Genomic DNA, 72,089 nt, shown 5'->3' on the forward strand with positions numbered 1-72,089 from the left:
CCCCACAGCAGCTGTTTTCTACTAGACCTTGTTGGGTCTTGCCCTGAAAAAGTCTCAGTGCATTCTTCAGCCACAGACCTATAGTGAATCCTCACACAGACTTCTGAGACATCTGCTTTTGGAGGTCTCTCTTTTCTGGTACCCTGCCCTGCAAATTCCAGTTACTTCTGTAGCCTGGAATCTTATTTTCTGCTTTTTCAACTTAGCAAGATTGCCGCTCCACTTGGGCCCCAGTTTTCTACATTGTGGAAGGAAAGTGCTTCCCCAGCAGAAAGCTATGGAAACCTTGTTTGTTTCCCTTCTCTCAAGAATCATAATCTTTCACTACGTGTTGTTCAGTGCTTGAAAACAGACGCCTCATATATTTTGACCATATTTATACTTGTTTATGGTGGGAAGGAAGATTCATTACTAGTTATTCCTTAATGATTGGAAGCAGAAGTATGAAAATCATTTGTACCTTTAAGATGTTATGATGAACCACAAAAGGTTTGATAAAAACAATGCATTAGGAACTGAAGTCTGTCTCACTACCACCCTCATCCCCTCCAATCATCTGAAGATTCTGAGCTCTGATTATTGCTGGGTGTTCCAATGTGGCTAAGACTGTGGGGATAAGACAGACCCCAGTGGTATTTTAAATTTTTTGCACAAGTTGCCATCAATTAAAAATTTGAGAAGTTTCACATAAAAATTCAGAGTTTTTACTTTTTTTGTAAAATGAAAAGATAAGATGGCACTCAATGAGCATGGAAATAGTAGTCTGAAGCAGTATAGCAGTTTCCTTCTTTAGACAGGGTGTGTATTTTCTGGTCTGCCCACAGTCCCATGCCAGTTCATTTTACTCAATTATGTTGCCTGTCTGAACCCTGTAGCTATTTGTATGTGTGACCTCAGCATATGGGCAGAAAATTTTACACATAGATGGTGCCTTAGTCCATTTTGTGTTGCCATAAAGGAAAACTTGAGGCTGGGTAATTTATAAAGAAAGAGGTTTAGGCCAGGTGCAGTGGCTCACGCCTGTAATCCCAGCACTTTGGGAGGCTGAGGCGGGTAGATCACGAGGTCGGGAGATCGAGACCATCCTGGCTAACACAGTGAAACCCCGTCTCTACTAAAAATGCAAAAAAAAATTAGCCGGGTGTGGTGGCGGGTGCCTGTAGTCCCAGCTACTCGGGAGGCTGAGGCAAGAGAATGGCGTGAGCCCGGGAGGCAGAGCTTGCAGTGAGCCAATATCGTGTCACTGCACTCCAGCCTGGGTGACAGAGTGAGACTCCATCTCAAAAAAAAAAAAAAAAAAGAAGTTTATTTGGCTCACAGTTCTGCAGACTGTAGAAGACGCATAGTACTGGCATCTGTATCTGCTGTATCTGGTGAGGACTTCAGGCTACTTCCACTCATGGCAGAAGGTGAGGGGAGCCTATGTGTGCAGAAATGACATTGTGGGAGAGGAAGCAAGACAGAGAGAGAGAGAGAGAGACAGAGAGGTATCAGACTCTTTTTAAACAACCAGTTCTCAAGGAACAAATATTCATGAGGAATCCACCCCCATGATTCAAACACCTCCCATTAGGCCCCACCTCCAACACTTGGGATCAAATTTCAACATGAGTCTTAGAGGAGACACACATTCAAACCATAGCTGGAAGAATGCTTGCAATGTCCAAAATGATATATTCCATCACTGCCATGTTTCCCATGATAACTTTATTGCATGAAAGCCCTCAGTTTTCCTAAGCTCTTTCTGGGGATGTACTATCTCAGTAAGGAAATGAAATAAAGGAACACGGAGTAGAGCTATGGAATGGAGTTAAATTTGACCAGTGTACCCTGGTCTTCATGCAGGTGGCAGTTCATTAGTAAGTGGTCAGAGGCCAGCCATGCTGTCTGCTGCCATTCTGATTCTGAGGTTGAGATGTGTTTATGCTTTTCAGCCAACAAATCTTGCTCTTCTTTAAAACTTTCTCGGGTATTGCTTTCCTGGAAATTCAGTTTGGCTCAGCTCTGAATTGTATACCCATAGTTTTACTTGAAAACTCAAAGAAATGAAAAACCATATGTGTTTTGCTTATTGCTTATGCAATAGGGAAATTGGTCTTGGTGTCTTATAATAAAAGCTTTGTTTTTAAAAAATTTATTCTGTATGTTTGCATGTGTGTTTGAAGGGATAATGATATTAATTAACATGTTTTATTATTAGGCACTCCGCTAAGCATTTTATATGAAAGAGTTTTTTTTTTTTTTTATCTTCAACAACAATCCTGTGAAGTAGGAATGAATGTTATTCTCTTTTTACAGATCAGAAAGGGAAGTGCAGAGAGGTTAAATATCTTGCCTGAGATCAAATGGCAAATAAATAGTGAAGCTGGAATTTCAAATATCTGAATTAAAAATACCTGACTCAAGTGCTAACCAGTTTGTGCCCTCTGACACTCTGAGTATAACAGTCCTGAGCAGCAGTGCCAAAGTCTGCTACAGACTGCACCACTCCCTCTTCCCCAGTCCCCCCACCACTATAATAGGCCCTCAGGTTGCACAATCCAGAGGTATCTTTCATACCTGGAGTTGTGCAGCCTGGAGGCCCTGCTCACTCAAGTATTCTTTATGAAAAGGAACCTCTTAAAGTACATGCCTTTTTAGAGTAGGCATCAGCAAAACATGCAGAATGAACCACAAAATGTCACAATGAAATGTGCAAATGACACGGGAAGTGAATATCATCTGCTGTGCTCTTCTCTGTATATTGACCTCACATCTGTTAGGCTCAGAAAGCAGGAAGAACTAGGGCTTGAAAGAAAACCCCATTAGTGTTCTCAGGGCCAAAAAGCCCTGGAAAGGATTGGCTGCAGAGACCAGGTAAACTTCGATGAATGTTGTCTCTTCTCAAGCAAGGTGACAAAACATTAAAGCTGGAAGGGGCCTAGGAAGATATTTTTCTCTAGCTCTCTCATTTTACAGATAGGTAGATTGAAGGCCAAAGATAAGATCTGATTCCCCAGCTACCCAAGTTGGTGATGGCAGAGTCGAGACTTCCAGTCCAGCCCAGGTCTTGCAACTCTCCAATATAGTGCTCCATACATAGCACTAGGGTGATTTGGCTGGGAAGAACTTAAGGTCTGCTCAGAAGATGACCCCACTCCACCTTCTGGCTGCAGAAGAAGGGAAGAGCAATGCATACAGAAAGGAGGAACCGGCAGTGGGAGAAAAGTGATGATTCAATCACGAGCCAAAATACCAAGTTATTAAAAATAGAGCTAACTTTTCCCTTCTATTACCACCCAAACTTTCATAGACATCTCCAAGCTGTCTTTAGGAATTAGAAGTCAAGGGAAGCAGAGGATGCTATTTTATTTTATTGGTTACCTCTCATACTAATCCGATGATTAGTAATAGGAAGCAGAGAAATTAACATTGTGGAGATCCTGAGGAGGACCCACTGTCTGGTCTGTATAACATTTCGTTTCAGTACTTTGACATGACACCTGCTGCTGGAAGCTCTTTTATGTATAGTGAAGTAAAGAAAATGGGTTTGCAAAGGTGAACTGATTTTCCTAAGGTTGTAGAGTTACTGATTTCAGAGGTAAGACCTAGAACTTCTATGCATTTTGTTATTTTTTCTGTGGATATGCAATCATACATCATATATATTATATATATACACATTTAAGGGAGACATCAGTGTGGGGAGGCAAATTTTGAGTGGTGGACACAACTGGGTTATTGTATCCATGGACAAATACAGGCTCACTAGCTGTGTGACTATGAGCAGCCACTCAAACTTCCTGGGCTTTAATGTTCTTATCTGCAAAATGATAACATAAATATCTGCCTCATGGGACTAATATAAGAATTAAGTGGTTATCCTTACATTAAATAAAATGATTTGCATGTAGCAAATGTTCAAGAAATGTTACGATTTGTTCTCTGCATTGATAATCAAAATATTGAAGAGTAACAAAAATAAAAGATCTGTAATTGGTTAAGCATAATCAAGATATCAACAGAAATACCTAACCATGACTATAGTATGCCTTCTGATCAGACTTCTCTCTGGGATAATTATTTGTTTGCTTCCTCTTTTAATTTTTCAGATATTCCAATTGGCATACAATAGATAGAATATAGCTCTTTAATCTTTTCCAACTTCTCTGTTTATCTAGAATTAGAAATCCTTTGGGTAAAACTTTGCCTATACTAATTTTGATATGCTAAGTTAGTATGTGTATGGTTCTAAAGGGAACAGTTGAAAAGAATGAAGATTATAGCTAGGCCTTTATTCTAAGGGTATAGACTTTATGTCAACCATGATCTTAAGTTTTAGACATGGGACTTAGGGATCAAACATAAATTCTACTTAAGAATAAGGATATCTCTTATGGCTTGCAACCACAGAAATGATCATAAGTGAAAGAATTTAATACATTGCCAAGAATGAATATAATGAATTGGAACCAAATTTGTAGTAGAAGACCTTTTGGTATGTCTTCCCAGCCCCTTTTCTGGGAACTGTTCACCTACCCAAATGGGTGGACTCTTGTAGCTATTTCTGTACTGATCAACAGTTACTTTACTGGTCATAGCTGATTGGAGCAGAGCTGGACACCTGCCCCAATCTGGGCCAATTAGATTCTCTGCTAGGAGTCTGGACCCAGTATGGTCATCAGTTCCTTGGGGGTTTTGATGCCAGGAAGCAGTGTGATGCTAGGGCTGTGACAGAGATGTCTCACCTTGTGCAAAAGTTGTGAAAAGAGAGACAAATAAAGTAGGCACACGGAGGGAAGTAGAGGCAAGGAGCCCTAGTGCCACCGAAAGATTTGCAATAGCTCCCTTGGTCCCTACTGATTTTCCAGGCTCTGATTTCTTCTTTCCTAGAGATGAAGGGTTGTTGAGTTCTGTGTGATACACATGGGTCCTTCCAACAAATTCTCACTTTCACGCATTGGAGTCTGTGACTTGTGTCAAAGATCTCTTTAATGAGACAGGGTCTGTGTTGATTTAGTGGTCAAGGTTATTATTTAGTCACTCTGTATTAGAAATGTCTTATTGGGAAGGATGAGTTCCTTACGCAGCCATACAAGGAAGCAGGGCCTCGGCCAGAACAGAGCTACAACAATCTCTTTATTTAAGTTCACCCATGGTGTATTTCTGCTTTTCCCTCCATGTACATGTATTCTCCTCAATTAAACTAGAATCTTCTTCCGGAAGATGACTCCCCCTACTCATCTTGTCATCCCCTGTAGCACCTGCACTGTGATGTTATTGAATTTGCTGATGGTGTTTATGTAAAAAGAAATTTTAAAAAAACCTCAACTTTCTGCTTCAATAATTTTCCATTTGGACAAAACTTCTTTTGCTTCAATTTAGGAAATAATCACATTTCTTTCTCTTGTTGTTGTAACCAATCTCTCTTCGCAGCTTTGTGTCAATGAGGAGATAGGTTTATTTAGCCAGTAATTTCCACTGCAGAAAATCTTGGGCCCAGATTGCCCTGCAAAAGCAATATGTTCTGTTTTATTTTTATATTACATTATATTTATTTTAATTGCATTCTCCATCTGGTCAAAGATGGCATTAGGCACCGTAAATGGAGAAAAGAAACAAAGAGATATCTAACTATGATAATAACTGGGACTATTATATTTAAAAATCATCTAGGGGCACCACAACCTCCAGGCATGAGGCAAATTCCGCAGCCCTCACAGGAGAGAGCTCTAGAAGGGCTGCGGAGAGGAAGAAAAATGGACCAGATCATGACTTGCCGTGTCCCCTGTGCAGCCCTCTGTGGACTCTTGTACCTAGCCCATGCCTGGAATCAGTTCTAGGACAGCATAGGGCACAGTATGAAATGATACATGTAAATCCTAAGCTATCTGGAGCACTTTTATGATTTCCAAAGTGGTTGCAGAAGGACATTAATGCACAGTTTCAATCAAATGTTTTATTAATAAACTTTCAAAGAGACCCCCACGGGAGAGGTCATTTTCTTCTCATTTCAGGAGATGTTTCTGCAAAGCTCTGCTAACAATTGGAGGTCTTCCAAATGAAGCTGATGTTATTTCAATGGCTTAGTATACCAGAAACCAGATCCTAAAATCAGATGCCTGCAGTGGAAGGCTAGGCACTCAGCATTCAGGCCAGGATGCTTTATGAAGGGTTATCGGGGATGCTGAATTGTCTGTTCCGGCTTTTAAATCTGAACAAATTATGAGACTTAAGAGGAGAGTTTACACATGAAAGTTTGCCAAAAACAAGTGGGTGGTGACATTCCCCGACTGTAATCTATTCCTCCTCCCACTTGCTGCAGTCTATCACTTAGGATAGTTTATGTTTCAAAAAACAAAAACCCATTTGAAACTAGCTTAAGCAAATAATGGAATTTGTTGGTTCACATAGTGACGGCTTCAAGGTATTTGGCTTTAGGTATGGTTTGAGGCAGAGATTCACCATATTCTCAGGGGCGCCATGCATTTGAGAGGCTTTCATCCACTTTGGGTGTCAGATCTTTTCTTCAGGTTGGTCCCAGGCCGAGGTTCCAGAAGTGGTTGTATGTCTCCAAACATCACATCCTTTCCCCACGCCGATCAAAAGATGAGAAAGCATCTTTCCTTAGTCTTTACCAAGAGCTAGGAAGCATTTTCCCCCTGGAAATTCAAAGTCTCCCTGCATTTTATTGGTTCAAATTAGATTGTGTTCTCATCTCAAAGGTAATTGCGAGGCCTGGGAAGGGGTAGATGGACTTTGCAGATCAGCTTGCGTCAATCAGAACTCACCCCTGGAGCAAAGTCAGATCACTCCTACTGGGAGTGGGGCTTTTTCCCAAAGGAAATCTGGGGTGCTGTCATCATGAAAGAAGGGGGAATGGACATAGGCAATGAAATCCCAGGTATTCACTGCAATATGCAGAATCATGACGGGCACCACCAGCCACCCCTGCCCTAATGGGCTTCGTATAACGGCTTCTACTCTTGATGCTAATTTCAACATATTTTACAGAATAATAAAAAATATATATAACAACAAAGGGTATAAAAGGACCACTGGGATTCATCAGGTGCTTTTTGTCCTGAGCAGTCTGAGAGGACCTGTCCCTGAAGTGGCCTGCTGGAAGAAGGAAGATGATGGAATAGGTAGAATGAAGAAAGCTGTGGTAGGCAGGACTGGCACCCCACCCTCATCCCTTTCATCAGGCTGCAGGGCCCTTCCCCCGCCGCTAGAGGGCTGCTGGTGAGTTGCTAGTAACTGACCGCACTGCCTTGCCCACTTCCCTCCCTGTCTCCCAGTCAGTTGCTGACAGATAAGGCACAAAAATCCAGCCCTCTCTCCTCGAGCTGGGGCCGATCTGTGGTGTATTTGTCTTCTGATCTTCCTGGGCCTCAAGCCAAGTCTAGACTTCACCTGAAACCACCTCCTGGCTCAGCCCTTTCCCTTCCTTTTGGTCCTCTCACTCCCATACAGGCATTTCCTGAAGAGCACTCCCTCCATGAATCAGATCACCTGAATCTCTACTTCAGGCTCTGGTTCTAGAGAACCTGGCTTTAAACAGAGGCTACTTGGGATAGAGAAAGAAAAACCGAAACAAAAGCTAACAAATAAATGAAATAGAAGTCAGAGCCTTGGTTCAAGGTGGGTTTGATGAGTAATGGGTTATAAGAATCAGAAGGTGCTTCAATTAATTAGGACTCAGTGGTTTCCCAGTAACAGCCCTCTGAAGTGACTGAATGCAAGAAGATGATGTGTTTCAAGAATAAGGGTGCAGGCTGGGCACGATGGCTCATACCTATAATCCCAGCACTTTGGGAGGCAGAGGCAGGTGGATCACTTGAGGTTGGGAGTTCAAGACCAGCCTGGCCAACATAATAAAACCCCATCTCTACTAAAAATACAAAAATTAGCTGGGTGTGGTGGTGCACGCTGTAATCCCAGTGACTCGGGAGGCTGAGGCACAAGAATTGCTTGAACCCAGGAGGTGGAGGTTACAGTGAGCCAAGATCATGCCACTGCACTCTAGCCTGGGCAACAGAGTAAGACTCTGTCAAAAAAAAAAAAAAAAATTAGGTTACCACAGAGGACCTTTGGGCTGCAGGTCAGCTGCAGTAGAAGGCCACCCACATTCTCCTCCTTTCTGTCACCTCTGCACCTGCTTCACTGTTTTCTTCTCTGCCTGCCAGGCCCTGTGGAGGACAGCACAGTCATGATACAGCTCTGAATATTTCACTCTCTTCCACTTAGGAGATTGGACTGGACTCCATTGTCCCAATTTTTGGTTCCAGTAGAAGGAATTTTTATTGGTCCTGTGTCAAGTTAGCCCTAGACCAATCAATCTTAGCCAGTGTAGGGTAAACGTACCTGAGGACAGTGGCTTAAGCACACCCTTAGAATGACCCTGGATAGCAGATGCATCTGAAGGTGTGCTCCAAGCTAGGGAACTTGAGACTGGGCAACATGGAGATTGTTCCTTGTCTTTGAGAAACATCAGAGCCCGAGACCCATCCCCTGGAACACAAGCTTTATGGAGATTGAGGCCCTGAGTTGTGGGGTAAATCAAGGTTGCCAGTTGGAGGTCGTTTAGGGGAAGGTGTTAAGTGAAAATGGTATATAAACTGCATGTTGTTTGCAAGTGGTTGCCCACTGGGCCGTATGGATATCTTGTCCGGAACCACTGGGCTATAGGTAAGGCAGGTATGTTGTCCAGCTTAGCCACTGCCACTGGACTCTCTCCTCTATATGTAAGCCTCTAATAAAACCCTATGTCTTGTTTGCTGGTTCTAGTTCTCTTCTTTGGCCTCTTGAACCTGGTGCCTTCCTCACTGAGGTAAATAGAAGTTTGGCACAGCAGCCAGGAGCAAAGGTTTGGGGCGGATGTAGCATTGTACAAACATACCCTACTCTTGTGGCCACATGAAAGAGAAGAGATGGTTTTCCAAGAAAGGCCATTGGCAGATAACATTATGGGTGTCCACTATACTAGGGAAAGTAACATCCTTTAAGCGAATGTCACTTTATGAATTCTACCACCCTGAAAGTGATTTCTATCTTTGCCTTAGTCAAAACAATTATTAATGATGAGGGAAGCATACTGATTAGATTCAGGGGACACTTCAAACTGGGAGAAATAGCTAATATGTTAGATGACAGAAAAAGGACACTGAAAGTTTGGTAGACTTTCCTAGTGCCCAAAACAATAATATTATATATAATGGGATAAAGACTCTTTAATTAGGTTAACAATTGACTTGGCAATGACAACATGGAAGAGCCCTGACTTGACAATGATTAGTTTTTAAAAATCTAAGAATTTTAGTTGACCATGAGCTGGTTGTGGCATGACTTGGCTTTAAATAAAAGATTTGCCATCTCAGGCTGCGTTTACAAGTACAGTGTCCAGATCAGATCAGAGTAGGGAGCAGGCAATGTGGGAGAAGGTGGCTCCTTCTGTGCTCTGTGCTTGTTAGATCAAAGGTGTGTCCAGCCCTAGGCTTCATATTAAAGGCCTCAGAAATCTGAACTCAAGAGTAGAGGAATGCATATTTATTTAGCACCTATTAATTACTAGATACTACAGAGAGATTTTAAAACACAGTCCCCAGGTTAGATGAGTTGTCTAGAAATTCAATTTTATGAAAACTGAAACTGAGAATATTTTTCTGAGAGGAGAGAAGACCTCTAGAAGGAACACGATAGCTGTGTTCAGATATATGATAAGTTGTCATGTGCAGGAAAGACTAAGACTGGTCTGTGCTGTTCAAGAAGGTAAAAGAAGCACACCAAATGTCTAATGGAAGCTAAGACAGATTTATGCTGAATAAGAAAGAGTTTGCTAGCAATTAGAGATGTTCTGTGTGGTGAAACTGGTTTGTTACCAAGTGATGAGTCTATGCTGCCTCTGGAAGTGTCCAAGAAGAGACAGAAGGTTAACAACCGTCATACTAGCTTGCTATATGCCAGTTTCCATGATACGTGCTTTATATCTCAAATCCTCACAATAACCTGGCAAGGCAGAAAAAAATACTGCTCTTATTTTACAAATGAGGGACCTGAGGTCTAGAGGGGTTACATCACTTGCTTAGTATCTCATTACTTGTAAGTGGCACAGCCTGAATTCAAACCCATGTCTGTGTAGTTTCAAAGTAGGGATATAGCCAAGTGAATTCCTGCCTTAGAAGGTGTATTAGTCTGTTCTCATGCTGCTAATAAAGACATACCTGAGACTGGGTAATTTATAAAGGAAAGAGGCTTAATGACTCATAGTTCTATGTGGCTGGGGAGGCCTCACAATCGTGGTAGAAGGTGAGGAGGGGCAAACTCACGTCTTACATGGTGGCAGGAAAGAGAGTGTGTGCAGGGGAACTGCCCTTTATACAAGCATCACATCTCGTGAGACTTATTCACTATCCTCAGAACAGCACGGGAAAGACCCGCCTCCATGATTAAATTACCTCCCACTAGGTCCCTCCCACCACACTTGGGAATTATGGGAGCTACAATTCAAGATGAGATTTGGGTGGGGACCCACAGCCAAACCATATCAGAAAGAGGTTGGAGAAGACAAATATTAAGGATTAGTATACTAATTTTACTAGTTTACTGAGTCTCAGTTTCTGCCCAGTAAGGTCCATGATCTCTGTATGGGTACAGCATACTCATAATTCTAAGTATTTTTTTTGGAAGAACAAACAATATATTCTCCTTCTATGAGGTCAGAGTAAAAGAAAATAGATATATCAGAAGGATCTGCTAAACTGCAGTAATAAACAATCCCTAAATCTCAGTGGCTTAACACAGTACCTTCTGCAGGGATCAGCAGGGGAGTCTTCCCACCATAGTCAGGGAGCCTGGCTGACGCAGGCTGTATCTCACCGTGTGCTTACCTGATCACAGCAGCTGCAGACAGAAAGCATTACAGACTATGCAGTGGCTCTTAACACTTCTGCCTGGAAGTGATGCACAACCCTTCCACTCACATTTCTTTGGACAACACCTGGTCACACCTAACTTCAAAGAAGTTGAAGAAGTACAATCATACCATGAGACCAGAAGTAGAAAGTCATATGGATTTGAGACTACACTAGTGATTTCCACAATCACATTTTGATAACAGTCAATATTGAGTTGATATTTAAATTATAACTATGATCATTAAGAAGTTTTGAAGGAAATATTGGTGGAAAGATAGTGTGGAATGCATGCCCTGAAAATGTGGGGAATAATAAATTAGATCTCATGATACCAAATCTTCAGAAGACAAGTCACGTTAGTGGTGTCCGTTCTGTGTCATGGAATGTCCCAGACACTTTTATAATGGGTAAGGGGGGGGGTTCCAGGCTCCTTTTCTTTTCTGTCCTCAGCTTTGTTCATCTCTTTTATTTGGTGTGTGGGGTGCATGTTTGTGTGTGTGTGGTTTTTTTTGATGATTTTTTGTTTCTCAGCACCCATTCCTCTCTTCTAACAGCTCCCAAATTTCCATGTGAAGAATTACACCCTTCATATTGTATAAAGCCTCAAGATGTCCTGACTACCAGCCACACAGGCTATTGGTTTCTATGAGAAGCTCTCACCACCTAGGTACAGCAAAACATGCGACCCCAGCTTAATCAGACTCTCTCCCCTTAGAGTTTGACCCTCACACCAGCAACTACAATGGCAAAAGAAAAGGTGAAAGTTCATTCATTGCCACTTTGGTTGTGCAGTATTAAATTATTTTTCAAAATATGGCTTTATGTTTGAGCCCCAATCTAAGGAATCAAGCATTTGCCTGATGGTCAAATATCTGAATCCAGATAGTTGCTATTGACTATCTGGCAGGAATGTTATAGCATTAGCCGTATTTAAACTCATAAATATCAGCCATGAAGATTGAGGAGATGGTGCTAGGATGATACAAATTATTCATGGAAAATGGTGTCACTGTTGTGCAGAAAGGGCGCAACCCTAAAAAGCACCTCATTCAAAGTCAGTAAGTGTGTGAGACAATGTTCTTTCTCTTCATCACAGAGAGAATTACCTGTATATTCAAAGCCTCACGCTTACATCCTCCCTTCTATCAGGTGCAAGCATTAGTATCTTTCAAGTGAATTTCCTTATGCTTAAGTTAGCTCATTAATTTCTCTTGCCTACAGCCAAATAACCCTAAGTGTATAAAGATTTATCAAGGTACGTTTTTGTTTTCTTGCTTGTTTTTTTTGCAAAGAGTTCCATGCTAAAATATTAAAGTTTGGACCAAATGATTTTAGATATTGCTCCTAGTCTTATGCTTTTAAGCTTAAAAAACAACAGAAGAAAATGCGTTTTGCGGATCTGGCAGCTGACTCAATGCAAATGTTTCCACCAACAGGAGCCACAAAGAAACCTAGGTCAGTAATATGATCATGTAAAAGATGTCTCAATATCTTTCCCACCAATCTTCCTGCACTGGCCTGTGAAATTTAACTCTTTCTTAATATTTCTTAAATGACATTTTTCTGAAATGTTTCTAAACATTTAAAAGCTGCAGGCTTGCTGCACGTTCTGGAGCTGTGTGATACGGGTTTCCCTTGTAAACCTCACCGTATACTTCTCTCTGTGATGAAGAATAGAAACATTATCTCCTGCACTTACTTTGAATGAGGTGCTTTTTAGGGCTACGCCCTTTCTGCACAACAGTGACACCATTTTCCATGAATAATTTGTATCATCCTGGTACCACCTTTACTATCTTCATGGCTGATATTTCTGAGTTTAAATATGGCTAATGATATAACATGCCTGCCAGACTGTAGGAAATACTTGGATTTAGATATTTCGGCATCAGGCAAATGCTTGATTCCTTAGATTGGGACTCAAATGAAAAGCTATCTTTGGAAAACAATTGAATGCAGGAATCATAAACATCATAATGAGCTGAGGGTAGACCATGCATTCCTCTCACTAGAGTGGGTAGTTGGTATCTCATTAGAACTGTTGCTGCATGTCTTAGAGTTCTAGCTGTGTGTTCTATTTGGGATTCCTGTTATTGTACAGGTTGCAAAGAGTTAACATGCATTTTCTCTGTGATCTATCCAATGTCTACTTATTTTGTTTATAGGACCTTGCTGCCTCACCATAATGTTTATAGGTTTTCTTGATGATTTCATTGCCTCTAGGGAATGTACTGCATCTCACCTCTTGCACATTACTCTTCTGTGGGAATCTGAACATTCTGTGTCTTGCACTGCCCAGAGGAGTCTACATTCCACTCCTGCCTTCTGCTGAGTCCCCATGCTGAAAGCCCACCTGCTTCAATAATTCTCCAGCCTTCCCCTTTCTGCCCCCCTCACTTGATTATTGATGAGCTTTCTTGAGCTGCCACCACCCCATTAAATAACCCAGTTCTGCACTTGGTGAATGGTTTCCCACTCTCTGCAAAATAGGCACTTCTCCCTACTTGTCCAGAAAGCAGTCTGGTCGCTGCTAGGAAGGCCTGGCCTGTTGGCAGAGGGCCATAGGAAGAACATCACCCCAACCCTGAAAACCAATTTTTTGGAGGTGAATGTTTTGTTTGTTTGTCTGCTTTGTTTTTTAGCTTTAAAAACATCACTTGGCCATGGGAAAGGCGGGCATATTTTGAGTGCTATCAGCAAGGCATGAAAACACTGCTTTGTGCGTTCTCAACATGGGCCACTCTTAGAATTAGGTAAGAGAGCTGAATAAAGAGAGTTTCGCAGAAGAAAGGATTTGTGGAGAATATGGAACAAAGTTCCAGTGGAAGAGGGTTGAGGAAATCAGAAAGCAACTAGTTTTCTAAATTAAAGGGAAACCATATACAGACTCTGGATGAGTTCAAAGGCATTTAAAGGCTGGGCTTTTTTTCTTTAAGTATCATTTTCATTTGCACAGATTGCCCAAGCAATCCACCTGGCTGACTTTACTCTTCTCTCATCCATATGGAGGTCTCTGGCTAAGTCCAAGGAGCTATAAACAAACAAAAAAAAATACAAATAAGAACTGTGTAAACAGGAAGTCAGGCTCCCAAGCGAGAAACGTGTCTAGTAAACGATATGACAATACTAAGGAGTCATTGTAGCACTCCTTGCTCTGATCTTATCCAGCTCTTTCATTTCTGTAAACATGCCTGCGTAAACCAGCACCCCAGCCAACAGCCTATTGCAGGGGAAAGACATCTGCCTAGCCTCCCTCTTATTCCTCCATCACTTAGTCTGTCCCGACATGTCATTGTCAGGCATTGGGAATTACAGAGTCAATCTGCCCCGCCTGTGATGGACTCCATGTGAATACATCTCTTATGTGTGTTTCATACGCACAATCTCGTCAACAGCCAGTGTTCTTTTTTCTCCTCCCTCCTCCCATCACCATCATCCACACGTGGCCGTTCCCCTCATTGCCTGGTATCTGGGGCCAACCTTACCTCTCAGGGGAGAGACTGATTTGCTTTGCTCTTCACCCTGAACAAGGAGACCTTTCATTTAAAAAGGGAAGACGCTTTATTTCCCTGTGAATTAGAATAATGAAATATTTCTTGTAAACCTGGGAATTAAAATGCAGACAATATGAGTCCTTCAGTTTCTTTTATTGGTCTTCAGAGGTGAACCTGGGAGCAGTTGTAAATATGCATCAGGGTGTCTCCTGGTCTAATGGCATTGATACTCCACTCACAGCAATGATAAGTGTCGCTGCCGGATTTGTCTCCAAGAGCTCCCTCCCATTTCTCCCCACCCTCTACCTCACTTCCAGCTCCCTACCCTGGTTACAGTGACTTTGAAACTAGTAAGAAGCATTTTGAGGTGACACTCGAGTAGCTGTGTGGTCTGGAATGCATTATAATGTTATGTCTCAATTACAATATTCTTTGGTTGATAACACAAGGCAGGCACAGCCAAGATCCAGCCTTAGGGCGCACTGCCACCTCCTGGAAAACCCTCTGTGTGCGGCGCCTGCTATCATCCTTCCTCCAGTGCCACCAACCAGAAAACAAGCACTTGTTCATGGCCTTCCGTCTTTAGGATCCAAAATCTGGGCACACCTAGCCATCTTCTCCTGCCTCTTTAAATTGGAATGTACTAATTCCTGAAGGAAGTGAAAATGTGATGCATTGTCTTTTTTTTTTTATTTTTTTCTATTTTTTGGAGACAGAGCCTCTCTCTGTCACCCAGAATGGAGTGCAGTGGCATGATCTCAGCTCATTACAACCTCCACCTCCTGGGTTCAAGCGATTCTACTGCTTCAGCCTCCCGAGTAGCTGAGATTACAGGCATGCGCCACCATACCTGGCTCATTTTTTATATTTTTGGTAGAGACGAGGTTTCACCATGTTGGCAAGGCCAGTCTCCAATTCCTGACCTCAAGTGATCTGCCTGCCTCAGCCTCCCAAAGAGCTGGGATTACAGGCATGAGCCACCAGGCCTGGCTGCATTGTCATCTTAATTACAAACAAGTAACTAGGTTGGGGAAGCCACTGGTGCAGAGATCTGTGATCATTACTCTCACCTTCTGCTCCTGAGGCTGGTAACAGATGCTGCTTACTGTAAATGAGTGCCTGGCACCAGTAGGACCCTGCCCTCGGGATCTCTGGAAGAAGTGCCAACATTATTTACACCATTGTGCCTAGCGTTCCATTATTGGAACGCTAAGCATGTGGAAGTTATTTATATCCCACTGCTCAAGGTCATTGCCAAGATCTGATTGCAAAAATTCAAAAAATTGCAACCTCAGGCATAAATGGGTTAAGGACTGGACCAAGGACTTGGAGCAGAAGTCACATGCACAGGCAGAGTGTTGGAGTGGAGGAAGCCCGAGTTTTTTGGCCCTATTGCTATGTGGTGATTGTTTGAGATTCCACCTTACCAGCATATTGAGACATCTAATGAGATATTTTCAGAAAACACCAAAGACACAGAAAAGCACCTATAGGTTTCCATTTAGACTCACAGCAAATGAAGACCAGCACACACAACTGTGTCTTCGAAGCACACCCTGCTGACTAGAGGAGGCTAGCTGTCAGGTTTTGGCTAGAAAAGCAAAAATACATTTGGGGAGATATCAGCCTCATCATCATGAAAAAGAATGGGATAACAGATTTCTCTATCAAAAGCTTTCCTTTAAAGTAACAAAAATATGATTATCAGGCAAATAAGAACATATTAACTGAATTGATTGATTTCAATTAATTACCTGAATTGCTTAAATTCAACTAGTATCCCTCTGAGTCAGCAGTTCTTATCTTTTGAAAGGGAGGGTTACAGACTCTTTGAAAAATATTTTTAAAATGTGAAAATGTCTGTATGCTTCTTCCAGAAAAATGTATACACATTTTTTCTATTATTTAATAATGTCTGTGAAACCCCATCACCACTGCCAAAGTGATCTTAACAGCACTTAATTAAAAATGCCTCTTGTAGCTAGCTTTCTTTGCAAGCCTGGGTTCAAGTTTTGGGCATCCTGGTCAATTTGGGGAGAAAGGAGGGGCCACAGGAATAATTGCAATAAGCAGATCCCTGGGTTGGGCACCTACAAGAAATGGCCAAGGATATTTCCACTTCTCTTCTGTTCCCTGGCCTCACACTGAAAGTAGATTTAAATGTTCATCGTTTGAAAATCCTGGACCTTCAGAGACACACATCTGAAAAGCTCAGATAATACCTTGCTTCAGCCCAGGCTCCAGGAAAACAAAGCTGAATCAGGGTTCTGCCACAGCACCTGTTTGGACACCCTCTCTGTATTTACCCCTAGAGAAAAACCCTAATGAAAGTGATGTGGGAACATAGCCTTCCTTGTGGCAGGAGCATCAGACACCACATTTTCTGACAGTATCATTAGTATTAATAGTCTTAACTCCTAATATTTACTAAGCACTTACATTGTGATTAGAGTAGGTGGTCTAGGGTGGACAAGTCACTCTGTCGTGGAAAATCATCATTCGAAGCACTTTACAAACATTAACCTACTTAATCTCCCCAACAGCAGTGTAAGGTAGGTCCTCTTATCCGCATTTTATCAATGAGGCAGTTGAGACACAAACACGTTCTGCGACTTGCCCCAGGTACACAGCCATGAAGTGAGTGGGCGGAGCTTTACCTGGGCAATACGGTTTCAGAGTTTTTGCTGTTAACACTTCCCTACAGTGTCTCTCACTTACCTGAATCCTGGGAATGGTTCACGAAAATGGATTCCTGAAGATTTTGTGTAAGGGCACAGAGACATGGTTGCTACAATTAAGTAGACACTGTGGGGTAGAATAGACCTTGGTTTTGCTCTGGGGAATCCTGAACCTAATTTTGAATGTATGCCCAGCACATAGTTGAGAAATAAATGATTTTACCTTCTTTTTGAGAATATGACACTTAGAATCTTCTAGGGTGAACTCTGAGACTTGTAGAAAGGCCCTGTGGTTTTTCTGGGATGGGGGAAGCTGTTGCTTTTTTTTTTTTTTCTTGAGATGGAGGTTCGCTCTTGTTGCCCAGGCTGGAGTGCAATGGTGCAATCTCGGCTCATTGCAACCTCTGCCTCCCAGGTTCAAGCGATTCTCCTGCCTCAGCCTCCCAAGTAGCTGGGATTACAGGCACTTGCCACCAAGCCCAGCTAGTTTTGTATTTTTAGTAGAAACGGGATTTTACCATGTTAGCCAGTCTGGTCTTGAACTCCTGACCTCAGGTGATCCACCCACCTCATCCTCCCAAAGTGTTGGGATTACAGGCGTGAGCCACCACACCCAGCCAGTTGTTGCTTTTTAACTGACCAGTGTCTACTCACTCTTCTTCCAACATAAGTGGCCTGATTTTATTTCCTATCTCAATCTATGTGGTTTGGGAAGCTGGTCTATGAGTGAACATGTGACCTGGGCTGGGACAACAGCATATTCCAACTTCTTGACTCATGGAGGCCCATTCAGTCCCTCTTTGGGAATTGTATTGGAACCACTACAAAAGGTAAACACTTTTTTTCCAGGGTTGTGGAGAGGATAGGATCCAGGACTAGAGCTGCAGGGGATGGGTGGAAGGACAATAAGTACAGGGGTTGCATTTTGCTCCCACGTGGAAAGAGTCTGCTTCAATAAAACCAAAAGAAAAAGATCTGATGCAAAATTAAAATATGGAAACTCATTAAACTCTGATAATATCTCTGGAATCCCTGGATTCTTTTATTCTTGAACTCCCTTCAGATCTTTTAGTTATATGAACCAATAAATTTGGGAACAGGAGCTAACATCAGATGCTTGACTTCCTGAGAAGTAAAGAGCCAGAGACAACCAGGTTATTTCTTGTCTTTTTCTTTTTTTTTGAGACAGAGTCTGGCTCTGTCGCCCAGGCTGGAATGCAGTGGCACAAACTTGGCTCACTGCAAGCTCTGCCTCCCAGGTTCGAGCCATTCTCCTTCCTCAGCCTCCTGTGTAGCTGGGACTACAGGTGCCCACCACCATAGCTGGCTAATTTTTTGTGTTTTTAGTAGTGACGAGGTTTCACCGTGTTAGCCAGGATGGTCTCGATCTCCGGACCTCGTGATCCGCCTGCCTTGGCCTCCCAAAGTGCTGGGATTACAGGTGTGAGCCACTGCGCCCGGCCGGTTATTTCTTGACTATGATTTAATTCCAACCTCTTCTTCCCCACTCTGAGGAGGGCATGTTCAGGTTTAGCCCTTTCTCCACTGCTTCTGCTGCAAACCCCTGATTCTCAACACTCCTCCCCAACTACCCCATCCTGCCTCATAAAAGATGTTGAGATTATTTTTAATTACAAATGCATAATTAACTGGTATATCCATGGCTATTATCAGGATCTCAAATTAAAGATTGTGTCTTGCACAGAGTGCAGATCATTTAAGCAGTCAGACTACTTCCACGTTTTTCTCACATTCTAAGAAAACTAATGAACCCTTCCCTAGCCCGCTCCCATGCCCACCCCACAGAGGCTGAGTTAATGGCTCTTCTCCGTTAGATGCTTGCACATGGTCTTCATTTTAGTACTTATCATTTTGTGAGGTGTTTGTTTACTTTTCTGTATTTTGAACTAGACCCTAAGATCCTTAAGGGCAGAAACTTTTGTCTTTCTTTTGTATTTTACTTCTTTTTACTCAAAAACTAAATCAAGATACCTCTGCTTACCTAGTGGCAACTTTTCCTAATTATGAGCCAAATGCTCTAGTGCGTTCCCCACAGAAACAGCATCAGCATTGCCTGGGAACTTGTTAGATATGAAGATTCTCCACATTCCCGCCTTCTGTCCCACTACTGAATCAGAAACACTGATGGGGAGATGGAACCCACCAGCTCAGGTTTTAACAAGCCTTCCAGATGATTTCGATGCCCACTAACATTGGAGAATCACTACTCTAGCTTCTTGCCACTTGATGTGCAGTAGTCTGAGGACCAGCAATATTAGCATCACCTGGGAGCTTGTTAAACATGCAGACTCTCATGCTCTACCACTGATCTATTGATGTGGACAAGAATCTGGGTTTTAACAAGCTTTCCAGGTGATGTCTGTACTCTAAAGCTGTGCTACCTAAATTTTCAAGAGCATCAAATTACCTAGGGATTTTGTTAAACGCAAGTTCTGATGTTGAAAAATTTGAATTTTGAGCAAGCTTTCATCTAAAACTAATGCTATTGGCCCATGGACCACAATTTGAGTAGTAAGTGCTTCAGGTCTGGAGGGAAATTGGGGAACAGGGAGTATCTTTAGACCCATTACCTAGCCTTCCCAAATCAGACAGAGCAGTTCTGTTTTTATCTGACTTATATTTTATGCTTCAAGGTAAATTTTTATTTGAAATAAGAATTCTCCTGCACAACAAATCTTTGAAGCAACAGCCTTTGAGAAAGTAGTCAACCTTTAAAGTGATAGACTTGCAAACCTAATTATAAAGTAAATGTCATAGGGTGAATTAGCGTATGTGTAAGAGGAAACTGATGGAGATGATAGTTTTTAATTTTTTAAAAGCTTTTTCAAGTTTCCATATTGAATGAGGTTTGAAATATGAGATTGAAATGAAGGTTGCATGTGACTCAACACCTGACTATAAGATTGAAAACTAACCCTGAATTTCAACTGACACCTCAATGTGACAATTCTGCATTTCCTATTTCTTATCTGAAAACACATGGCTCCTCGTTTTTCCATTCTGCTTCCCTTCTGGCTTCCGTAGGTCTGTAAGTCAATTTTCAGCATTATTATACTTTCTCAGGCAGGGATGAAACAAAGATGATTGAAGACAAGTTCTCATGATCTTATAATACTTGAATCCTTCTGAATAACCTCTCTGATTTCCGTCCCTTTGTGGGGAAAGAATGGAAATTTCTCTGGCCACCAACTCAACTTTGTTGTTATTCAATTCATGTGTGTATGAAACCACCTTTGCAAAAATCATAATAGTGAGAAAATTACGACAGTGAAAGGGATTTCATCTAACCAGCTCCATCTTGCCTTTAACTTCCAAAATGCCCTTGGTCATTCCTGGGCATAGGCCAAGCTAACTTCGGGAAAAATTTAGTTTATAGTTTAAATGATAATAGCCCTTCCCCACACTAAACCACCTTTGTAAAACTAATGGAAGGCCACCATATTAGGAGGATGAGGGGCCTGATTTATGCTAAGACGTAGGCCTGGTTAGATTACCAGTCATTATTTTGAAGGTCGTAAGATTTTCAACTTCCCCAATTACTTCTGTAAATAACACCTCTATTGTAAAACTTAAGATTGGCCCTTTGAGATGTCTTTTCAGGCTTTTGCATTTCTGATGATGCCTCACCTGGACTAGTGACTCCTCTGTGGCTCCCACCCAGAAGCAGACTCCGCACGTGGGGGCCATTTTCCATACCCCTATGACTGCATGCCCAACCGATCAGCATTCCCCCTGTCCTAGCCTCCTGCCTCCCAAACTATCCTTGAAAAACTCCAGCCTCCCAATTTTCAGGGTGGCTGCTTTGAGTAATAATAAAACTCCCATTTCCCATTTAGCCAGCTCTACGTATATTAAGCTCTTTCTCTATTGTAATTCCCGTCTTGGTAAATGAGCTTTATCTAGGCAGGGGGCAAAATGAACCCATTGGGTGGTTACGTGCCCAGTATAATATTTTCTGAACTGTTTTTCGTGACTTCTTCCCTCTAATTATTTCACCTTAGATCATCCTTCCAGAGTAATCTTTACTTTTTACTCCCTCTGCCTCTTTACTCCTTTACTACTTCTGCTAGTGCTCCCCACAGCCTATAGGGAGAATGTTTAGACTCTGGTCTGGCATTCAGGCTCTTCAACCACCTGATCCTAACCTGACTTTACACTTCACCTTCTCAAGATCCTCTGTCTAGTCAACTGGGTTTTTGTTGTTCAAACTCATAGTAGGAAGACACATTACTCTTTGCCTCCTTTGTGTCTCTGTGGTTGCTTTTGCACCATCTATGTAAATAAAAAGGACACCGTTCATCTTTTCTTGGAAGTATCATTTTGGAGCTGACTTTCAAAAATGTTTTTCTTTTTTTTAAATCCTCAGCAAAAACATAATAAGAGCTGTGTAGGAAAGGAACATGTTGGCAGGATAAGACTTAATACACTCACCATTAAAGCTCTTTGGAGCTTTATTTTTTAATTATTTTAAATGAATAAATCCTGAGACAGAAATAAAAGTCCTTTTTCAGAGTAGCTGAGAAAAGACTATGCAGTCTTGATTACAGTCGAGTGGGAAACTATAATAAGTAGCTATTATTTTCTCATAAAGTCTTATCATAACACCAAATACTTTAAAATTTACAAGCCCATAAAGACTAATCTTATTTTTACTGTGCCTTCAACAAGAGGTTCAACTAAAAATATATGTTATCCTGAAATAAAAGTCTTATCTGGAATAAGACTTTTCATGTTCTAGAATGAGAAAATATTCAAAATAGAAATATTTCTGTTCATACAACATTTGTAATCTCCGGGCATATTCTGAATATTGAATAATAGTAATACTTGTATTAAAGGTTATTTTAGGAAATTAAAAACTTATGATGTTTTGGTAATAATTCCAAAACACTGACAATTACATTGGGTTCCCTAGAGGCAGGTCCAGATGTGAGTAGTCATGCATAAGTGATTTATTAAGGAGGTACTCCCAAAATAAACTAGTAAGGGAGTGAGGAAGCCAGACAAAGAAAGGGAGGAAGCCAAGCAAGGGTGCAACCTCAAGGCAAGTTCTTTGGAGGGTAACTTTAACCTTGTCCCACACTATCTCTGGAACTAATTACACTTCCCACTGCAAGAGAACTGGGCTTTCACACCCCTGGACTCATCCGTTACCCTCTAAGCAGAGACTGGGGGTTTCTGGTGGTGGATGTATTAAATCAAGTTTAGCCTAAAGCTGCTTTCTTAACATATTTTAAGTTCATCTGAAAGGTTTCTCTGTACATAGTGAGCTATAACCTAAATGGAGGTATAAACAGACTGTAACCTACTCTTGTGCCAATCAGAGAGTTTTGGCCAATCAAAGGGGGCCAACTGTTCAAACTGTGTTCAAATAAGGCAAATGACACGCTGTAACCAATCTGACTGTTTCTGTACCTCACTTTGGGTTTTCTATATGTCACTTTCCTTTTTCTGTCTATAAATCTTTTTCCACTATGCGACTTTGCCAGAGTCTCTCTGAGCCTACTCTAGCTCAGGAGTCTGCCTGATTCGTGAATCATTCCTTGCTCACTTAAAATCTGTTAACTTTAATCTGACTAAAGATTTTCTTTTAACAGGTGTCACTGTCACACACTTCTAACTCTCTGTGGCTGCAGGCAAAGTACGTGCAGTAGCTCAAGGGTAGCCACTGGAAAAAGTCACATGAGTACGAGCCATTGGAGGCAAAAACACATCAAAGATGGAGAGGGATGCAGGAGAAGGTACCTGAAGGAGTTTTGGCAAAGCACTGGCAGTATCCATTAGACAGTACTTCTGACATCCTAAAACTGGAAAATTTCTATTCCAATAAAACTAATCAATCATTAAGAACAGTGTTATCAGCCGGGTGCAGTGGCTCACACCTGTAATCCCAGCACTTTGGGAGGCTGAGGTAGGAGGATTGCTTGAGGCCAGGAGTTCAAGACCAGCCTGGGCAACATAGCTGTCTCTACAAAAAAATAAAAAATTAGCCACATGTGGTGATGTGCACCTACAGTCACAGCTACTCAGGAGGCTAAGGATGGAGGATCACTTGAGCCCAAGAGTTTGAGGCTGCAGCGGGCTATGATTGTGCTACTGCACTCTGGCCTGGGGCAATAGAGTGAGATCCTGTCTCTAAAAACAAACAAACAAACAAACAAACAGTGTGCCCATGGATGGGCATATTCTTAACCTCTCTGTCTCAGTTTCTTCATCAAATAAATAAAATATCTAACTCAAGATTCTTATGAGTATTGTCAGAGATGTGTAAACCAGAGCAACTCCATCTTGAATAGGGTCTGAGTAAAATAAGGCTGAGACCTACTGGGCTGCATTCCCAGAAGGTTAAGGCATTCTAAGTCACAGGATGAGATAGGAGGTCTGCACAAGATACAAGTCAGAAAGACCTTGCTGATAAAACAGGTTGCAGTAAAGAAGCCAGCCAAAACCCACCAAAACCAAGATGGCGATGAGAGTGACCGCTGGTCATCCTCACTGCTATATTCCCACCAGCGCCATGACAGTTTACAAATGCCATAGCAACATCAGGAAGTTACCCTATATGGTCTAAAAAGGGGAGGCATGAATAACCCACCCCTTGTTTAGCATATCATCAAGAAATAACCATAAAAATGGGTAACCAGCGGTCTTTGGGGCTGCTCTGTCTATGGAGTAGCCATTCTTTTGTTCCTTCACTTTCTTAGTAAACTTGCTTTCACTTTACTCTATGGACTTGCCCTAAATTCTTTCTTGCATGAGATCCAGGAACCCTCTCTTGGGTTCTGGATTGGGACTTTCTGGTAACATCTTCACACAAGATAATACACATAAAATATTTCAATCGCTGCACATTATAAAATAAATTAATAATTATTAATAGGTTTTTTTTTAAAAACTCTGTATTTAGTACTGCAATTTTATGTTCTTAGGCAGTGGGCTTCTCTTAGTGACATAATAAATTTATACCAGATTCAAATGATATACATAAGATATGAATAATACTGGGGTGGTGTAAAGAATACATTTTTAATAACATATCAGACTGATAAACTGCATAAGGAAGAGAAATAGGAGCTTGGTCATACATAATGAAAACAAAAATATAACTCACTTTGACAGTGCTGTAAAAAAAAAAACAAAACCCGAGAGCTAGAAGCTTGTATATCACCTGCATTTATTATTTTACATCATTTTAAACTCTAAATTCACCTGTAAGTGAAGAAGATCTAGATCCTTTGTAGGAAAAGTTATGGAAAAAGCACTGATAGAGTTTGGTGGAAAGACAGAACTAGTAACAGAAAAGGCAGAATAGTCAAACTTCCTAAAAATAAAAAAGGAGGCATTATAAAAATACTTTGATTAGCACTGAGATAATCTTAAATTGAACCATGTAAAATCACCAATACTTGAACTTTGTTGACCCACAAAAGCAGCAATTTCATAGGATTCAACCTGACACATAAAACCTACTGGGAGACAGTCCTTTAGAGATTTTTTCTACTGCACATCTTCCTGGCTGGGCCAATGATGCAAGGCCCTGACCACTTTTACCCGGGCCATTTCTCAGTTTTATTTGCAGTAAGCAAGCAACCTTGAGGGACGGGGACATGTCTTCTTCTGGGATAAGATCAGGCTTGCTTATTGCTTGCTGTAGAAGCAGTGAATTCCAAAGCTTAGTGTTTCTCTCAGTTGCACAACTCGCTGCATATGCACGTGGCATCTGGGCTCTTTGCATCATCCTCTTGGCGCTTGGGAGAAGGAGGAATCCCTGTAAATATGCTGATGCTTGTGCTGCTTCAGGTGCTTTGGGAAATAGTGTCCTTTGACTCTGACTGGGAGTTTCATGCCTTCTACTAACATACATGAAGCATTAACAAACTAACTTCTCAGCTTTAAAGTAGGATGAAATCAAATCCCAGACCTAACCAAACTACAAACAGGATACTCTCAAGATTGCATTAATAGCATCAGCTGTGAAGTTTTCCCAGCCAAATATCATTTTCCACCACGAAGTTGAAAACATTCTTAGAAAGATCAGTGTGGTCATTTACCATCTTTCTATCCCTGTTCTTAGGATTCTTTCACAGGAAGTAAAAAACTTCCAGAAGCAGTAAAAAATGTGTCATGTTTCCCAGTATCCTATTCCCCCAGAGACAGGTGAAGCCCCTCAAGGAAGCTATGATCGCATCCTGAAATCTGGAAAAATCCATGTGGGAGGTTTCAGGCAAGCTGATTGATTAACTGAGTTTCTCTCTATTCTCTTCTGACTTTATTTGCCCATGAGCTCCATCTCTAGACATGAATTAAACTTTGTAGATCAGAGCTCCCATAGTACTCAGAGGTCCGAATTATTTTTAAAATAGCCTTGGAGATAAAACCCAAGCTAGATGAACACTGATAACCGGCGTCTCTAAGCACAGCTCCCCTGCTTTCTTCTTGAATATAGCACTGGGTGGTCACACTAGTTTTCTTCCCTTCTAGGCTGACCGTTGATGAAACCAAACCATTTCCTCCTGACAATGCCACAATTGTGGAGTTGGCATTTTTATGTAAATAGCAGTTCCCTGATTCATTAAACCCTATTGCCTCTGACATTTTCCTTTCTGACCCTTATCAGCCACACACTAGCAAAACATGAAGAAATAAAGACGACAAAGAAAGGCAATAAAAGGGTTACAACCAAGAAGTGTATTGTGACTGTGACCAACAAGGAAATTTGGCAATGGGTGACTGAACACCCAAGGATGCCCTGTCAGCTGGTCACAACTACATTTATTTGAAGCCTGACAACTGCTTAGCACCATTTCAAGGTGTCACATAGAGATACATAGGAAATGACAGTCATGGCTGCTACTTTAACAGCACTCACAATTTAATAGATGAGATAGCACAATTAAATGCCTAGATATCCATACACATACAATGTGGGCCTTCCTCTCCTCTCTACTGACTTCTCATTTCATAGTATGTGTCACAAACTGCAAAATTTAGTTTATTTATTTGTGTTCTTGCTTATTGTACTCCCCAGACCTGGGATTCACCTGGTATGAAACAGCGCGTCCATTCCAATTATTTATGGCTGCTAGTCCTGATTTCACCCACTGGAATATAAATTTCAAATAGACAGGGACTATGTCTATCTTATTCACCACTGTAACCCCAGAACCTATCAAAATGCACCTAGTAGATCCTTAAATTTTTTTATATGAATAAATAAAACCAGCAACAGTCATCAAGAGAGATTGTATAACTTATCCTCTGAATGCTGCTACTAACTCATTAACACAAAATTAAGAAAGCAAGAACCTGGTTCAAAAGCATAAGCAAAATTTTTGAAGAATACAGATGAGAAAAAATCTCCAGACCCCGGGGCAGAAGACCTATTCCTACTTCATTTTCCTTAGTGAATGTTGAGATCGTAAATCACAAAAATTAGTAGAACACAAAAGGCCCTGTCAGAATCTCATTGTGTGACTTTTAATTAGATTTCAAGAGCAGTGGGGTTCCACTGGAACTCACAGGCTTCTCCACGTTTAAAGCTGAATAGGATAATAGCCATCTAGTTGAGTTGCCTCGAATTGTAGCTGAGCTACCGACTATGAAGCTAAGCCAGTGAAGCTCAAGGGTGTGATATAAACACCAGATAGAGTCATTTCACTGATGGCCCCAATTCTTCACTCACCACCTTCTGTTCTGCCCCACCCCTTGATGCAGAGTTCAGCCATGTGACTTCCTTTGGCAAATGGGATGTTAGCAAATAGGATGCAAGCAGAGGTTTGAAAAGCGCCTGCACATTGAGACTTGCTCTGCTGCTTTTGCTCCTTCACCATGGCCATGAGTGCATGGTACTAATGTGCTGGACGAGAAGATACATGGAGCACAGCCCCCGTTCCTCATTGCAGCTGAGGCTATCCTATACTAGCCTACAGTAGCCAACCCCCAGAGTGAGTTCATCCGAGATCTACCAGCTGCCCTGAAACTGACCATGGATGCCTAAGCGAGCTCAACCAAGATCACTGCATCATGACCTGTAGATTTGCACCACTTGGTTTTAGAGAGGTTTGGTTTGTAGCATTATTGTAGCAGTACCTAACTAATTCCTCGTATAAAGGAATAAAGCTCAACTCACAGAAAAGCAAATATTAAAACGCAGACGTGATTTTTCCTTATTGAAATAGGAAGTATTTTTAGTTAAATTATTTGGTTTCTTTACAACCATAGCACACCGTTCCTCCAGCCATACTCATGCCACTGGGGTTGAGCAGGCCTGGGTGAAATGCACTTAGAGAAGAGACATGCAGGACACCAGCAGGCCCAGCAGCATATTGGCAGATGTCACCCTTCCAGCACTGTCCGAGTGCCAGTGTTTCGCATACACATCATCCAGGACCGACAGCACAGCCTCCATGGTCTCCTCACAGGTGGGCTGGATCTGAGCTTCTGGCAGAACAAACCCGTATGTTCCACTGTCCCTCAGCTCAAACGTATATGAGAAGGGAATCCCAATGTCTCGGGCCCAGTCTCTTGAAGACCCTGATGAGGCATCTACAGGTGAAAACATGAAGGCAGAGGTAGAAATCATACTTTGAAAGAACGGATTTCTATAGCCATTTCAGGAACTAAAGGTTCACTTAGTAAGATAAAGAAGCTCTTTTAGATCAGGGTCTCAGAAATAGCTGTCTTCTCTTTCTCCTTGGTTGTAAGCCCCTGCAGGGCAAGAACCACATCTTATTCAGTATCTCTGTCCCCCATCATACCTGGCACCGTGTCTGGCACATAGAGTGGTTTGGCTAAAGTTTCTTAGCTGAGTCACTGACTTGGCAACCTAATATTGCCTGGCAAGAGTGAACTGAGTCATTTAAAGAAAGGAACAGAAACAAAATGACCCACAAGAAAAATATTATACAAGTATTTAGAGGGGGGCTCATGGAGGGTGGAGAAGGTGGAGATTGGGGTTGGGAGAAACAGTGCGCTCTCCTTTCAACTAAATTCTTGTCTTTAGATTTTTTCTCCAGGGCTTTCTTAGCCTGATGGGTCCTCTGGGAACTGAATTGACTGACCAAAGGTCAGTGGACAATGTCCTTCCTGTTAACTCTTGTGCCTTCTAGCTTGCCAGCTCTTTTTAACTGAAGCCAGGGGAAGTTCTGGTCTGAGCCAGCACATTAATTCTTTTTCTTTTAGTTCATACCTTATCCCTAGAGAGTATAATTCTGGATTGGTACAGACTCCCTTTTATCCTTGGTCATTTTGATTTGTACAACTCCCTGTTGATCCCAGGAACTCTTCTGTTCCTCTCCCGCCTATCTCGCCATCCAAAGTCCACTGACTTCTTTTGTGCCTTAGATACTATTGAAGAGGCAAAAAAAGATACTTACATAAAATATCTGCACTTGATCCAACTCTATAATTGGTTCCATACTTTGCTTTCAATGCATTTGCTGCCTTCTGTCCAACTTGAATCTGTAGGTGGGAAATGCAGAGACAGATATCTGGTGTTTAAAATAAACCCAACAATCCAAGCATTTGGTGTTTTGTCCAGATTCATCTCCAGAGTTTTAGGCCACCTTTCCAACTTCCCGTCGGATGTCTACATCTAGATAGCCTGCTGGTGCCTCAGATTCAGCACACTTAATCCAGTTTCACCATCTCTCCCACTAATAAGGCTGCTCTGACTTTCATATTTCTGGGCTTGCATTCTCTTCCAAACACACATGTAGAATTCTGCAGGCATCTCTGATATTCCCTGTCTAAAACAGTTGCCAAGTTGCATTTCCAGTGCCATCATTCTATGTCAGACTCTACCTCTGAAATGGTCTGTTGCATCTTCTAATAGATTTCTCTCACCAATCCTTCTTTCAAGTGATCCTACCTGGCTTCCAGATGAAATTTTGTAGCATACAGCTATGATCATGATCCTATGGAAAAGTCTTCAAGAGCTCCTGGTTGCTCACTGAATTAAGTAAAAACTTCTCAGCCTAGTTTTTGAGTTCCTCTCCAACATGACTCTAACCCACCTTCCCAACACCGTATTTTGTCATCCCTCCTAGATGATAGTCAAAAACATTTTCCTACCATTCCTCAGCATTACCCTACATTCCTCAGCCTCTATCTTTCCTCAGGATATTTCCTCCACATGGGATCCCTACCTCTTATCTCTGCCTGCTGGAATTCTGCCCAGCCTCGAAGGACTTTTTCAAATGCCAACTTCTCCAAGAGGCCTTACCTGATCCCTCCAACTGGATTCTATCTCTCCCCACTTTGAATCCCCACAGCCCTTTCTTCATTCCTCTCTGACCCCCCTCTTCTTTTTCCTTACAGCGTTTATCTTATTATATATATATAGCATTTCAGAGCTGGAAGTCATACCCATCCCCACACCTACCACCACGTCACCTCTGCAGCCCCTTTCCAGAGATCAGAGTCACTAACTGAGGCCCAAGTCTACTGGCTGGGCTTATTGACCTGATGCATGTCGCCTAGGTTTGCCGACAGACCCTCTAGGTATTCCCCAGCCTAAACATGTGTGTTCTACCTGTCAGATGGAATATCCCACTGCTTCCCCTGACAGTCTCCCTCCCTGCCTGGACTGTGATCCGCCATAGCTTTACCTCTCAGGGCTTCCTGACTGCACTCCAGATGCACCAGCTCCCTGGATGCCTGACTAGGGACAGGTCTCGTTTTAGATTCTCCTTCTCCCAGCTCTGTATTGTCCAGCTGAACCCTGAGATGTTGCAGAGTAGTGCTTGTCTAGAGAGGAAACTGGCCCAGCGAAATTCAAAAGGAACAACATTTCTGTTGGCAAAAAGGCAATAAGGAAGTTGGGGGGATCATACTGGACGGTTGTGGGCAGTGTTCTTAAGGCACTTGGGGCTTTCTGTGTATGACTAAGATCAAAGGAAAAACACTCTGTCAAACATACTTGCAAGTCACTTGCTTTCTCTCCACTCACTACTAAGAATGCCATCTTTGGCCATTCACCTTCTCTCTCACTTCCTAAAAAGGGATTCTGAGTCTGTCTCAGTTCCTGGGTTTGTGTTATCCAGAATTGAGATAATGGGTAGGAGAGGCTAAAAAAGCTGGTTTAATCATTTACACTGGGAGGAGGTACAAGAATGGTCTGCTGGAGAGAGAAATTCTGGTAAGGAAATGAGAGTGAGGGGTGGGCAGGATTTAGGGTAGCTGCTGTATGTGATGAAGTTGAGAGAAGGGGCCTGGGAAAAGCGTTGTGATTTACCAACCACACTCCCTTCTGAAGTTCTTTAAGAGTCTCTAGCAGAGATACGAATTGCCTTTAATTATTTTTAATTCTCGTGTGTTTGTGTGTGTGTGTGTGTGTGTGTGTTTAATGGAACTCCATGTTAACTGGTCCTTGTGGGACCTTACCTTTCACTGGGATATATGCATCAGACCCAGACTACACTTGCCATCCCAATGGTTCCTTGCTTTTTTTTTTCTTTCCTGCAGCTCGCCCTAGACAACAAATTTTTTTTTTCTCATTGCCAGCTGTCATTTATTTTATCCGATATCATTCCCTTTCCTGGAATCCTGGCTGTGGGGTAGGAAACCGTCTTTCCAGTTTACTCTTCTTTGTTGATAAAATAACTTTTGAGTTCTATTTTAATGATTCCATGAGGAATTACTATGGGGAAGCAGAGAGGAGTAAGAGATAGATATGAGAGGCATTCAGTTGTGATCCTCAGCTTAGCAATTTGGACGTTTCTGAGAAGATAAAATGGAAATCCCCTAGACTTCAGAATTCAACTTCTGTCTCTGGAGGTGGAACTCCTGATTGTACTTCTCTCTCCTTCTGACGCTACGTTGCAAGGCTATAATAGAGCCAATTTCTCTGCTGCCCTTTTTTCTCAGCTTATAGGTACTTCCTAATAAAAATAATAAAAACTCATTTGCCAAGAGTACATAATATACATTTCTAAAAACCTCTGGCCTGCTTAACAACTCCTTCTCCGGGCCCAGAGAATTTCCTGTAAGCATATATTCACAGGCAGGCCCACAGAATGGTTGAATAAAGCCCTGGCCTAGTGGGGGTGGGGGCAACAGAGCTTGGGATGGAGTACAGAGGTTGATACAAAGAGAGTTCAAATGGAAAGAATGTAAGCATGTAAAACATTAGAATTCTTATAGCTATTCTAATTTCCAGAGCAGTTTAGAAAGAGGCTATATATAGTTATGTTTCTCCTACATAGTGATTGCCAAGCTGTCTATCATGTAGTATAATATTTACCATGATTTCTATAAACTTTTGGTTTTGTAAATAATAGAGATTAATTACTAGTCTCTGCTGCTTGTAAATAGTACTAGAAATGGAAATTTCCTTGGAGCAGTTGGCTTGATTCTGTGTCTTTGTGCACTCATCTATCAAAGCTTGCCCCCAAGAACCTAGAAACACTGCTCAGTAGCTTCAATAAGGTAGACATGTGGTAGTAAAATATTCACAGTCGTTTTATTGAAAAGACTTGGGGACAACTGTTTATGTGAACTCTTCAGCACCTGAGACTGTAAGAGATACAGAATTGAAGCCATCTTTCTCAATTTGATTTACTGGTTTCTGTATACAGTGCTATGGGGTTGCCAGTTATTCCCTCCTTAGAGTTACTGTCCAGCAGTGGTGGTGCCATTGCCTCAGGTCCCTCCTGCTGTCCTGCTCCTTCTGGCCTCTGGCCAAAGCACAGGGCTCTAACCAGACAGCCAATCAGCAGTACAAGACCCTCCAACCTTTGAATACAAACTTTGCAAAATGGTCACATAGTATCTGTTTTCCTGAACCAATTAGAGAATGAAGTACCCAAGAAAAATACTGGAATATACTAGTCTCCTTTTTCTGTTGGTGGAAGACCCCTTTCCATCAAAGATCTCTAATTACCTGTCTTTGGAGATTCATTTGTGTTTGTCACAGATCCCTTTAAGCAGAAGTAGGAATCTACAACAAATATTCCTGAAACTGGGAAAAAGGAGCATTCTGGGCTTCTTGACTGAAATATCTGCTTCTGTAGATTTCTTTATTGAAGAAATAGAACTTCCAGGGCTCACAAATGAGAAGGATATAATGCATAGTTGACTGGGAATCTGGCTGATAATGACTCCTAGAAGTTGCACATCCTTTCTGGGCAGAGAGAGGCAGTGCGAGGTAGTGGGATGATGAATGTGGCCTCTGGAGTCTAAAGACATGAGTTCTAGCCTGGGCCCCACCACTTTCTATTTATGGAGTTCTGAAGATAAAGTTAACTCAGAGTTTCAATTTCTACACTCCAAAGTGAATGTAATATACTATCATGAGGGTCAAAGGAGATAACAGCTATAAATCTCTCTGTAAATTGTAACGATCTAGGCAGATGTTAGTTATTTCCATGTGTTACAAAATGATCATGTAGTACAAGTGTTCCTGGACCAAGAAAAGAAAGAATAATTGCAAGAAAGGTACTTGAGTATTGTTGGATATTTTTGACTGTTGGGAGAAGGGCTCCTTCCAGCAAAGGTCTATAGTGGTTTTTCTTTTAGTGTTCAGGCCTTGTGTCTTCTGGGTCGTGCTCCAGAGGGAGATGTGCAAAAGGTGTAACCTAACCAATAGGTCATCAGGCCTCTGTGATATTAAGAACAGAGCAAGCTTAGCCACACTTCTTCTCAGCATTTGCATATAAAGAGGAGCATGTTTAAAAAAAAAAAGATAAACAGAAAATAACAAGTGTTGGCAAGAATGTGGAGAAACCTTTACGTACTGTTGGTGGGAATATCAAATGGAGCAGCCTCTATTATAAACAGTATGGTGGTTCCCCAAAAAATTAAAAATAGAATTGCCATATGATCCAGCAATTACATTTTGGATATGAATCAAAAAAATTGAAAGCAGAGTCTTAAGAGAGAAATGCACACCCATATTCATAGCAGCATTGTTCATAATAGCCAAAAGGTGGAAGCAACCCAAGTGTGTCCATTGACAGATAAGTGGATGGGATGAACAAAATGTAGTATATACACACAATGGAATATTATTTGGCTTGACAAAGGAAGAAAATTCGGATACACCCTACAACATGGGGAAACTTGGGATAATATGCTTAGTGAAAGCCAGTCATAAAAAGACAAATAGTGCCTGATTCCCTTATATGAGGTATCTAGAGTGATGAGATTCATAGAAACAGACAGTAGAGTGATGGTTGTGAGGGACTCGTGTAGGAAGAAATGGAAAGTTGTTTAATGGGCATAGTTTCAATTATGCAAGATGAAGAAGTTCCGGTGATTGGCTGCATAACAATGTGAATATACTTAACACTACTGAACTGTATACTTTAACAATGGTTAAGATAGTAAATTTTATGTTTATTTTACCACAATTAAAATGGAAAAAAATTAAAAATAAAAGGAAAACAAATATTACAATTTGCAATTCTAAATTTACCCTCTCTTTGACTTGTGTCTGTTGTCCTCTGGTTCACAAAAGGGCAAAGAGCCCAGTCCTTCTCAGTAATTCTGCCCAACAGTGCTTGGGTAAACACAGCTTCAGAGAAGGACCTGGATAAGACCAAACACAGTTTCCCTGCTCCAGCTTGCATTTCGCTGGCACTTCCCCTTACAAATAATCCTAGGCAAATACTGAAGGAAGAGTTTAGAAGAAAATAGAGCATTGTGTTTAACAGAGAAGAGAGCAGATATTATTTAGCCATGTTATTTTAGATATGCCATATTTCACTAACAGCTGGCAAGTTCTTGAAAGCACGGTTCAAAAGCTGTAATTGCTGAACGGAGCTTCAAGAGAATTTACAGAAATGAAAGTGCATTCCTGCAGATTATTAACATAATCATCTCATTTATATTATAGATGAATACCTAAGATGTCTCCCAACTTGACACTTTATGAAACAGGTAGTTAATTAATGTAGGTAAAGCAGCATTTAACCCGAAGCCTTCCCAGCAGGCATCTGGCAAGGTGCAAAAGCAGGAGAAAGAATATAGGGATAAGCAGAGAGAACAAAAGGGTGGCTGGAGCCATAATCGTGGAAATGGAAATCAGAAAAAGGAAGGCAGAGGTCTTGCTGAGGTTTTACTTGAGGCCTTGGCGCTATGGACTCACCATTTCTGGGTGGTTACTTGATTTATTTTTGGTGTAGCCGTAAGGTGTGAGAATTAACTGCCCATAAGAGTGCATGGTCAGGAAGCACAAAATATCATCCTTCTTGCTCTCTACAAAGCTGGCAACAGCTTTAGTCTCTGGTTCAGACACTGGCCCTGTCCCACAGAATGTTTGATCTTGGCAGTTTCTAGATGCACCAATACCTAGAATATGGAAGAAACCACAAAGAAGGCTGCATGATCTCAGTTTGGAAATGACCAATGGCAAGGAGTCATCTATACTCAGGGCCTCTGTGAGTAGAATCAGCACTTGCCCTTGGTTGTCTGAGTTAGTCCTGGCTAAATTAGTCAACTTGGATAGTCACTGAAGAGTAACCATTCTAGAAGGAACTCAGATAGCAGAAAGGGATAACATTAGGATTTAGAAACAAACTCCATGATTCCATAGCCCGGGAAAGGCAATACAAAATGAAATGGCATTTTAGTATACTTTTTTTTTGGGCGGGGGACAGAGTCTCACTCTGTCGCCCAGGCTGGAGTGCAGTGGCACAATCTCTGCTCACTGCAAGCTCCACCTCCTGGGTTCATGCCATTCTCCTGCTTCAGCCTCCCGAGTAGCTGGGACTACAGGCACCTGCCACCACGTCTGGCTAATTTTTTTTTTTTTTTTTTTTTTTGTATTTTTGGTAGAGATGGGGTTTCACCGTGTTAGCCAGGATGGTCTCGATCTCTTGACCTTGTGATCTGCCCGCCTCGGCCTCCCCAAAATGCTGGAATTACAGACGAGAGCCACCGTGCCCAGCCAGTGTACTTTTACTTAAACCTGTGGTGGGCCCTGAAACAAATGCCTGGAAAGCAGTTCTTGGGTTCTTGGGTAAGGTTCTGACATTGTCTTTTTGATTTAAGTTTCTCCTTCATGTCTTACTAGCTTGAGTCTCATTAGAGCTATTTAGCAAGGACATAAGTAGTCTGTAATCCTCATTAATAATAATAAGAATGATTAGCTGAGCACCTCCTATCTGCTAGGTACTGTGCCCAACACTTCCTATGTAGCATCCCATTTAATCCCCACAACAACCTACTGATAAGGTAGGGCTACTGTGACCCACATTTTACGTAAAAGAAAATTAAAGCAGAGAGATGAAGCAATTTTTTCAAGACCACACAGCTGCCAAGTCTCAATTTTAACCCTTCCCATCTGGTTAATGGCAACGTTCTCAGCCATTCCTCCTTCTTTATTTGCTTCCAATTCACTGGGCATATTGAGATTTGGAAACATGAAAATGCCATAAGGAGAGAAAAATGTTTGCTTTGTTTACTGCCTGCCCCCTGCTATGAAATAATCTGCAAGGATAAGTCTCTGATTTTTCTTTTCTTTATGATAATTCATATATTTAAAAACAAAGGGATGGATTTGAAATATATTCACACTGGTCTAGGCCTACTTTGTTCTTGTTTAGCCAGCTTCACTTGGAGTCCTGTACTTGAATGCTGATAGCTCTTACTATGTAGATAATATTATCCTGTTAGAGGGAATAAAACTCATTAGGAAGCCCAGAAAGCTGTACCATATTAGATGTTTATTTTCAAAAATTATACATTTAGTAATTCACCTCTTTTCTTCTCAGCTTTATTTGTTCATAATTCATCTACTAAGCATGTACTTACTACACCAAGATGCATTGAAATTTCGATTGAGATCCGTCCCAAAACATGTGCCATTATTATGGGGTGAACGGGATTTCCTCCAAAGACGATCCTGTAGCAGTGGAACATAGGGATGTTGCTGTTCTAAGGTTTCATAAATCACAGTGTTAGTGAAGATAGGTGGTCCTTGAACATGAAAAATGTTTCCTAGGATTATCTGGAAGAACTTCCCTTTAACATTAGGCAGCTTGTATGTATAATTTTTAGTCTTACAGATGGGCTAGCAGCCCCCAGTACTAGGAACATCTGTACAACCAAAAGTATACATACATGTAAACAATTAAATTGGAGGAAGTAGTTTGGCCTTTTCCTCATGAGCAGATTAGCAGTGCCTGTGGACCTGATCTGCTTACTCAGGGAACGTTTGCTTTGGAGTCATTTTTTACATCCAAGTGATACAGGATGAAAGGGAAATAGTTTGACAGATGGAAAAAGGCTGTTCCAGGTGTGTCAGAGATGGTCTCTGCACATTTCTGGAAGCTGAAGACAGATGAGTGGAGATGGGAATAAAGACAAGTGTCATCAGACAAGCTCAGAGGGAGGACTCGATTCACACACCAGGCCAGAAAGGCTGTTCCAGAGAAAGGGGCCCCTGAAGTCCTTAGTGGAGCAATGGAAAAGGTGAGGCAATGCATACTCTCTGGAAATAGGGGCTCTTATTTGAGGAGTGATAGACTTTAGGAACATTTTAAAGAGACAGTTGTCTGCTGCATAAAAAGACTTTATGTGATGTTTGCCCTGTGTGAATGATTGCATTGAAAAATGTAGGCTGGTTTTGTGTTTATACATTATTCATTGCCTTCATGCTTCTAGAACTGATTTGACATGGATGCATGTTGGTACATGAATTTTTATCAATACAATCCCAATTGGGTGGCAGGCAATCCACAAACATTAAGAAGATGGAAGAGGAGAGTAAAAAACAAAGAAAAAACCTGTAATGGACTTCAACTCTAAGGCCTTAGGCTTCCTCAGGCCTAAACTTAATGTAGATGGTTTGATTAAAAATGTTAAGCTGATTTTTATCCCAAATGTGGTTCCTTTCTTTACATAGGTATAAAATATTTTTAGAGCTGGAATGGCTAACATTGGAAAAATTAACCTGAATTGAGCTTTAGTTCATGAGCTCATCCCAAGACCAAACATGGTGTACTCACAATTGTCCAAGTGTAGATATAACCATCTATGTTAAGAACTGGAAGGACATAGAAGTCCAGGTTCCTAAGGAGCTTGTGTATCCTCGAGCTGTCTTTATAGTTTTGTAGAATCTGGAAATTTAAGAAAGAAATGTTCAGAATTATTTTGAGAAGAGATCTTTTCTCTCTTAATTTTCTACCAATTTCAACTTAATTATAAGAGGTGACTGTACATCACACCTCCACCCTCCAGTCCCCAAGCCCTCCTCTGTGTCTTATTACGGTAGTTGTTCCCAAACTTTATCACACATCAGAATCACTGAGGGACCTGTTAAGACACAGATTGCTGGCCTCTACTCTCCCTTACCCCATTCACCTCCTCCCATCCCTGTCTCTGCACATTTCTAATTCACTAGGTTTGAAATGGAGCCCAAGACTTTGTATTTCTAGTAAGTTTGCAGTTGGTATTGATACTGTTGATCTTGGGACAACACTCTGAGAACTACTCTTTATGAGTTTCTCTGTGTTTGGGTTTCTGAATAAACTGACCAAGAAAGTATTCTATATTACTTTTAAAGATTTCTTATTCCCTCAAGGGAGTATTATAAGTAATACACAAAAATTCACTGTGCTGGGTATTTTCCATATGCTAAATCTCTTAATCCACACTACAGACCCATGAAGTAGTTATTTCATACTCTTTTTACAGATGAAAAACTAGAAAACTGGCTGGGCATGGTGGCTCACACCTGTAATCCCAGCACTTTGGGAGGCCAAGGCAGGTGGATCACCTGAGGTCGGGGGTTCCAGACCAGCCTGACCAACATGGAGAAACCCCATCTGTACTAAAAATACAAAATTAGCTGGGCATGGTGGTGCATGCCTGTAATCCCAGCTATTCAAGAGGCTGAGGCAGGAGAATCGCTTGTACCCAGGAGGCGGAGGTTACGGTGAGCTGATATTGCACCATTACACTCCAGCCTGGGCAGCAAGAGCAAAACTCTGTCTAAAAAAAAAAAAACAAAAAACAAACAAAAAAAACTAGAAAATCTGCCAAATATTATTAGAAAGAGGCACAGCCAGGATTCAAACTCATCTCTGACTCCATAGACATATGTTCTTCTACATTTAGATATGTTTACCCTCCAATAAAAATTATTTTGGATGCACTAGAAAGAGATCAGAATATTCAGTTTTCAGTGAAGTTACTCATTAATTTTATTTCACTTGAGGTGAAGGATTAGCACCGTAAAGAGTTGCATCACTAACATGTGAAAGAAGCATGGTTTGTAAGCAGCCAAGAAGTGACAGGTATTTTATGGGGGTGATTTACCAGTATGAGGAAGCTAAAGACACTTACTTCTTTGACGAACCATTGGCAAAAAGCAGGAGCAATCCATTCTCTGGCATGAATTCCACAGTCCATCCAAATGATCTTTTTGGGATTACCAGATGGTTGGCTGATCTGGAGAAGACATCCATGCTCCATTACTAAACAATTGCTGATTATTGTAAGCCACCGTGCAAAGTTATGAGATTTTTAATTCCCCTAGAGGTTCCTTTTTCACTCCACTCTGTGGTTTCAAGAGGGAGGCAAGGATGCTAATGAGACACCCATCAATATGATTCTTTCCTCTGCTACTCTTGTTCTCCTGCCGGTTACCTTGATTATTGTTCTCAGGACTGTGCACTGGCTCCCCATGGTACCCACCCAAAGAATGATCTTCCCTATACCTTAAATTACTTCCTAACTATAGATAGAGGCATAACCCCTAATCCACAAGCTAAAAGGCTAAATATGGATAAACCTTATAAAACCTTTGCACTTAGAGTTCACTTAGAGTGGTGAAGTGCACAAGAGGTAATATTCAAGAATCATAGGGCTTTAAAATGAATCCCAATCTCCACTCAAAATTCTTGAAATTTCAAATGGATTCAATTACACGAATTCCCCTTCCCCTCAGAGACTCCCTGACTCCCTGCCAGCCCAATCTTCTTTCCTTCTCCCCATTTGCTATTCTTGTACATCAGTGCAGCCTCACTCTAAGGAAGATTCCCCTCTTTCAGAGCGGTGGGTGGGTGGGAATTAATCTGCTAATTGTGGATTCTCTTTGGTGGAGAAGAGGCTGTTAACACTCCCATGCTTGGAACAGTCACATCTGTTTTGGATTTGTAAATAGCCTAGACCAGGGCTATTTGTTGAAAACCACTGGGAGCTGAGGTGATGAAGGCCCCCTTCCTCTCTATGACAAACTTACAAAATGAGATAAATACATGGCTGGATCTATCATATTCAAGGAATCGTCTCCTTTTAGCCTCATCTATTTTTCAAATTGTCAGGACAATTCCTAATCCACCTCTTACCTTAATGATCTCTCTTTTTTTTTTTTTGAGACAGAGTCTCGCTCTGTCACCCAGGCTGGAGTGCTGTGGTGCGATCTTGGCTCACTGCAACCTCCACCTCCCGGGTTCAAGCAATTCTTCTGCCTCAGCCTCCCAAGTAGCTGGGACTACAGGCACATGCCACCACGCCCAGCTAATTTTTTTTATTTTTAGTAGAGACGGGGTTTTACCATGTTAGCTCGGATGGTCTTGATCTCCTGATCTCGTGACCCACCCGCCTCAGCCTCCCAAAGTGCTGGGATTACAGGCATGAGCCACCACACCCGCCAATATCCTCTTATAATTAGCCTTTTTATGAGTACATGTATGCTACTTACATGTTTATCTTTATCAACTCTTTATTATGTGCAACTCTTTATTATGTTCTATTCTTTTTAACATGCCCTAGGCAGAGGATATTTAGATGTCTTTTTGGCTGATTTAGCAGACTTGGATGGCCTATGGAAAATCAGGTAGGCAGGTGCCCCATGCTTCATATATCAACCAGTTGCTCACATAATCCCTGAGTAAATTCTATTTCAGAGCCAATAATTTTTTAAGAGTTGTAGTTAACTCTCAAATTTAGGGCTGTACTTTGTAAATTAACACACCTACACTAAGTAGTAAGAGGGCAGTAAACCAAGTAATGCTGATTCTTAATGCCATACTACTTTAGTAGTGGTTCTTAAAGAGTGGTTCTGGACCAATGGTATCAGCATCACCTAGGAACTCGTTAGAAATGCACTGTGGTATCGCTTCCCAGCCTTTTGGCTATGATCAAGTGTAAAAATGCACTCTGGTTCTGAAACTTGAGTGTGTATCAGAATCACCTGGAAGAAGCCTTGTTAAAATAGACTGTTGGGCTCCAGCCTCCGAGGTTCTGACTTAGTAGACCTTTGTAGGGACCTGAGAGTGTGCATTTGTAACAAGCCCTCAGGTGGTGATGCTGCTGCTAATGATGATGATGATTTAAGTGCTGCCCTTTGAAAAACCACTTGTTTGGTGCAGAGATTGTCAACTCCGGCTACACATTAGGATCACTTAGAGAGTGTTCGAAGTATGCCTGGTCCCATCCTGAAACAATTAGGTCAAAATCTCTAACCAAATTAGGTGGGGCCTAGGCATAAGGATTATTGGCAGCTCCCAAGTGATTTTAATGTGCAGCCTGAATTGAAAATCACTGGTGCAGAACCAGGAGCCCAGGGGTCCTGGCCCTGTGGAAAAATGGCTTTTTGGTCCCAAATACTTTTGGTCATGTTGCATGCAAAAGGGGTAGGAGATGCTGGAGACCTGGTTATCCCCCCGGCTGTGCTGACATCTGGCTCTGTGGCCTTTCACAAGTCACCTCACTTCTCTGGATCTTTGTTCCCTTAATCATAAAAGGAAGAAGCTAAAAATGAAGATTATCTGTGGTTTTTAAACATTTTTCTTTTTTTAAAAAGAACACACTAAAATTTAAAAATATAAACAAAATAACAACTTAAAATACAGATGAGAAGTGAACTAGCTCTGGTTGAAGCATGAGTGGACATTGTGCACTTCTGGGCCCTGCTGTTTTTCAGCCCACCCCCATGGTTCCACTCAGTTCTCCCAAATTCTCTTCACTCCTGAACTTGATTTCACCCAGATAATTAAGGCAAGAGCATCTTTGAGTTTTGAACTTTAAGAACCCTGTTTGGGATGGAAAAAGCAAAGTGATTCTGCATAGCCTCTTTTCCACATTTCGGATTAGAGTCCCTGAATAGTAAACACATACCCTCAGACTGGATAATTCTCCCATTAAGGTAATTCTCAGCCTTCTCACTCACCTTCAAATAATACATGGGGTGGGTCTCATAGGTCACTCCTAGGAAATGCTGTGTCACCACTTCCTTGTACTTCTCACTGATCTCTCTCATCCACTGATAGATCTGAAACAGCAAGGGAGGACTGTGGCTATCAGTAGGAAGATTGTTTGCATGCCTCTGATTAAGATAACTGCTTCTTTCACTGACACATTGAACTCTGTTATCTTTGCTCTAGATTGCAACAACTGTGTGGTAAAATAAACAGAAAACTGAACCTCCCATCTTTCCCTTTCTTTAACAATCTATTCTGTCACCAAGTCTTAGGTTCTACCATTGCACTTTACAAATAAGTTATTAAGAATTAACAGTTTGAATAACCCACCAGTAACACTTCAGAAACATTGTATAACAGTACATCCTTCAATTGACCACCAGCCTTAGCTTTCATGTGGCACACAATCATGCCAGAAATTTCAGGTGAGGCTTATTATCTGATATCCCTTTACAGATCCCAGTGATATCTTTTGCTGATGTCCATGTGATATGGTTTGGCTGGGTCTCCACCCAAATCTCATCTTGAATTCTATAATCCCCACATGTCATGGGAGGGACCCTGTGGGAGGTAATTGAATCATGGGGGTGGGCTTTTCCCATGCTGTTCTCATGATAGTGAATAAGTCTCACAAGATCTGATGGATTTAGAAGGTGCTACCCCCAACCCTTTCACTCTGCACTTCTCCTTGCTGCCGCCATGTGAAGAAGGACTTGTTTCCTCTTCCACCATGACTGTAAGTTTCCTGAGGCCTCCCAAGCCCTGCTGAACTGTGAGTCAATTAAATCTCTTTCCTTTATGAATTACCCAGTCTTGTGTATGTCTTCATAGCATTGTGAAAATGGAATACTACAGTATATTGGTATTAGTAGAGTAGGGTGCTTCTATAAGGATACCTGAAAATGTGGACAGGACTTTGGAACTGGGTAAAAGGCAGAAGTTGGAACAGTTTGAAGGGCCCAGTAGAAGAAAGGAAAATGTGGAAAAGTTTGGAACTTCCTAGAGACTTGTTGAATGGCTTTGACCAAATACCAAATGGACAATAAAGTCCAGGCTGAAGTGGTCTCAGATGGAGATGAGGAACTTGCTGAGAACTGAAGCAAAGGTGACTCTTGCTATGCTTTAGCAAAGAGACTGGAGGCATTTTGTCCCTGCCCTAGAGATCTGTGGAATTTTGAACTTCAGAGAGATAATTTAGGGTATCTGGAGGAAGAAATTTCTAAGGAGCAAAGCATTCAAGAGGTGACAGAGCATAAAGGTTTGGAAAATTTGCAGCCTGACAATGCAATAGAAAAGAAAAACTAATTTTCTGGGGAGAAATTCGAGCCTGCTGCAGAAATTTGCATAAGTAATGAGGAGTCGATTGTTAATCACCAAGACAATGGGAAAATGTCTCCAGGGCATGTGAGAGACCTTCATGGCAGCCCCTCCCATCACAGACCTGGAGGCATAGGAGGAAAAGTTGGTTTCATGGGCTGGATTCAGGGCCCCCCTGTTCTGTGCAGCATAGGAACTTGGTACTCTGTCCTAGCTGCTCCAGCCATGGCTAAATGGGGCCAAGGTACAGCTCAGGCCATGGCTTCAGAGGGTGAAAGCCCAAAGCCTTGGCAGCTTCCACATGGTGTTGAGCCTGCGGGTGCACAGAAGTCAATAACTGAGGTTTGGGGACCTCCACCTAGATTTCAGATGATGTATGTAAATGCCTGGATGTCCAGGCAGAAGTGTGCTGCAAGGGCAAAGCCCTCATGAAGAACCTCATGAAGAACTGCTAGGGCAGTTCAGAAAGGAAATGTGGGGTTGGAACTCCACATAAAGTCCCCACTGGGGCACTGCCTAGTAAAGCTGTGAGAAGAGGGTCACCATCCTCCAGACTCCAGAATGGTAGATCCACTGACAGCTTGCACTGTGCACCTGGAAAAACTGCAGACACTCAATGCCAGCCCATGAAAGCAGCCAGGAGTGGGGCTGTACCTTGCAAAGGCACAGGGACAGAATGTCCAAGGTTGTAGGAGCCCACCTCTTGCATCAGCATGACCTGGATGTGTGACATGGAGTCAAGGGAGATTATTTTGGAGCTTTAAGATTTAATTACTGCTCTATTGGATTTCGGACTTGCTTGGTGCCTGTGGCCCTTTTGTTTTGGCCAATTTTTTGCATTTGGAATGGGTGTATTTACCCAATGCCTGTACCCCCATTGTATCTAGGAAGTAACTAACTTGCTTTTGATTTTACAGGCTCATAGGTGGAAGGGGCTTGCCTCATCTCAGATGAGACTTTCAACTGTGGACTTTTGAGTTAATGCTGAAATGAGTTAAGAATTTGGGGGACTGTTGGGAAGGCATGATTGGTTTTGAAATGTGATGACATGAGATTTGGGAAGGGCCAATGGTGGAATATATGGTTTGGTTGTGTCCCCTCTCAAAACTCATCATGAATTGTAGTTTCCATCATCCCCATATGTCATGGGAGGAAGCTGATGGGAGGTAATTGGATCATGGGGTGGGAGACAAGTTTTCCTGAGCTGTTCTCATGATAGTGAATAAGTCTCAGGAGACCTGATGATTTTATAAATGGCAGCTCCCTTGCACACACTCTCTTGCCTGCTGCCATGTAAGACATATCTTTGCTCCTCCTTCACATTCCACCATGATTGTGAGGCCTCCCCAGCCATGTGGAACTATGAGTCCATTAAACCTCTTTCCTTTATAAATTGCCCAGTCTCAGGTATGTCCTTATAGCAGCATGAGAACAGACTAATACACCATGGTTCCAAGATTACAGAAGACCTGAGTATGGCCTTCTCACGTGTTCTCAAGTGCCAACAGAAATTTCTGTATCAAGTCCTAACCTAGTTGTTTTGATTCAATTGAGTAGACCTGAATAGTGGCTGATTTAATTACAAGTCTTATGTTGTGCTACAGAGTCTTATACCTTGGTCTGGAAGTCCATAACTTGGGGTTCCATAACAATGAATGCAATAAGAAAATTCACAAACATAAGACATATTCAGACAATCATCAGCATTTCACACCTCTTACAATCAATTTCTATATAGTTGATGTCTCCGACAACAACCAAGTTATAGTAAATAATAGTTAATTGGCCGGGCATGGTGGCTTACGGCTGTAATCCCAGCACTTTGGGAGGCCAAGGTGGGTGGATCAAGAGCTCAGGAGTTCAAGACCAACCTGGCCAAGATGGTGAAACCCTCTCTCTACTAAAAATACAAAAAAATTAGCTGGGCATAGTGGCGAGTGCCTGTAATCTCAGCTACTCAGGAGGCTGAGGCAGAGAATTGCTTGAACCCAGGAGGTAGAGATTGCAGTGAGCCGAGAGGGCCCACTACACTCCAGCCTGGGCAACAGAGCAAGACTCCATCTCAAAAAAAAAAAAAAGTTAATTGAGGGATAACAAATATCCTATTTGATAATTGTTATATCTCAATTGACATTCATTTTAGCATGGGCTAGGTATAGATAAAATGTATTGTAACAGTAGTAATACTTAAGTGAGGGTATTTTCATTTCAGTCTATTCACTGAAAAGAATAACAGCTTACCACATGGGTAGTTGTGTTTATATCTGTGATGGGACTAGGTGAGATGCAGATGCCTTAAGTCTTGAGAGAGCTACAAATAGCAGCCAGTAGCAGCAACAAATATTCTGTATTTATTGCTTGTTCAGTACATAGTAGTAGTGTTTATTTCATTTACTCTCACAACAGTGCTACAAGATAGATACTACTATTTCTGTTTCACAGATGAGGAAGCTGAGGATTAAAAAGTTTAAGTGTCTTTGTGAAAGTCACACTGCCAGCAAGTGGTCAAGCCAGGTGTGAACACATCTCTGATACCAGGTCATAAAGTGTCCATGGGCCATACTGGACCTTTTCAAAATTGTAGAACTTTCAGTACTTTGGGGTGACTGCTATATAAGAAAGTATAAATCTTTTCTTGTACTTGTTGAAAAAAAGTCTGGAAAATATGAATATATTCCCAAATGCTGAGAGAATAAATTGGTAAAGGTCATTTGAAGGGCAAATTTTGCATTTATATAAAAATGTAGATGTGTGTATTCTTTGACCCAGCAACTCTATTTTTAGAAATTTATACCTCAAAAAAGATTTGCATAATGTCACATACAAACACACACGTACATAAGCAGAAGCTAATTTTTCACTGTATCCAATTTTGGAAACCACGAAACTTATCTTAATAGCAATACAAATATTTCTTTTTTAGGGGGGAGGCTACAATTCAGTTTATTCTCATATAAATTGTAAAACATTAAATAATATTCTGACCTTTCCAGTTTTACTGTACGGTGATTACAGAGGGTGTAGTTGTAAGGTATAATTTACGTGATCTTGTCTATTTATACTTAAAAAGTACATGCAAGATAATTTTTTTTTGGTTCCATCCCTTTTTTAAAAAAATTATACTTTAAGTTCTAGGATACATGTGCACAACATGCAGGTTTGTTCATAGGTATACATGTGCCATGTTTGCTTCACCCATCAACTTGTCATTTGCATTAGGTATTTCTCCTAATGCTATCCCTCCCCCAGACCTCCACCCCGCGACTGGCCCCGGTGTATGATGTTCCCCTCCCTGTGACCATGTGTTCCGACTATTCAACTCCCACTTATGAGTGAGAACATGCGGTGTTTGGTTTTCTGTCCATGTGATAGTATGCTTAGAATGATGGCTTCCAGCTTCATCCATGTCCCTGCAAAGGACATGAACTCATCCTTTTTTATGGCTGCATAGTATTCCATGGTGTATATGTGCCACATTTTCTTAATCCAATCTATCATTGATGGACATTTGTGTTGGTTCCAAGTCTGCTATTGTGAATAGTGCCACAATAAACATATGTGTGCATGTGTCTTTATCATAGAATGATTTATAATCCTTTGGGTATATGCCCAGTAATGGGATTGCTGGGTCAAATAGTATTTCTAGTTCTAGATCCTTGAGGAATCACCACACTGTCTTCCACAATGGTTGAACTAATTTACACTCCTACCAACAGTGTAAAAGTGTCCCTATTTCTCCACATCCTGTCCAACATCTGTTGTTTTCTGACTTTTTAATGATCGCCATTCTAACTGACATGAGATGGTATCTCATTGTGGTTTTGATTTGCATTTCTCTGATGACCAGTGATGATGAGCATTTTTGCATATGTCTATTGGCTTCATAAATGTCTTCTTTTGAGAAGTGTCTGTTCATATCCTTTGCCCACTTTTGATGGGGTTGTTTGTTTTTTCTTGTAAATTTGTTTAAGTTCTTTGTAGATTCTGGATATTAGCACTTTGTCAAATGGATAGATTATAAAAATTTTAAAAAAGTTTTCCCCTCTTAAGAACTACTGCATGTGTCCTGTAAATCCTACAATAAATACATTTTCAGCTAAATATTATTCAATCAGAAGGCTTCTCCACCTCACACCCGTATAAACAGCAATGCTGCTCAGCTTAAACTTGCTAAGAACTTGACAAACAAAAATAAGAGTTAATTCTGGTTCATGTTCACAGCAGCAAAACTGGTTCACTGGGATGTTCTTGTCCATTTTCTTTTTGTTATTAATTTTTTAAAATTTCATATCACCAGCTTTTACAGCTTCAGTGGTGGTGGCAGGTGGGGAGATGTTCAGGAATCCCTTGAACTCAATGTATCAGCAGATCTTAACACCACATTTTCAGCCTCTCTAATGCATGGATATTAATAGTGAACCATTCTTTGCCCATCCTAAAGCAGGTTGTGACAACCACCAATCTCCTGCCATGTGTCCATCCTTACCTCTCCCATGGGATGGTATATGTTATAGGAATACGTCTCCAGGCTCCATGGACCCACTGACTTGTCCACAATCTCTTGTCTGTGTTGGGCTAAGGATCTGCAAAGGGAAGAAAGTAGGAGGAAAAGCAGTGATGAAACTGGGATATCCTGAGGGTTGGCGGGTTGTTGAAAAAGGTAGTAGAATCAGCGTGCACAGGATTTGGAGGACAAAGGCCTGTGTTGGATCTTTGGCTCTGTGACTTACTAATTGTGAGACCTTGGACAGCCATTGAGCCACTCAGAGCTGAAGTTTCTTCATCTGTAGAATGAGAACAATTATTCCAACCTTGCAGGGAGGCTAGGATAATTCAATAAAATGTTGTAGATAAAAATACTTTAAAATTTGTATATGAAATAATAACTAAGATTTATTGAAGTGAAACTTATGAGACATGCACTGTTCTAAGTAATTTAAATCTCATTTACTTCTCTCTAAAACTCTGAGATAGGTACTCTTATTATTTCCATTTCAGAGATGAAGAAACTGAATCACAGGGAAAGTGTTATTAGGGATTTAAACCCTGACAGTCTGACTGAAGACCTTGCAATATTAACCACTGTACTCCATATAATGGTGATAACTAATCTTTTTTTTGCAATGGTTTATCTTTTTAAAAATAAACTTTATTATTTATCACACTTTTAGGTTCACATAAAAATTAAGCAGAAAATGCGGATAGTTTCCATTTACCAGCTATTCTCACACATGCAAAATCTTCCCCACTATAGACATCCCACACCACAGTGGTACATTGGTTAGAATCAATGAACTTACTTTGACACATCATTATCACCCAGAGTCCATTGTTTATATTAGGGCTCACTCTTCGTACATTGAATGGATTCTGACAAATGTTTGGTGACACATATTTACCATTATAGTATAATACTAAATTGTTTTGTTTTGTTTTTGAAACAAGGTCTTACTTTGTCACCCAAGCTGGACTGCAACGGTATGATTATAGCTCACTGCAGCGTTGTGCTCTGGGCTCAGAATATCCTCCTACCTCAGCCTCTCAATTAATTGGCATTACAGGTCCAAGTCACTACACTCCACTAATTTTTAATTTTTGTAGAGACAAGATCTCACTGTGTTGCTCAGGCTGGTCTCAAACTCCCAGCCTCAAGCAATCCTCCTGCCTCAGCCTCCCAAAGTGCTGGGATTATAAGTGTGAGTCACTGAGCCAGGCACAAAATAGTTTTAATGCCTTAGAAATCCTCTGTATTCTTCCAATTTATCCCTCCCTTTCTCTAACCCCTGGCAACTACTGCTCTGTTTACTTCTCCATAGTTTTGTCTTTTCAGAATGTAACATAGTTGGACTCATACAGTATGCAGCCTTTTCAGGTTGACTTCTCTCATGGAAGAGTATGCATTTAAGTTTCCTCCATGTCTTGTCATGGTTTAATAAGCCAATTTCTTTATTAGTGCTGTGTAATATTCCATTGTCTGCATATACCACAGTTTATTTACCCTTACTCATCTACTGAACAACACCTTGGTTGCTTCCAAGATATGGCAATTATGAATAAAGCTGCTATAATCATCCCTGTACAAGTTTTTATGTTGATATGTTTTCAATTCATTTGGATAAATACTAAAGAGTGCAATAGTTGGATAATATGGTAAGAGTTTGTTTAGTTTTGTAAGAAATTGCCAAAGTGTCTTCCAAAGTGGCTGTACCATTTTGAATTCTCACCAGCAACGAATGAGAGTTCCTGTTGCTCCACATCCTTGTCAGCATTTAGTGTTGTCAGTGTTTTGGATTTTGGCCATTCTAATAGGTGTGAGGTATTATCTTCTTGTTTTATTAACAAGTATTATTATCTTGTTTTAATTTGTGATACCCTAGTGACATATGATGTGGAATATCTTTTTTATGTTTACTTGGTATCTCTATATTTTCTTTGGTGAGGTGTCTGTTCAAGTCTTTTGCCAATTTTTTAATCAAGTTATTCCTTTTCTTGTTGAGTTTTAAGATTTATTTATATATTTTTGATAACAGTCCTTTATCAGATGTGTGTTTTGCAAATATACTCTGTCAGTTTATGGCTTGTCTTTTTGTTTCCTAACATTGTCTTTTGCAATGTAGAAGTTTCCAATTTTAATGAAATCTAGCTTATCAATTCTTACTTTCATGGATTGTGCCATGTGGGTTGTATCTAAAAACTCATCACCATACCCAAAGTCATCTAGGTTTTCTCTTATGTTATCTTCTAGAGTTTTATAGTTTTGCATTTTCTATTCAGGTCTATGATACATTTTGAGTTAATATTTGTGAAGGTGCAAGGTCTATGTCTAGATTCACTTATTTTGCATTTGGATGTCTAGTTGTTCCGGCACTATCTGCTGAAAAGATTTTGTTCCTTTGTCAAAGATCTTTTGACTATATTTATGTAGGTTTATTTATGGGATCCCTGTTTTCTCCCTTTATTTGTTAATTTTGTTGCCAATAACACCTGTCTTGATTACTATAGCTTTATATTAAGTCTTGAGGTGGGGTACTGTCAGTCCTTTGACTTTATTCTTCTCTTTCAATATTGAGTTGAATATTTTGGTTCTTTCACTTTTCCATAAAAGCTTTAGAATCAGTTTGTCAACAACCACAAAATAACTTGCTATCAAGTTGGGAAGAACTGACATCTTAACAATATTCAGTCTTCCTGTCTATGAACATGGGCTTTCCATTTATTTAGTTCTTCTTTGATCTCTTTCATTAGAGTTTTTTGTTTTCCTCATATAGATCTCATACAAATTTTGTTAGAATTATACCTAAGTATTTTATTTTGAGGGGTGCTAATGTAAATGGTAACTTCTTTTTAATTTCATATTTTACTTGTCCATTGATGTTACATAGGAAATCAATTGACTTTCTAATATTAACTTTATATCGTGCAACTTTGCTGTAATTGCTTATTCCAGGAGACTTTATTGTTGTTGATTCTTTCTGATTTCTACATTGATAATCATGTCATCTTCAAAGACATATTATTTCTTTCTTCCCTATCTGTACACTTTTTATTTTATTTTCTTGTCTTATTACATTAGCTAGGACTTTCAATATAATGTCGAAAAAGAGTGCTGAGAGGGAACATCCTTGCCTTGACCTTAGTAGGAAAGCTTCTAGTTTCTCATCATTAAGTATAATGTTAACTGTAGATTTTTTGGAGATGTTGTTTATCAAGTTGAGGAAGTTCCCTACTACCTTTTTAATCACAAATGGGTGTTAGATTTTGTCAAATGCTTTTTCTACATCTATTTATATAATAATGTTATGTTTCTTCTTCAGCCTGTGGGTAGAACAGATAGTATTAATTGATTTTTGAATTTTGAACCAGCTTTGCATACCTGGGACAAATTCCACTTGGTTGTGGTGTCTAATTCTTTTTATACATTGTCAAATTTGATTTGCTACTATTTCATTGAAGATTTTTCTATGTGTGTTCATGAGAGATCTTGGTCTGTAATTTTCTTTTCTTTTTATTCTTTGATTTTGACATTAAGATAATACTGATCTCATAAAATGAGTTAGGAAGCATTCTCTCTGCTTCTATTTCTAGAAGAGATTGCAGAGAATTGGTATAATTTCTTCCTTAAATATTTGGCAGAATTCACCAGTGAACCTATCTTGGCCTGGTGCTTTCTGCTTTAGAATATTATTAACTCTCTTTTTTTTTTAATTAAAAAAATTTTTGTTTAATATTTATTTATTTATTTATTTTGAGTCAGAGTTTTGCTCTTGTTGCCCAGGCTGGGGTGCAATAGCGTGATCTGGCTCACCGCAACCTCTGCCTCCCAGGTTCAAGCAATCCTCCTGCCTCAGCCTCCCGAGTAGCTGGGATTACAGGCATGCACCACCATGCCTGGCTAATTAACTATCTATTCAATTTTTTAATAGATATGGGCTTATTCCAAATGTCTATTTATGTTTATTTTTTAACAATCAGCTTAATAAAGCTACTCAGTGCCTCCTTTTTGCCAGATATTCTTCTCACACCTGACAGAAACATTCATGCACAGTATATAATTTTATTCTCACTACAACTCTGTAAATTGTTATTCTCCATATGTTACAAATGAGGAAACTGAGACCAAGAGAAATTAGGTAATTTGCAAAGAGTCACAGAGCTAGTAAGTCATACAGGTAATATTCTATCTCTAAGCTGCACAAATATTTGTTGAATGACTTAGTTTCCTAGTTTAAATGCCCTATGTAAGCAAGAAATGGGGTTATATTTTTATTGTCAGGGCATATTAAGCGGTAATTCATTTACCCAGCAAATATGTGCAGAATGACTACTATGTTAATGGCATTGGAGTATGAACTTTTGGAGCTGCTGAGGTACAAACTTTTGTATAATGATACTGAGTTGCAATGAAGTATGTTAGAGATCTAATTAGATAACATTTCTGTGACTTTTACCTATCTACATTTCCTTGAGCATTCAAAAAATGCTCAGAATAGTATTGTATCTTCTCTTTCTCTAAGTCTTCATTTCTTTATTTGTAAAATGGGAATAATAATAGTACCTTCCCAAAGGATTTTTATGAGGATTAAATAAGATAATCTGTGTTTAACAATAAGCACAATTTCTGACATATAGTCAATTCCTAGTAAGTGTTAAAATACAATTCAAAACAAAGCAAAAGCCCTGTTTTGCTGCATATTAAAAATAAAAATTGTACAAAGAATAATTTAGCCATCCAACTAGTATTATCCTCAAACAATGCCAAACTACAAAATGTTTTGATAGAATTAATTAAAATGCAAGTTCCAGTCGTATCTATGTAAGTCCTAATTTTATTTTTTTTTCTGGTTCACTTAGCATCATGTACCACATTAAGCTACTCGAATGGAAATCAATTTCCACTACTTTAAACTTAGAGTTAGACTTATTATTATTAATTGTTAGTAATATTAATAATAATTTAAACTTAACAGAAGCTCTTTGTCCTCAAAATTAAAAATGTTTTATTACATTGTTGAATGAAGGTTGTCCTATTAGCTTGTCCAAATGAAAAGACAATCTCAATGTCTTCATGAGATAGGATTGTCTAAATAATTGGTTAAAACAATAAATATGAATTTTAAAAGAAGATTAAAAGAAATAAATGTTATTTACATTGTAATAGTTGAGAAACGATCATCTTCTTCATGTTATTCACAAATCTATTTCTAATATTTACCATTCATTTGATTTTTTAATAAACAAGGGTGCTTCCGAGTGAGAAATTCTAATATTAAAATATATACTGGTGCAAGTAATATGTTGAGGCTGATTGCTTTACAAAAGATGATCATTTTGTAAAGAAAATACATGTATTTTCTGGTGTATTTAAAATTCATAAAAATTCATTCTTTTTTTATTTTATTTTATTATTATACTTTAGGTTTTAGGGTACATGTGCACAATGTGCAGGTTTGTTACATATGTATCCATGTGCCATGTTGGTGTGCTACACCCATTAACTCGTCATTTAGCATTAGGTATATCTCCTAATGCTCTCCCTCCCCCCTCCCCCCACCCCACGACATTCCCCAGAGTGTGATGTTCCCCTTCCTGTGTCTATGAGTTCTCATTGTTCAATTCCCACCTATGAGTGAGAACATGCAGTGTTTGTTTTTTTGTCCTTGCGATAGTTTACTGAGAATGATGGTTTCCAGTTTCATCCATGTCCCTACAAAGGACATGAACTCATCATTTTTTATGGCTGCATAGTATTCCATGGTGTATATGTGCCACATTTTCTTAATCCAGTCTATCGTTGTTGGACATTTGGGTTGGTTCCAAGTCTTTGCTATTGTGAATAGTGCCGCAATAAACATACGTGTGCATGTGTCTTTATAGCAGCATGATTTATAGTCCTTTGGGTAGATACCCAGTAATGGGATGGCTGGGTCAAATGGTATTTCTAGTTCTAGATCCCTGAGGAATCGCCACACTGAATTCCAGAATGGTTGAACTAGTTTACAGTCCCACCAACAGTGTAAAAGTGTTCCTATTTCTCCACATCCTCTCCAGCACCTGTTGTTTCCTGACTTTTGAATGATGGCCATTCTAACTGGTGTGAGATGGTATCTCATTGTGGTTTTGATTTGCATTTCTCTGATGGCCAGTGATGATGAGCATTTTTTCATGTGTTTTTTGGCTGCATAAATGTCTTCTTTTGAGAAGTGTCTGTTCATGTCCTTCGCCTACTTTTTGATGGGGTTGTTTGTTTTTTTCTTGTAAATTTGTTTGAGTTCATTGTAGATTCTGGATATTAGCCCTTTGTCAGATGAGTAGGTTGCAAACATTTTCTCCCATTCTGTAGGTTGCCTGTTCACTCTGATGGTAGTTTCTTTTGCTGTGCAGAAGCTTTTTAGTTTAATTAGATCCCATTTGTCAATTTTGGCTTTTGTTGCCATTGCTTTTGGTGTTTTAGACATGAAGTCCTTGCCCATGCCTATGTCCTGAATGGTATTGCCTAGGTTTTCTTCTAGGGTTTTTATGGTTTTAGGTCTAACATGTAAGTCTTTAATCCATCTTGAATTAATTTTTGTATAAAGTGTAAAGAAGGGATCCAATTTCAGCTTTCTACATATGGCTAGCCAGTTTTCCCAGCACCATTTATTAAATAGGGAATCCTTTCCCCATTGCTTATTTTTGTCAGGTTTGTGAAAGATCAGATAGTTGTAGATATGAGGCATTATTTCTGATGGCTCTGTTCTGTTCCATTGATCTATGTCTCTGTTGTGGTACCAGTACCATGCTGTTTTGGTTACTGTAGCCTTGTAGTATAGTTTGAAGTCCGGTAGCGTGATGCCTCCAGCTTTGTTCTTTTGGCTTAGGATTGACTTGGCGATGCAGGCTCTTTTTTGGTTCCATATGAACTTTAAAGTAGTTTTTTCCAATTCTGTGAAGAAAGTCATTGGTAGCTTGATGGGGATGGCATTGAATCTATAAATTACCTTGGGCAGTATGGCCATTTTCACGATATTGATTCTTAAAAATTCATTCTTAACATACATTTTCAGGAGCACATTTCATGTCTTTATAAACTAATCAGCAAATATGTATATTTTATACTAACAATAGTTAATGCTTACTGAGCACTATATGCTAGGCACTGGTCAAAGCACTTTATATTATTATCTTATTTAAGTCACTCAACAACCCAGTGGGTATATACTCTTACTACTCTATGCAAAAGTAGTAATGGGTAGTAGTAATTGAAAAGAAGATTTATTTCTTGCAGAATTAAAAATCTACTTAAGACAATAAGACATAAACACATCAAAAGCAAAATAACTTAGTCATTAAATAACAAGGCATGAGGTATGATAAGCTAGTGCCTGATTAAATACCAATTAAATGGTGCACAGACTGTGTTAAGATCAGGAGACGGAGAATTCCAAACTCAAGCATAGCCAATAATAACAACAAATATTTTACTAGCAATTTTGTATGCTAGAAACTGTTCTAAAAACTTGATTTCTATATCATGTCTGTCCATCTATCTATTATCTATCTATCTATCTATCTATCTATCTATCTATCTATCTATCAATCATCTATCTATCTATCTTCATTTGATCGTAGCAATAATTCTTAAGGTAAATACCATTATCCCAGTTTTTTTTTTTTTTTTCCTGAAGACTTTGTTACGTAGGCTTAACTATTCTTTTATTACATCCTAGAAAGAATGGATGAAGTATTCATTAGTCCACTTTTAGGGGCTAAAAAATCGTCCAAATTTTCTACCTCTGATTGGGACTATAAAGAGAATAAAAATAAGTATTATAAAGTCACTGGAAAATCATTTTAACCCTTTCTCAGAATGGAAAGAGGAGAGGGAATGAAGCAAATGAAGAGGATATTCTTTTAACTCCCCCCAACCCCCCACTCCCTGTCTCTCATTCCTCACACTGGCTGTTTGGCCCATCCTGTCCTCCCAGGAAATGAGATTACTGACAATGCTTCCCCAACAGTATTGAGAACACAGAAGCTGGCTCTTCTTCCTTCCTTCACATAGTTTAGCAAATGTTTGGGTTTTTCCTTATCACAGTTATCTACTCAGTGGTTTAGGAAAGGGAGTACACTAAAAAGTGGGGTTTGCACCTGGTGAATTCCTGTTTCAGTTGGGCTGGGATTCCCTGGCAATGCCATAACACTGAGGGGAATAAATTAAATAAAGATAACCCAACACCCTCAGGCATTTGCCTTACTCTTGGCTACAGTGTCTACAAAATGTGTGAGTCTGTTACTTCCTAAACCCAGCATTGAACAACTGGGTCCATTTCATATGCAAAAAAAGTGAATGGTCTGGGATTTAAGTGAAAGCCCCTGATATTAAAAATGCTTATCACTTGTATATGAAACTGAAACACAATACGTAAACCTCAGAAACTCGAATACTTTGTTCAAATGAATGCTTAAACCATATACTTAAAAAAGGCTATTCTCTGTTTCTAGGCAATTTCTTGGGTGATGCATAATACATGTAGAGAAGGGAGGAAAAAGCTGGCTAATCTCCCAAATTATCACCAGTCTCATCTCACTGATCAAATGAAAAGATTATTGTACTTTGTGTATTCTTTTTGAACAGGAATTCATAAAATGTTTAATAGAGAAAGTGATCCTTTGGGGTACATTATTAATAAAGTCTGCAGATCAAAGATGATGGTCTGATAGCATTTTGACTGGAATGTATAAAGAGGCAAAAAAATCCTAATGAATATTGAGGCAAATTTTGTATTTTAAATACTTGGTGAAGAAATAGTTATATGAATATTTCATGATAGTTCTGTATTTTCAAACTTTATTTTTCTGCTTACAAAATTAACATATGCCTAACATGGAAAATGTACAAAGTATGGAGAGGTAAAAAAGGGGGAGAAAAATAGAAAAGAGAAGGAAGAATTATCAATAATTCCACCTCCCTGAGTTAACTACTACTGATATTTTGGCATATTTCCTTCCAGACTTTTATCTGTGCATATTTATTTTTCTTAAATGCAGTGCAGATTATATCTATATATAATTTCGTATTCATTTCTTTGTATTCTGTATTCTACCAAAGACGTTTCCTTAAACCAATGAAAACTCTAATGGTTGCATACTATTTGACAGTAAGAATATGTTACATAGTATCATTTATTTAAACATTTTCTTCTATGCTGCATATTAAAGCTATGTCCCTTTTTGTTTTTATGCTATTGTAAACAATTCTAGAGATAATACCTTATTGTGTAAATCTTTGTTCTTATCTTCTATTGTTTCCTTGAGCTACATTCCAGAAAGAAGAATTAGTAGATCAAAGAGGATGAACATTTTCAAGCCATTTGATTGATACTGCTAAATCCCAAATGATTATACAGAGTTACACTATTTCAGGATGTATGCAATGTATAACATATGGGAGATTACCTCCCTAAATGCTCAAGAGAAATATTACAAAGCTTGTAATCTTTATTAATTTTAAATTTTCCAGACTATTATCACATGTAGTGAATAAAGATTATCAAAGATTGCAGCTAACGTATGTTTTGAGTTGGCGAGAGTTACATAAAAGTGACCATTATTTTTTATATCAATAACCAATAATTTAAATAAAAACGGCCAATAAAGACAAGCACAGTCAAGTGCAGTCATGAGGAACCGTCCAATGGAAGCTGTCTCATCTGAGTCCCACTGCCTGAGCCTAGTCACTTCAATAATTTAACCTGGGCTTGGAATCTAATTTTTTAAATAAAAGTTTTATGTCACATTCATTGTACGATATTTGCAAAATGAATAATAGTTGAGGGAAGGGAAAAAATATCACCAACCAAAGATAACAATTACCATTTTAGTACATATTTTTATTTTATTTTTTAAAGTACTCCATTAGATTTATATACAGCCTTTTTCCTTGAGCATAAAAGATACATTTTCCTATGCCATTAAAAAGTTTTATACTTATTTTTCTATTGTATGAATAATAGCCTATTGTCGTATATCACATATCAGCATTTACATAACCTAACACAGACATTCAAGTTGTTTCCAAATATTAGTATATATTATAAATAAAGTTGTATCCCAGAGCTGCATAAAACTCTTTCAGACTTTAGTTTATTTCCTCAGTATAGATGTCCAGAGGCAGGAACACTAGGCCAAAAGATTTATGTTTTAAGGCTCTTGATATTTTTAAGCAGCATAATTCTTTTTGTATTTCCTGTAAAATATGTAAGAGTCTTCATTTCCAATTTATGGATGAGGAATTTCAGAAAGGAAAATAAATGCCTTATGTATATGAAACCAAGTAAACTAATGGAAAAATGAGAAAGAAATATTCAAACAGGTTTTTGATATTACAGAGATCCTGGATTCCGTAAGTATCTGAAATTGAACCGTCTATAAAGATAAGTAACAAGCTGAGGTCACACAATTATTGTGGGACAAAAATTGGAGTGGGTTTCTATGTTATGTGAGGGCAAGTTTTTTGCAAGATTTCTTTATCCATGAAGCAAAAGAGGAAATACCAATTATAACCACATACACTTCATGAGATATGCTAAATGAGCAAAATAATGATTTGTGTATGAACAAGGGAAAAACACACTTTATATGGAAAGTATACACACACACATACACACACACAGATTTCAATAGAATGTATTTAGAGAAATTATGATTCATTAGGAATAGGAGGAGACCACAGAAATGGGCAAATGACATTAATGGGCAATTTATAAAATGATAAAATTAGTAATAAGCAAGACAAAATATTTACTCTTATAAATCAACAAAATACAAAGGAAGTCAATAATGTGTATTTTTTACTTGTCAATTTGCCAAACACTTAAAAAGTGCTTTCATACACGGTTATTGGAAGTGTAGACTGATGTAATCTTTCTAGAGGGTAATTGGGCAATGTGTAGCAAGATCCTTACATTTTCCTCAGTTACTGACCCAGTGATTCCACTTCTTAGAGAAATAATCAAAGATTTGCAAAAAGCAAAAAAAATTATGTAGCTGGTTGCTCATCATGGCATTATTTGTAAAAATGAAAGAGCAGGAATTGACTAAATGACAGAATATTATTAGCAATTTCAACTATGTTTTAAGTAAATTGCTAATGCCATAGGAAAATTTCTGTAATATAATTTAACTGAAATATTTCAGAAATAGTGCTGCATACATAATCAGGTAGCTATCTGAAAACATTAATAGTACTTATCTCTAGGTGAAATTATTTGGTCATTTTAACATTTTTCTTAATAATTAGGATAATGTGATTTACCAATTGAGATACTATGAAAATGAGGGATATAGAATTTGTATTACAATTTTTTTTCCAATCACAAAACATGACATGTCTATTGGTATATCTCATGCATTGTGTTAGGAAATGTTTGCTAGATACGTATTCACTTATTCAAGGATTATTAGAGGATTATGATTATTCAGTGATTAATTTCAGTGGTCTTTATTATTCTCATCTCATGGTGGTATATATGAGTAGTAAGGAAGGAGAAGCCAGCTGCATTGTTCTTAAAAAAAAAACATTCAATTTAGACAATCTAAATCATAATAATCAGTCCCTCTTTCCACTTTCCACTCACCTATCATATCCCAGCCCTCCAGGAACCAGCATCCCCAAAAGATAAAGGGTTTCAAGCAGAGGCTTCATTCTGCCACAGAGTAAGTTAGAAAATTCTGGGCCTCTCTGGCAGTGGATCAAGTGTCCTTGAGAATGAGTGCATCAAGACTGTGGCTCCCACAATCAAGATGAGATAAGTCAGTTAGTGGATGTCTCAGCAGAAAGAGACTCGGGCAATCGCTTTATTAACTCTCTCATGTCCTCAAACACGTTTTCCAATGGGGGAAATGCTGTACCATTTGATATTTCATTTCTTCTCTAAAACCAAATTTACATGAGCTCTCAACTTCACCAGATCCTGAAATAAAATTCCTCCCTATGTAAAGTCACCTCGGAGTATTTCTAGGAACCCCCATCACTCGTACTCAGGAGGAATCATTCCTGCTCTTCCCCTCACACAGGTTGGATGGGAATAGTAGGCTTGTCTTTCTGAATCAAGAGCCTGTTCATGAGACCAGAAAGAACACTCTGCTCTGGTCAAAATGAACTTGGTCATTACTCAGAATCTCCACTTCCTCCTTCAATCTAAGGCTTTGATTGGGGTCAAATGCCTTCTCTTTTTCTGATGAACCACATCACCAGCTTCTTAAACAAAACCAGATCTCTTCAAATCTGAGCAGTGAAGACAGTTTCAATTCTTTCCCATGTGGATTTTACCCCACACCCCTCTTACATAAAGGACTCTGTCAGATACTCCACCATGCTTTCAGACATAGCCAAGTTATGCTTGAGTCTCATTGACAAGTAAAATTAAAGACTCATGTTAAGACCACTGCTAATAGTCTAACTGAGCAAGGCAAACTTTAGTGCAGAGCAGGTAGAGTATTTAAATGGAGTCCTTGGCATTTAGGGACCCAGTTTAAATCTTCTGTCCTGTATTCATGTATTCGTTCTACAAAAATCTCATGAGTCCCACTGTATACCAGATACTATGCTAGATACTTAAGATACAAGGGTGAACAAGGCAGAGTCCCTTCTTTTATGGAACTCACAGTAGAGTTGAGAGAAAAATAAACAATTATACAAACAAATGTTACAGTTTCAAGTAAAGAGAATGCAGTTAAAAAAATAGAGGAGATAAGCACTTCCATGCTGTCTCCAGGCATGCCATCCACCCAGTCCCTCCATATGTTTAGCAACCCAGAGGCTCTCCAAACTGTTTCCTTGTGTTTTTATGAAGACTTCATTACATGGGTATGGTTGATGATATCATTGGTCATTGGTGATTAAATAAATCTCCAGTCCCTCTTTCCTCCCCAGAGATGGAAGGGGATTACTGAAAGTTCCAAATTTCTAATCACATGGCTGATTCTCCTGGCAACCAGCCGCCATCCTTAGAAATTTTCCAAAAGTTACCTGTTCACTTAAACTTAGACATAGTCAAAAGGGATGTCAAGAATAACAAAAATGGCCGTTTCACCTTTATTGATCTTATCACCGAGGAAATTCCAAGGGTTTTAGGAGCTCTGTGTCAGGAACCAGGGACAAAGACAAAATATGTATTTCCTATTGTATCACAATATCACGATGGTGTTTAAAGCCACTGGGCTAGAGGAGTTCATCTAGGGTGTGGGTATAGACAGAGAAAGACAAAGACTGAGACCTGGGCTGACCTAACATTTAGAGGACTTTGTAGAAGAGAAGAATCCAGTGAGGGAATTGTGAAGAACAGCCAGTGAGGTAGTTAAAAAACGGGTGACTATTGTGTCCCAGAAGCCAAATGAGGAAAGCATTAAAAACAAAAAAAAAATGGGAGTTACCCACTGGTCAAACGAGGACGAAGAACTAACTAATCATAACCAGTGGGGTAGAGGCTCCCGGAGACCTTGAAAAGAGCAATTTCAGTAGATACGTGGTGGGGACAAACGCCTGCCTGGAGCTGGTTAAAGAAGGAAAGGGAAGTGAGAAAGTGGAGGCGGTGAGTACAGAAAACTCAGCATAGCTTGCCTACGATAATGGCACCTTAAAGAAAACTGCATTGTTAGCATTTTGCATCCTTCCCTCGGGATATAGTTAATTCAAAAATCCTGAATTTGAATTTTGCTGTTCAGAATGAGGGGTAAAATGCAACACCCATGCCACTCTCTTCCTCACCCAAGTGAGGGGACTGGCAGGAACCTTGGTAGTACTAATTTTGGAGCATGGGTTCTAATGGTGCTATCAGTTCCACAGAAAGAGAGGGGGACCTGGAAGTTAAGGGTGTCTTCTTTCCATTCTTGCTAATTGGAATGGGCTGAGATGGATTCATGGCAGAGGGATGTATGGGTAGTCTAAATAAAAAGAAAGACTACAAAAGGCTTCCCCCGCTACCAATATGTAGTTCCATACAGTTATTCTGAAACAAAAGAATATAAGTTTAAAAACACATAAAAATGCAGTCAAATAATACATACAGATTGTTAGTAAAAACCTGCAAATAATTTTTTAAATGTGTTGTGAGGACATTTGGTATTACTACACAGGATTTTCTTAACTGTCACTGATAATTGGATTTTCCTCAATCCCCACGTCCAATTTCCCTGTAATATGTGGTCTCCTGCCAACCCCCCTGGCCAAAGATTATCTTTCTGTGACCTTATGGAATGCAAGCAGTAACCCAGGGAACTCAGGGCCAATGAAGTGGAACCATGGGCTCCTCGCTAACAAGGGTGAATTATTATCACATCTTTCCTGGTGATTAGATTATTTCTTATCGTTGTGTTTTATAGCTTTCTAGTTAGTTATCTCCACACAATTTATTCACAATAATAGTGTTTTATTATTGCTGTTTTATAGTTCCTGTAACAGTAAAATTTATTCTCAAGTCTATTATTACAATATTCAACTACTAATGGAATTCTTATTTTTATTTGATTGTGTTTTAAAGCCATAACAATAAAATTTACTCCCAAAAATATTACTGCAAGTTTTATGCTCTTTAAACTACTTGATAGAATGCCTGCAAACACATGTGGTCCTTTAAGCCACATGAGAGAAAGCCTGCCAACACATGAACATTGTTCTAGGGGAAAAAAAGGGGGGAAATTGGTTTCAATTATGGTGAAACTTGCGTTCTTTGATAGAGTAAGTAATGGGATGAAAGAAATGAAAGGACCTTAGAGATAGCTGATTTCAAAGAGAATTATATTCTAATTGCTAGAATTATTTGTTTAAAAAATCAACCTCTTTTTATTACCTGCCAAGCCCTACACATTTCCACCAACTTCATCCTCCAAAATAATGTGCTCTCAAAAGGCCCATGATTTCTCTGGGCTCAAAATTGCATGGCTTGTTGCCACATTAGTTGGATAGAGGCTGCTATGAAATATTATTACCAAAAGCCAGGGTCATGTTGAAGGTGAACAGCTTCAATGACTTAAGAACTGGAAGGCACACAGCCAAGTCAGCTCACTACCTCTGCTGCTTGTCAGTTGCTCTCATTGACCCTGAACCCAAGGACATTGCAATAAACTTAATCATTTGCTTGGTGGGCATTGTTTGTGCCTGGAACACTGAATCAAAGGGACTGTAACATGAATTACGATCCACCTAGTGGAGCAAAGTACCAGTGGGATTCAAATAATTGGTATATCAGACTGGCAGCAATTAAGGTGTGGTTAAGGGCTTGGTCTCAGATGGATAATACATTGACTTACGGTCGCAAGGAGAGCTGGAGGCAGGTTGGGTGGAGATATAAGCTGGTTGACACTCAGAACTTACAGCCTTACTAGCAGAAGAGGCAAAATCTAGATTCGATTTCTGAGGCAGCACCAAGGAGAGGTTCTTCTGACAGAAGCTTCAGCAGATTGCTGCCATCATCTATAGCAAGAAATGAGCAGATGGATGGATGGGTGGATGGATGGATGGATGGATACATGGGTCCACAGATGCATGGATGCATGGATGAATCTGTATCTATGCTCTAGTCAGATGGCATAAATCCACTGACTAGATGTAGCCTCTCACATACACACGTAGGGACTTAGCTTGCTGCGACCATCTTCTTTCCTTTGCCCAGCTGTGGAAATGTGCAAGTCAGCTCTACCTTCAAGAAAGAAACCGCTGTCAATTTCTGGCTATGGGTAGCTTCAGAATGCGACTCTGTATTCAAGCTGGGACTATGTGCTACCTGGACATCCTCTAACCAATGACTGAGCACAGAACTGGCATAAGTGCTCACCATTGAACCAATGCAAGGTGCCTCTAGGAGCAAATTTCTTGTAGCTGTACCACAGTCTGAGGCCGTTTCTGGCTAATCTTCCTTTCCTCCCTCTATCTTTTCACAGGTGTCAGATCTGGGTGTAAGGCTCTCCTTGCTTTTTCTCCCCTTTATCTTTCACAAAAATTACGCCTCTAAAATCTCTTCTACTTTCAACTCCATCTTGGTATCTGCTTTTCAGATGATCCAGCCAATACACCAGCCAGATCCCAGAAAACATGAAAATAAATGAATGTAGTTGATCTTGAGTTATGTGGATCTTTCTGAAACTTTGTGGATAATTAAATTCAGAAACAAAACTGAAGTTTGGAAGGAACAGGGATAATCCTACATGGCTAGGCCTTAACAGGCTTGTGACACACAGCCAGAAAGCTACAGAAAATTACATGGTAGCTTAGTAACATTCCTTACCAGTTGGCTTTTTGAAAAAAGTGTTTTCCCTCTCACTGCTTGCTCACCCTGGCTAATGTGTGGCAGGCGCAGGGTCCTCAGCCTTTCCGTGAAGATGATCAACGTTGCTCTTTCCCACGTGCTGATGTATTTTCTATTTGGATCATCTGGGGAGGGAAGAGGAGCAAAGATGAAATGTATGCTCTCGAGTGCTAAGAGTAGAGGTGGAGGGTGAGGAAATGGAGGAGGTTTTAAAGAGGAGTTGGATTTCCACCAGAAACCCCAGCAATCTGTAGGGCATGAGGTGGGGATAGAACTGAGGTAGGGTAGGGCCATCAGCTTGGGAATTAGCCACTGGATAATTTTCCATCTCTTTCTCAGCTGGACAGTATTTCATTCTGCATTGACTACCAACTAGTTTTCAAAGAGAATGCTTCCAAACCATCACCCTGAATCATCATCCTGAAACACTTGATCAAGAGGGCTATCATTCTGAGTCTCTGCTTCCAACCATTGCTCAGGTACTTAAAGGAAAGACAACCCAATTAGGACAGGTTTCCTTTCCTTATCTGCATTTTGCCCTAGGTTGTTGTCCTACATCTTCTCATTTCTGCTTAATATATTCAGCAAGGTCATCACAGATCATTGCCTTCCTTGTCAGTCTCAGTGCAACGTTAGATGGTCTGGGTGCAGAGTGATGAGTTAAAATTCAGAAGCCTTGGGTTCTGAATCATGTTCCCCCACTTCTCAACCATGCAATTTTCCACAAATCTCACTTGTCTTCTGTTGTAAAAAAAGAAAAAAAATTATACCTGTTCTGCCTTCCTCTCAGGTTGTGGAGCACATTAACTGAAGTAATGTATGGAAAAACCCTCTGAAGACTGTGATGCCATCAAAATGTATGGTATAATTATCATTGACACTAAAAACAATGATCTGTGACTAGATTACAGTGCTATGCAGGATTACTCTAACATAAGACCACACAATACCAAAGAGAAAAACCAAACTCCCCAAAGAGCATAATATCAAGCTGTTTTTTTTTTCTTTTACTGTGAAATATCTTAATATAAAGTTCATCAGAGGATTTTCCTAAAAAAAGGGGGGTGGGTGAAGTTTCTCAGCTTTATATATATTGAAAAAACAGATTTCTGAAGTGCATTTCTGAAATACAGCATCTGTTTAAAATAAGCTATATCTTAGCTTCTAAAACCAACCGTATATAATCTACATAATCTACATAATCCTAGCTCTCTGTTTATAAAATAATAACATTTTCCAGCATAATTGGCTTTTTAAATAAAATATACATAATTTAATGCAATTTGTATATTCCTATTCCTGTGGGTTTACCCTATATCTCTAAAATAATTTCTATAAAAGGATAGACATGAAATTTCTACTATATTTTATAAATTGAGATTAATTTTACACTCAGAGAAGTAATTGCTACTAAAATTATTATGGGGTTTAATAAACCCAAATACTGTATATTCAGAAGTCCAATTCCACATTTATACACTGAGACCTCCCAGATTTCACAAAATTTCTATTTGTTATTACCATTCCTGGAAATAATATTGTCAGTGGAGGGTGGATGTCCTTTACCTTAACTTTCCTATCTCCTTCTTGCTTCTATTATAATTTTCTTAACTCCTTAGAAGGATGCCATGCTGTTCTGCAGGGAAGTCTTTTAAAAATTAAGTAAGTGATAGAGTTATAAAAAAAGGGTATAGAATTATTACTATGTCCAAGATACTGTACTTTAATGTACAAACACCCTTTATGTAGCAGGATCAATTAATAACCCCAATTACAGAAAAGGAGACTGAGTCACAGAAAGATCTTCATTTACCATGCTATTTGCTGTGGTCTAAATACCTGTGTCTTCCCCCAGTTCATTTGTGGAAACTTAATCCCCAGTGCAGTTGTGTGGTGGTGGAGGGGCATCTGGGAGGTGATTAGGTTATGAGGGTGGAGCCCTCATGGATGGGGGTTTGTGCTTTTATAAAAGAAGCCCAAGAGAGCTTGTTTGCACCTTTCTCCATGTGAGAATGTCCATGTGAGGATGCTGTAAGAAGGCAACAGCTGTAAAGCAAAGCCCTCACCAAACACCAAATCTGCTTGCACCTTTCTTGGACTTCCCAGCCTCTGGAAGTGTAAGCCATACATTTCTGTTGTTTATAACTTTGTTATAGTAGCCTGAACAGACAAAGGTATTTTTGTCATCATAGCCCAAACAGACTAAGACACTATCTAAAACCTAATATCTAAAATTAAATTAAATGTGGGCTCAAGACCAGCCACATCAGTATGACCCCAGGCACTGTTAGAAAGGTAGAATCTCAGCCTCCATTTTCACAAGATCCCCAGGTGATTCACATTTTAAAATCTTTGTATTCATTTGTTTATTGTGGGTCCTGTTTCTTAGAATGATGGTTTCCAGCTTTATCTATGTCCCTGCAAACGACATGTTCCTTTTTATGGCTGCATAGTATTCCATGGTGTATATGTACCACATTTTCTTTATCCAGTCTATCATTGATGGACCTTTGGGTTGATTCCATGTCTTTACTATTGTGAATAGTGCTGCAATGAACCTATGCGTGCATGTATCTTTAAGATAGAATGATTTATATTCCTTTGGGTATATACTCAGTAATGGGATTGCTGGGTCAAATGGTATTTCTAATTCTAAATCTTTGAGGAATTGCCCTACTCTTCTTCACAATGGTTGAACTAATTTACATTCCCATCAACAGTGTAAAAGCATTCCTATTTCTCTGCAACCTTGCCAGCATTTGTTGTTTCCTGACCTTTTAATAATTGCCATTCTGACTGGTGTGAGATGGTATCTCATTGTGGTTTTGATTTTCATTTCTCTAATGATCAGTGATGTTGAGCTATTTTTCATATGTTTGTTGGCTGCATGTCTTTTTTTGAGAAGTGTCTGTTCATATACTTTGCCTACATTTTAATGGGGTTGTTTTTATCTTGTAAATTTGCTTAAGTTCCTTGTAGATTCTGGATATTAGCCCTTTGTCAGATGAATAGATTGCAAAAAACTTATCCTACTCTGTAGGTTGTCTGTTCACTCTGATGATAGTTTGATTTGCTGTGCAGAAGCTCTTTAGTTTAATTAGATCCCATTTGTCAATTTTTGTTTTCATTGAAATTGCTTTTGGCAATTTCTTCATAAGATGTTTGCCCATGACTATGTTCTGAATGGTATTGCCTAGATTTTCTTCTAGGGTTTTTATACTTTTGGGTTTCATGTTTAAGTCTTTAATCCCTCTTGAGTTAATTTTTGTATAAGGTGTAAGGAAGGGATCCAGTTTCAATTTTCTGCGTATAGCTAGCCAGTTCTACCAGCATCATTTATTAAGTAGAGAATCCTATTCCCATTGCTTGTTTTTGCTGGGTTTGTTGAACATCAGATGGTTGTAGATGTGCAGTTTGATTTCTGAGTTCTCTATCTGTTCCATTTGTCTATGTGCCTGTTTTTGTACCAGTACCATGCTGTTTTGGTTACTGTGGCCTTGTAGTATAATTTGAAGTTGGGTAGTATGAGGCCTCCAGGTTCGTTTTTTTTTTTTTTGCTTAGGATTGCCTTGGCTATGTGAGTTCTTTTTCGTTCCATATAAATTTTAAAATAGTTTTTTTCTTTTTTTTGAGATGGAGTCTTGCTCTGTCACCCAGACTGGAGTGCAGTGGCGCGATCTCAGCTCACTGCAAGCTCTACCTCCCGGGTTCACACCATTCTCCTGCCTCAGCCTCCGAGTAGCTGGGACTATAGGCGCCTGCCACCCATGCCCAGCTAATTTTTTGTATTTTTAGTATAGATGGGTTTTCACCATGTTAGCCAGGATGGTCTTGATCTCCTGACCTCGTGATCTGCCCGCCTTGGCCTCCCAAAGTGCTGGGATTACTTGCGTGAGCTGCCATGCCTGGCCAGTTTTTTTCTAATTCTGTGAAGAATATCAATGATAGTTTAATAGGAATAGCATTGAATCTATAAATTTCTTTGGGCACTATGGCCATTTTCATGATATTAATTCTTCCTATCCATGAGCATGAAATGTTTTTCCATCTACTTGTGCCCTCTTTGATTTCTTTGAGCAGTGCTTTATAGTTCTCCTTGAAGAGGTCCTTCACTTCCTTTGTTAGCTCTATTCCTAGATATTTTATTCTTTTTGTGGCAATTGTGAATGGGAGTTCATTCATGATTTGGGTTTCTGCTTGTCTGTTGTTGGTGTATAGGAATGCTTGTGATTTCTGCACATTAATTTTGTATTCTGAGACTTTGCTAAAGTTGATTACCAGCTTAAGAAGCTTTTGGGCTGAAATGTTGGGGTTTTCTAGATATAGGATTACGCCATCTGCAAAAAAGACACTTTGACTTTCTCTCTTCCTATTTGAATATACTTTCTTTCTTTCTCTTGCCTAGTTGCCCTGGTCAGAGCTTCCAACACTATGTTGAATAGGAGTGGTGAGAGAGGGAATCCTTGTCTTGTGCCAGTTTTTACAGGGAATGCTTTCAGGTTTTGCCCATTCAGTATGATATTGGCTGTGGGTTTGTCATAAATGGCTCTTATTATTTTGAGATACATTCCTTCAATATCTAGTTTACTGAGAGTTTTTAACATGGATATTGAATTTTATCAAAGGGCTTTTCTCCGTGTACTGAGATAATCATGTGGTTTTTGTCTTTAGTTCTGTTTATGTGATGAATTATGTTTATTGATTTGTGTATGTTGAACCAGCCTTGCATCCCAGGGATGAAGCCAACTTGATCGTGGTTGATAAGTGTTTTGATGTGCTGCTGGATTTGGTTTGCCAGTATTTTATTGAGGATTTTTGCATCGATATTCATCAGAGATATTGGCCTGAAGTTTTTTTGTTGTTGTATCTCTGGCAGGTTTTGGTGTCAGGATGATTCTGGCCTCGTGAAAAGAGTTAGGGAGGAGTCCTTGCTTTTCAATTGTTTGGAATAGTTTCAGAAGAAATGATACCAGCTCCTCTTTCTACCTCTGGTAGAATTCAACTGTAAATCCATCTGGACCTGGACTCTTTTTTTTGTTGGTAGGCTATTTATTACTGCCTCAATTTCAGAACTTGTTATTGGTCTATATAGGGATTCAGTCTTGGGAGGGTGTATGTGTCCAGGAATTCATCCATTTCTTCTAGATTTTCCAGTTTATTCACATAGATGTGTTTATAGTATTATCTGATGGTTGTTTATATTTCTGTGGGGTCAGTAGTGGTATCCCCCTTATCATTTCTGATTGTGTTTATTTGAATCTTCTCTCTTTTCTTCATTATTAGTCTCACTAGTGGTCTGTCCGTTTTACTGATTTTTTTCAAAAAACCAGCTCCTGGACTCGTTGATTTTTTGAAGGGTTTTTTGTGTCTCTGTCTCCTTCAGTTCTACTCTGAGCTTAGTTATTTCTTGTCTTCTGCTAGCTCTGGGGTTTGTTTGTTCTTGGTTCTCTAGTTCTTTTAGCTGTGATCTTAGGGTGTTGATTTAAGATCTTTCTACATTTTTGATGTGGGCATTTAGTGCTATAAAATTCCCTCAACACTGCTTTAGCTGCATCCCAGAGATTCTGATACATTGTCTCTTTGTTCTCATTGGTTTCAAAGAACTTCTTAATTTCTGCTTTAATTTTATTATTTACCCAGGAGTCACTCAGGAGCTGGCTGTTCAATTTCCATGTAGTTGTGTGGTCTGGGGTGGGCTTTTTAATCTTGAGTTCTAATTTGATTGCACTGTGGTCCGTGAGACTGTTTGTTATGATTTCAGTTCTTTTGCATTTGCTGAGGAGTGCTTTACTTCCAATTATGTGATCAATTTTAGAGTAAGTGCCATGTGGTGCTGAAAAAATGTATATTATATTGTTTTGGGGTGAAGAGTTCTGTAGATATCTATTAGGTCCACTTGGTCTAGAGCTGAGTTCAAATCCTGAATATCTTTGTTAATTTTCTGTCTTGATGATCTGTGTAATACTGACAGTGGGGTATTAAAGTTTTCCACTATTATTTTGTGGGGGTCTAAGTCTCTTTGTAGGTCTCTAAGAACTTGTTTTATGAATCTGGGTACTCCTGTATTGAGTACATATATATTTAGGATAGTTAGCTCTTCTTGATGAATTGAACCCTTTAGCGTTATGTAATGCCCTTCTTTGTCTTTTTTTGACCTTTGTTGGTTTAAAGTCTATTTTGTCAGAGACTAGAATTGCAACTCCTTCTTTTTTCTGCTTTCCGTTTGCTTGGCAAATTTTCCTACATCCCTTTATTTTGAGTCTATGTGCGTCTTTGCACATGAGATGTGCCTCTTGAATACAGCACCATTATGGGTCTTGTCTTTGTATCCAGCTTGCCATTCTGTGCTTTTAATTGGAGTATTTAGTCCATTTACATTTAAGGTTAATATTGTTATGTGTGAATTTGATCCTGTCATCATGATGCTGACTGGTTAATTTTGCAGATTTGTTAATGTAGTTGCTTCATAGTGTCACTAGTCTGTGTAGTTCAGTGTGTTTTTGTAGTGATTTTCCTACCCATGTTTAGTGCTTCTTTCAGGAGCTCTTGCAAGGCAGGCCTGGTGGTGACAAAATCCCTCAGTGTTTGCTTATCTGGAGAAGATTTTATTTCTCCTTTGCTTATGAAGCTTAGTTTGGTCAGATATGAAATTCTGGGTTGGAATTTCTTTTCTTCAAAAATACTGAATATTGGCCCCCAGTGTCTTCTGGCTTGTAGGGTTTCTGCTGAGAAGTCAGCTGTTAGTCTGATGGGCTTCCCTTTGTAGGTGACCTGGCCTTTCTCTCTGGCTGCCCATAACATTTTTTCCTTCATTCTGACCTTGGAGAATCTGAGGATTATCTGTCTTGGGGTAGATCTTTTCATGGAGTATCTTACTGGGGTTCTCTGGATTTCCCGAATTTGAGTATTGGCCTGTCTTGCTAGGTTGGGGAGTTTCTCCTGGATGATATCCTGCAGTATGTTTTCCAACTTGGTTCCATTCTCCCCATCTCTTTCAGCTACTCCAGTTAGTCATAGGTTTGGTCTTTTCACATAGTCCCATAGTTCCTGGAGGTTTTATTCTTTCCATTTCATTCTTTTTTCTCTAATCTTGTCTGCTTGCCTTATTTCAGGAAGATAATCTTCAAGCTCTGATATTCTCTCTTTCACTTGGTCAATTCAGCTATTGATAGTTGTCTTTGTATCGCAAAGTTCTCGTTCTGTGTTTTTCAGCTCCATCATGTCATTCTTTAAACTGGTTATTCCAGTTAACAGCTCCTGTAATCTTTTATCATGGTCCTTAGCTTCTTTGCATTGGGTTAGAACATAATCCTTTAGCTCAGCAAAATTTGTTATTACCCACTTTCTGAAGCCTACTTTTATCAGTTCATCCATCTCAGCTTCAGCCCTATTCTGTGCCCTTGCTGGAGAAGTGTTGTGATCATTTGGAGGAGAAGAGGCTTTCTGGCTTTTGGAATTTTCAGCGTTTTTGCTTTTGGTTTTTGCTCATCTTCATGGATTTATCTACCTTTGATCTTTGAGGCTGATGACTTTGGGATGGAGTTTTTGTGTTAGGGGTCTTTTTTGTTGATGTTGCTGTTGCTTTCTGTCAGTTTTTCTTCTAAGAGTCAGGCCCCTCTTCTGCAGGTCTGCTGCAGTTTGCTGGGGGTCCACTCCAGACCCTGTTCACCTGGGTATCACCAGTGGAGGCTGCAGAACAGCAAAGACTGCAGCCTGCTCCTTCCCCTGGAAGCTTTGCCCCAGAGGGGCACTGGCCTGATGCCAGCTGGAGCTCTCCTGTATGAGGTGTCTGTTGACCCCTGTTGGGAGGTCTCACCCAGTCAGAAGGCACAGAATCAGGGACTTGCTTGAGGAGGCAGTCTGTCCCTTAGCAGAGCTGATGCGCTGTCCTGGGAGAATCCCTCTTGTCAGGATCAGCTGAAGAGCTGGTGCACTGTGCTGGGAGAATCACCCTTGTCAGGATTAGCCACTCTCAAAGGATTATTTTTTAATATAAAATCAAGACTCTCATATAAAATGAACATGGGTCAAAGACTTTATCTAATGCATTAATTAATGAGATCCAGTAAGATGTTACAATCAGTTCAAAAGAGAATTCAGAGAATCACATATATACATAGGTAATACAAAATGTTAAAATAAATTTACAAATACCTACAAAATTAGTCCATTGCATTCCACCGAAGATTGTTCACTTGCATTTTTATGGAAAAGAATCATTTGAATTATCAGTCATTTTCTACAATGTGGAGAGTTGAAAAATACATCAAAGGCAATGAAAGACAGAGATAACCACCAACAATGCTCTAGACAATGTCTAGGTTTTCCATAGTAGATGCCCCATAATCTTTGTGGTGCCTTGCACATTTTTTCCTGACAGCACTCAGTGTTTTTGAGGTCTAGCAACAGATTCTTGTTGGGATAGATAGAATGGCTAGATGAAAACCACGTAAGAAGTCGCACTTAGGAATTTGAGTGAGATTAGATCAGCTAATTGCATCCTCAAATACCTGCAGCCACAGTGAAGCCAAAATCCAAGCTTTATATTGGGTAGCCCGACTGCAGAGATGTCTATACACATTTTTCTGATGAGGAGGTCAAATTTCCAATGTTACTTGGAAAGGTGTTGCTTTAATCGTCAAGCTGGCTAAGCTGGAAAAGAGGAAGAAAATGCACCAAGAAACTCATTCAAGTCTGAAAGATAAGGAAGGGGCTCTAATATTCTAATTGAGTGTTCCTCAGATGCTTGCAT

General features: G+C 39.8%; 1 protein-coding gene across 1 annotated transcript; it reads right to left on the reverse strand.

Annotated features, from left to right (window-relative positions):
* Nucleotides 1–27,332: 27,332 nt before the first annotated feature.
* CPO (carboxypeptidase O) lies at nt 27,333–58,819 on the reverse strand. Its single transcript, XM_032754771.2, has 9 exons — nt 58,670–58,819; nt 47,041–47,137; nt 41,207–41,308; nt 38,377–38,481; nt 37,038–37,148; nt 35,842–35,932; nt 34,175–34,377; nt 28,464–28,548; nt 27,333–27,633 (listed from the first exon to the last, which is right to left on the reverse strand). Exons 1-9 carry the CDS (start codon nt 58,735–58,737, stop codon nt 27,371–27,373), a joined length of 1,125 nt encoding a protein of 374 aa, XP_032610662.1. The 5' UTR covers nt 58,738–58,819; the 3' UTR covers nt 27,333–27,370.
* Nucleotides 58,820–72,089: the final 13,270 nt, after the last annotated feature.

The sequence above is a fragment of the Hylobates moloch genome, unplaced genomic scaffold (assembly GCF_009828535.3).
Source record: "Hylobates moloch isolate HMO894 unplaced genomic scaffold, HMol_V3 SCAFFOLD_1, whole genome shotgun sequence".
Lineage (NCBI taxonomy): Eukaryota > Metazoa > Chordata > Mammalia > Primates > Hylobatidae > Hylobates > Hylobates moloch.

What these genes read in the sequence shown, in the direction of transcription:
- CPO (XM_032754771.2), bottom strand. Translation starts at nt 58,737, where the DNA reads ATGAAGCCTCTGCTTGAAACCCTTTATCTTTTGGGGATGCTGGTTCCT. An exon ending in ATATCTACACTTGGACAATT is followed by an intron (nt 35,933 to 37,037) that starts GTGAGTACACCA and finishes CCACTGCTACAG; the next exon opens with GATCGTCTTTGGAGGAAATC. An exon ending in TTTCAATGCATCTTGGTGTA is followed by an intron (nt 34,378 to 35,841) that starts GTAAGTACATGC and finishes TCCATATTCTAG; the next exon opens with GTATTGGTGCATCTAGAAAC.